The sequence below is a fragment of the Dendrobates tinctorius genome, unplaced genomic scaffold, assembly GCF_039654945.1.
Source record: "Dendrobates tinctorius isolate UK_male_01 unplaced genomic scaffold, ASM3965494v1 ptg000214l, whole genome shotgun sequence".
In the NCBI taxonomy this organism is placed as follows: Eukaryota; Metazoa; Chordata; class Amphibia; order Anura; family Dendrobatidae; genus Dendrobates; species Dendrobates tinctorius.
Genome location: NW_027361881.1, coordinates 626841 through 698929, shown reverse-complemented (window position 1 = coordinate 698929; position 72089 = coordinate 626841). Strand labels below are relative to the sequence as shown.

Here is a 72089-nt window from a genome sequence, read left to right as displayed (position 1 = left end):
TCCATCATGTGTTGCGGTTCTATCATGTGTTGCGGTTCCATCATGTGCCGCAGTTTTATCATGTGTTGCAGTTCCATCATGTGTTGCGGTTCCATCATGTGTTGCAGTTCCATCATGTGTTGCGGTTCCATCATGTGCCGCAGTTTTATCATGTGTTGCGGTTCCATCATGTGTTTCGGTTCCATCATGTGTTGCGGTTCCATCATGTGTTGCGGTTCCATCATGTGTTGCGGTTCCATCATGTGTTGCGGTTCCATCATGTGTTGCAGTTCCATCATCTGTTGCGGTTCCATCATGAGTTGCGGCTCCATCATGTGTTGCGGTTCCATCAGGTGCCGCAGTTTTATCATGTGTTGCGGTTCCATCATGTGTTGCGGTTCCATCATGTGTTGCGGTTCCATCATGTGTTGCTGTTCTATCATGTGTTGCAGTTCCATCATGTGTTGCGGTTCCATCAAGAGTTGCGGTTCCATCATGTGTTGCGGTTCCATCATGAGTTGCGGTTCCATCATGTGTCAGGGTTTTATCTTGTGTTGCGGTTTTATCTTGCGTTGCGGTTTTATCAGGTGCACGGTTCAGTCATGTGTCGCGGTTTTATTATGTGTTGCGGTTCCATCATGTGTCAACTTTTTATCATGTGTTGCGGTTCCATCATGTGTTGCGGTTCCATCATGTGTCACGGTTTTATCATGTATTGCGGTTGCATCATGTGTTGAGGTTTTATCAGGTGCCGCGGTTCCGTCATGTGTCACGGTTTTACCAAGTGTTGCAGTTTTATCATGTGTTGCGGTTCCATCATGTGTTGCGGTTCCATCGTGTGTTGCGGTTCCATCATGTGTTGCGGTTCCATCATGTGTTGCAGTTCCATCATGTGTTGCGGTTCCATCATGAGTTGCAGTTCCATCATGTGTTGCGGTTCCATCATGTGTTGCAGTTCCATCATGTGTTGCGGTTCCATCATGTGTTGCAGTTCCATCATGTGTTGCGGTTCCATCATGTGTTGCGGTTCCATCATGTGTTGCAGTTCCATCATGTGTTGCAGTTCCATCATGTGTTGCAGTTCCATCATGTGTTGCGGTTCCATCATGAGTTGCGGTTCCATCATGTGTCAGGGTTTTATCTTGTTTTGTGGTTTTATCTTGTGTTGTGGTTTTGTCAGGTGCACGGTTCAGTCATGTGTCACGGTTTTATCATGTTTTGCGGTTGCATCATGTGTTGCAGTTTTATCAGGTGCCGCGGTTCCGTCATGTGTCACAGTTTTACCAAGTGTTGCGGTTTTATCATGTGTTGCGGTTCCATCATATGTCAAATTTTTATCATGTGTTACGGTTTTATTAGTTTCCGTCGTGTGTCACGGTTTTATCATGTGTTGCAGTTGCATCATGTGTTGCGGTTCCATCATGTGTTGCGGTTCCATCATGTGCCGCAGTTTTATCATGTGTTGCGGTTCCATCATGAGTTGCGGTTTTATCATGTGTTGCAGTTCCATCATGTGTTGCGGTTCCATCATGTGTTGCGGTTCCATCATGTGTTGCCGTTCCATCATGTGTTGCCGTTCCATCATGTGTTGCGGTTCCATCATGTGTTGCGGTTCCATCATGTGCCGCAGTTTTATCATGTGTTGCGGTTCCATCATGTGTTGCGGTTCCGTCATGTGTCACGGTTTTATCATGTATTGCGGTTGCATCATGTGTTGAGGTTTTATCAGGTGCCGCGTTTCCGTCATGTGTCACGGTTTTACCAAGTGTTGCGGTTCCATCATGTGTTGCAGTTCCATCATGTGTTGCGGTTCCATCATGTGTTGCGGTTCCATCGTGTGTTGCGGTTCCATCATGTGTTGCGGTTCCATCATGTGTTGCGGTTCCATCATGTGTTGCGGTTCCATCATGTGTTGCAGTTCCATCATGTGTTGCGGTTCCATCATGTGTCAGGGTTTTATCTTGTTTTGCGGTTTTATCTTGTGTTGTGGTTTTATCAGGTGCACGGTTCAGTCATGTGTCGCGGTTTTATCATGTGTTGCGGTTCCATCATGTGTTGCGGTTCTGTCATGTGTCACGGTTTTATCATGTGTTGCGGTTGCATCATGTGTTGCAGTTTTATCAGGTGCCGCGGTTCCGTCATGTGTCACGGTTTTACCAAGTGTTGCGGTTTTATCATGTGTTGCGGTTCCATCATGTGTCAAATTTTTATCATGTGTTACGGTTTTATCAGGTTCCGTCGTGTGTCACGGTTTTATCATGTGTTGCAGTTGCATCATGTGTTGCGGTTCCATCATGTGTTGCGGTTCCATCATGTGTTGCGGTTCCATCATGTGTTGTGGTTCCATCATGTGCTGCGGTTCCATCATGAGTTGCGGTTTTATCATGTGTTGCGGTTCCATCATGTGTTGCAGTTCCATCATGTGTTGTGGTTCCATCATGTGTTGAGGTTCCATCATGTGCCGCAGTTTTATCATGTGTTGCGGTTCCATCATGTGTTGTGGTTCCATCATGTGTTGCGGTTCCATCATGTGTTGCGGTTTTATCATGTGTTGCGGTTCCATCATGAGTTGCGGTTCCATCATGTGCCGCAGTTTTATCATGTGTTACGGTTCCATCATGTGTTGCGGTTTTATCATGTGTTGCGGTTTTATCATGTGTTGCGGTTCCATCATGTGTTGCAGTTCCATCATGTGTTGCGCTTCCATCATGTGTTGCGGTTCCATCATGTGCCGCAGTTTTATCATGTGTTGCGGTTCCATCATGTGCCGCAGTTTTATCATGTGTTGCAGTTCCGTCATGTGTTGCGGTTCCATCATGTGTTGCAGTTCCATCATGTGTTGCGGTTCCATCATGTGTTGCGGTTCCATCATGTGTTGCCGTTTTATCATGTGTTGCGGTTCCATCATGAGTTGCTGTTCCATCATGTGTTGCAGTTCCATCATGTGTTGCAATTCCATCATGTGTTGCAGTTCCATCATGTGTTGCAGTTCCATCATGTGTTGCAGTTCCATCATGTGTCGCGGTTCCATCATGTGTTGCTGTTCCATCATGTGTTGCGGTTCCATCATGTGTTCCATCAGTTTTATCATGTGTTGTGGTTCCATCATGTGTTGCCGTTCCATCATGTGTTGCCGTTCCATCATGTGTTGCAGTTTTATCATGTGTTGCGGTTCCATCATGAGTTGCGATTCCATCATGAGTTGCGATTCCATCATGTGTTGCAGTTCCATCATGTGTCGCGGTTCCATCATGTGTCGCGGTTCCATCATGTGTTGCAGTTCCATCATGTGTCGCGGTTCCATTATGTGTCACAATTTTATCATGTGTTGCGGTTCCATCATGTGTTACGGTTTTATTAGTTTCCGTCGTGTGTCACGGTTTTATCATGTGTTGCAGTTGCATCATGTGTTGCGGTTCCATCATGTGTTGCGGTTCCATCATGTGCCGCAGTTTTATCATGTGTTGCGGTTCCATCATGAGTTGCGGTTTTATCATGTGTTGCAGTTCCATCATGTGTTGCGGTTCCATCATGTGTTGCGGTTCCATCATGTGTTGCGGTTCCATCATGTGTTGCCGTTCCATCATGTGTTGCGGTTCCATCATGTGTTGCGGTTCCATCATGTGTCGCAGTTTTATCATGTGTTGCGGTTCCATCATGTGTTGCGGTTCCATCATGTGTTGCAGTTTTATCATGTGTTGCGGTTCCATCATGAGTTGCAGTTCCATCATGTGTTGCAGTTTTATCATGTGTTGCGGTTCCATCATGTGTTGCGGTTCCATCATGTGTTGCAGTTCCATCATGTGTTGCAGTTCCATCATGTGTCGCGGTTCCATCATGTGTTGCAGTTCCATCATGTGTTGCAGTTCCATCATGTGTTGCAGTTCCATCATGTGTTGCGGTTCCATCATGTGTTCCATCAGTTTTATCATATGTTGTGGTTCGATCATGTGTTGCGGTTCCATCATGTGTTGCAGTTCCATCATGAGTTGCGGTTCCATCATGTGTTCCATCAGTTTTATCATGTGTTGTGGTTCGATCATGTGTTGCAGTTCCATCATGTGTTGCAGTTCCATCATGTGTTGCGGTTCCATCATGAGTTGCTGTTCCATCATGTGTTGCGGTTCCATCATGTGTTGCGGTTCCATCATGAGTTGCTGTTCCATCATGTGTTGCAGTTCCATCATGTGTTGCGGTTCCATCATGAGTTGCTGTTCCATCATGTGTTGAGGTTCCATCATGTGTTGCAGTTCCATCATGTGTTGCAGTTCCATCATGTGTTCCATCAGTTTTATCATGTGTTGTGATTTGATCATGTGTTGCAGTTCCATCATGTGTTGCAGTTCCATCATGTGTTGCGGTTCCATCATGAGTTGCTGTTCCATCATGTGTTGCGGTTCCATCATGTGTTGCGGTTCCATCATGAGTTGCTGTTCCATCATGTGTTGCAGTTCCATCATGTGTTGCGGTTCCATCATGAGTTGCTGTTCCATCATGTGTTGCAGTTCCATCATGTGTTGCAGTTCCATCATGTGTTGCGGTTCCATCATGAGTTGCTGTTCCATCATGTGTTGCAGTTCCATCATGTGTTGCGGTTCCATCATGAGTTGCTGTTCCATCATGTGTTGCAGTTCCATCATGTGTTGCGGTTCCATCATGAGTTGCTGTTCCATCATGTGTTGCAGTTCCATCATGTGTTGCAGTTCCGTCATGTGTCGCGGTTCCATCATGTGTTGCCGTTCCATCATGTGTTCCATCAGTTTTATCATGTGTTGTGGTTCGATCATGTGTTGCTGTTCCATCATGTGTTGCAGTTCCATCATGTGTTGCGGTTCCATCATGTGTTGCGGTTCCATCATGTGTCGCGGTTCCATCATGTGTCGCAGTTCCATCATGTGTTGCAGTTCCATCATGAGTTGCGATTCCATCATGTGTTGCAGTTCCATCATGTGTCGCGGTTCCATCATGTGTTGCGGTTCCATCATGTGTTGCGGTTCCATCATGTGCCGCAGTTTTATCATGTGTTGCGGTTCCATCATGTGTTGCAGTTCCATCATGTGTTGCGGTTCCATCATGTGTTGCGGTTCCATCATGTGTTGCAGTTCCATCATCTGTTGCGGTTCCATCATGAGTTGCGGTACCATCATGTGTTGCGGTTCCATCAAGTGCCGCAGTTTTATCATGTGTTGCGGTTCCATCATGTGTTGCGGTTCCATCATGTGTTGCGGTTCCATAATGTGTTGCGGTTCCATCATGAGTTGCGGTTCCATCATGAGTTGCGGTTCCATCATGTGTTGCGGTTCCATCATGTGTTGCAGTTCCATCATGTGTTGCGGTTCCATCATTAGTTGCGGTTCCATCATGTGTCAGGGTTTTATCTTGTGTTGCGGTTTTATCTTGTGTTGTGGTTTTATCAGGTGCACGGTTCAGTCATGTGTCGCGGTTTTATCATGTGTTGCGGTTCCATCATGTGTTGCGGTTCTGTCATGTGTCACGGTTTTATCATGTGTTGCGGTTGCATCATGTGTTGCAGTTTTATCAGGTGCCGCGGTTCCGTCATGTGTCACGGTTTTACCAAGTGTTGCGGTTCCATCATGAGTTGCGGTTCCATCATGAGTTGCGGTTCCATCATGAGTTGCGGTACCATCATGTGTTGCGGTTCCATCAAGTGCCGCAGTTTTATCATGTGTTGCGGTTCCATCATGTGTTGCGGTTCCATCATGTGTTGCGGTTCCATAATGTGTTGCGGTTCCATCATGAGTTGCGGTTCCATCATGAGTTGCGGTTCCATCATGTGTTGCGGTTCCATCATGTGTTGCAGTTCCATCATGTGTTGCGGTTCCATCATTAGTTGCGGTTCCATCATGTGTCAGGGTTTTATCTTGTGTTGCGGTTTTATCTTGTGTTGTGGTTTTATCAGGTGCACGGTTCAGTCATGTGTCGCGGTTTTATCATGTGTTGCGGTTCCATCATGTGTTGCGGTTCTGTCATGTGTCACGGTTTTATCATGTGTTGCGGTTGCATCATGTGTTGCAGTTTTATCAGGTGCCGCGGTTCCGTCATGTGTCACGGTTTTACCAAGTGTTGCGGTTCCATCATGTGTCAAATTTTTATCATGTGTTACGGTTTTATCAGGTTCCGTCGTGTGTCACGGTTTTATCATGTGTTGCAGTTGCATCATGTGTTGCGGTTCCATCATGTGTTGCGGTTCCATCATGTGCCGCGGTTTTATCATGTGTTGCGGTTCCATCATGAGTTGCGGTTTTATCATGTGTTGCGGTTCCATCATGTGTTGCGGTTCCATCATGTGTTGCGGTTCCATCATGTGTTGCGGTTCCATCATGTGTTGCGGTTCCATCATCTGCCGCAGTTTTATCATGTGTTGCGGTTCCATCATGTGTTGCGGTTCCATCATGTGTTGCGGTTCCATCATGTGTTGCAGTTTTATCATGTGTTGCGGTTCCATCATGAGTTGCGGTTCCATCATGTGTTGCGGTTCCATCATGTGTTGCAGTTTTATCATGTGTTGCAGTTCCATCATGTGTTGCAGTTCCATCATGTGTTGCGGTTCCATCATGTGTTGCGGTTCCATCATGTGTTGCAGTTCCATCATGTGTTGCGGTTCCATCATGTGTTGCGGTTCCATCATGTGTTGCAGTTTTATCATGTGTTGCGGTTCCATCATGAGTTGCTGTTCCATCATGAGTTGCTGTTCCATCATGTGTTGCGGTTCCATCATGTGTTGCGGTTCCATCATGAGTTGCGGTTCCATCATGTGCCGCAGTTTTATCATGTGTTGCGGTTCCATCATGTGTTGCGGTTCCATCATGTGTTGCGGTTTTATCATGTTTTGCGGTTTTATCATGTGTTGCAGTTCCATCATGTGTTGCAGTTCCATCATGTGTTGCAGTTCCATCATGTGTTGCCGTTCCATCATGTGTTGCGGTTCCATCATGTGTCGCAGTTTTATCATGTGTTGCGGTTCCATCATGTGTTGCGGTTCCATCATGTGTTGCAGTTTTATCATGTGTTGCGGTTCCATCATGAGTTGCTGTTCCATCATGTGTTGCAGTTCCATCATGTGTCGCAGTTTTATCATGTGTTGCGGTTCCATCATGTGTTGCGGTTCCATCATGTGTTGCGGTTCCATCATGTGTTGCAGTTCCATCATGTGTTGCAGTTCCATCATGTGTCGCGGTTCCATCATGTGTTGCCGTTCCATCATGTGTTGCGGTTCCATCATGTGTTCCATCAGTTTTATCATGTGTTGTGGTTCGATCATGTGTTGTGGTTCCATCATATGTTGCAGTTCCATCATGTTTTGCAGTTCCATTATGTGTTGCAGTTCCATCATGTGTTGCGGTTCCATCATGAGTTCCATCATGTGTTGCAGTTCCATCATGTGTTGCGGTTCCATCATGAGTTCCATCATGAGTTCCATCATGTGTTGCGGTTCCATCATGTGTTGCGGTTCCATCATGTGTTGCAGTTCCATCATGTGTTGCGGTTCCATCATGTGTTGCGGTTCCATCATGTGTTGCCGTTCCATCATGTGTTGCGGTTCCATCATGTGTTCCATCAGTTTTATCATGTGTTGTGGTTCGATCATGTGTTGCGGTTCCATCATGTGTTGCAGTTCCATCATGTGTTGCTGTTCCATCATGTGTTGCAGTTCCATCATGTGTTGCAGTTCCATCATGTGTTGCGGTTCCATTATGTGTTGCGGTTCCATTATGTGTCACGATTTTATCATGTGTTGCAGTTCCATAATGTGTTGCGGTTCCATCATGTGTTGCTGTTCCATCATGTGCCGCAGTTTTATCATGTGTTGCGGTTCCATCATGTGTTGCGGTTCCATCATGTGTTGCGGTTCCATCATGTGTTGCAGTTCCATCATGTGTTGCAGTTCCATCATCTGTTGCGGTTCCATCATGAGTTGCGGTTCCATCATGTGTTGTGGTTCCATTAGGTGCCGCAGTTTTATCATGTGTTGCGGTTCCATCATGTGTTGCGGTTCCATCATGTGTTGCGGTTCCATCATGTGTTGCGGTTCCATCATGTGTTGCAGTTCCATCATGTGTTGCGGTTCCATCATGAGTTGCGGTTCCATCATGTGTTGCGGTTCCATCATGAGTTGCGGTTCCATCATGAGTTGCGGTTCCATCATGTGTCAGGGTTTTATCTTGTGTTGCGGTTTTATCTTGCGTTGCGGTTTTATCAGGTGCACGGTTCAGTCATGTGTCGCGGTTTTATCATGTGTTGCGGTTCCATCATGTGTCAACTTTTTATCATGTGTTGCGGTTCCATCATGTGTTGCGGTTCCATCATGTGTTGCGGTTCCGTCATGTGTCACGGTTTTATCATGTATTGCGGTTGCATCATGTGTTGAGGTTTTATCATGTGCCGCGTTTCCGTCATGTGTCACGGTTTTACCAAGTGTTGCAGTTTTATCATGTGTTGCGGTTCCATCATGTGTTGCGGTTCCATCATGTGTTGCGGTTCCGTCATGTGTCACGGTTTTATCATGTGTTGCGGTTCCATCATGTGTTGCGGTTCCATCATGTGTTGCGGTTCCATCATGTGTTGCAGTTCCATCATGTGTTGCGGTTCCATCATTAGTTGCGGTTCCATCATGTGTCAGGGTTTTATCTTGTGTTGCGGTTTTATCTTGTGTTGTGGTTTTATCAGGTGCACGGTTCAGTCATGTGTCGCGGTTTTATCATGTGTTGCGGTTCCATCATGTGTTGCGGTTCTGTCATGTGTCACGGTTTTATCATGTGTTGCGGTTGCATCATGTGTTGCAGTTTTATCAGGTGCCGCGGTTCCGTCATGTGTCACGGTTTTACCAAGTGTTGCGGTTCCATCATGTGTCAAATTTTTATCATGTGTTACGGTTTTATCAGGTTCCGTCGTGTGTCACGGTTTTATCATGTGTTGCAGTTGCATCATGTGTTGCGGTTCCATCATGTGTTGCGGTTCCATCATGTGCCGCGGTTTTATCATGTGTTGCGGTTCCATCATGAGTTGCGGTTTTATCATGTGTTGCGGTTCCATCATGTGTTGCGGTTCCATCATGTGTTGTGGTTCCATCATGTGTCGCGGTTCCATCATGTGTCGCGGTTCCATCATATGTTGCGGTTCCATCAGGTGTTGCGGTTCCATCATGTGTTGCGGTTCCATCATATGTTGTGGTTCCATCATGTGTCGCGGTTCCATCATGTGTTGCGATTCCATCATATGTTGCGGTTCCATCAGGTGTTGCGGTTCCATCATGTGTTGCAGTTCCCTCTTGGTTGCGGTTCCATCATGTGTTGCGGTTCCATCATGTGTTGCGGTTCCATCATGTGTTGTGGTTCCATCATGTGTCGCGGTTCCATCATGTGTCGCGGTTCCATCATATGTTGCGGTTCCATCAGGTGTTGCGGTTTTATCAGATGCCGCGGTTCCATCATGTGTTGCGGTTCCATCATGTGTTGCGGTTCCATCATGTGTTGCGGTTCCATCATGTGTCGCGGTTCCATCATGTGTCGCGGTTCCATCATGTGTCGCGGTTCCATCATATGTTGCGGTTCCATCAGGTGTTGCGGTTTTATCAGATGCCGCGGTTCCATCATGTGTTGTGGTTCCATCATGTGTTGCGGTTCCATCATGTGTTGCGGTTTTATCAGATGCCGCGGTTCCCTCTTGGGTTGCGGTTGTGACACGCCATATAGCGGTGGTCGGCTCTGGTCATTGACAGTCCCCTCTACCGTCCGTCGTCACCTCGCTGTGCCCACAGACCGGGTGATTTGGTTCCTGGCTCGGCCATCTTGGAGTTTCCACAGTTGTGGACACTTTTTGTCGTTCGCTGCGGCTGATAACAGGACGGAGCCGGCTGAGCTCACCACAAGGTGGAATCGTACAGTGATGGTGATGGCACAAGGCCCTGTGTGAGCCTGATAACAGGATGTGCAGAGGGTCGCGGTGGGCTCGGCGCTGCACCCATAGTTACTATGGTCACTGCCATTATTTGGGGGAAAATTTGGTCTCACTTCTAATCAAGTGCACAAAGATTAGTGACCCCAGCAATACCTGGTGCACGGATCTGCAGAACAGTGCAATGTAGACAACCACTAATGGCCACCACTGCAGAGGCGGCAGAGGTCTGCATCCCAGGTATAACCTGTATATCTGCAGTGTTATCTGGAGTCAGCTCCCTGTATTGTGACATCTCTGTGCATTATCTCTGTACTGTGACATCACTGTGTGCATTATGTCTGTACTGACATCTCTGTGTGCATTATCTCTGTACTGTGACATCACTGTGTGCATTATGTCTGTAGTGTGACATCTCTGTGTGCATTATCTCTGTACTTTGACATCTCTGTGTGCATTATCTCTGTACTTTGACATCACTGTGTGCATTATCTCTCTACTGTGACATCACTGTGTGCATTATCTCTGTACTGTGACATCACTGTGTACATTATCTCTGTACTGTGACATCTCTGTGTGCATTATCTCTGTACTGTGACATCTCTGTGTGCATTATCTCTGTACTGTGACATCTCTGTGTGCATTATCTCCGTACTGTGACATCACTGTGTGCATTATGTCTGTAGTGTGACATCACTGTGTGCATTATCTCTGTACTGTGACATCTCTGTGTGCATTATCTCTGTACTTTGACATCACTGTGTGCATTATCTCTCTACTGTGACATCACTGTGTGCATTATCTCTGTACTGTGACATCACTGTGTACATTATCTCTGTACTGTGACATCTCTGTGTGCATTATCTCTGTACTGTGACATCTCTGTGTGCATTATCTCTGTACTGTGACATCTCTGTGTGCATTATCTCTGTACTGTGACATCTCTGTGTGCATTATCTCTGTACTGTGACATCTCTGTGTGCATTATCTCTGTACTTTTTTTTACATCACTGTGTGCATTATCTCTCTACTGTGACATCCCTGTGTGCATTATCTCTGTACTGTGACATCACTGTGTGCATTATCTCTGTACTGTGACATCACTGTGTGCATTATCTCTGTACTGTAACATCACTGTGTGCATTATATCTCTACTGTGACATCACTGTGTGCCTTATCTCTGTACTGTGACATCACTGTGTCCATTATCTCTGTACTGTGACATCTCTGTGTGCATTATCTCTGTACTGTGACATCTCTGTGTGCATTATCTCTGTAATGTGACATCTCTGTGTGCATTATCTCTGTACTTTGACATCACTGTGTGCATTATCTCTCTACTGTGACATCTCTGTGTACATTATATCTGCACTGTGACATCACTGTGTGCATTATCTCTGTACTGTGACATCTCTGTGTGCATTATCTCTGTACTGTGCCATCTCTGTGTGCATTATCTCTCTACTGTGACATCTCTGTGTGCATTATCTTTGTACTGTGACATCTCTGTGTGCATTATCTCTGTACTGTGACATCTCTGTGTGCATTATCTCTGTACTTTGACATCACTGTGTGCATTATCTCTCTACTGTGACATCTCTGTGTGCATTATCTCTGTACTGTGACATCACTGTGTGCATTATCTCTGCGTGCATTATCTCTGTACTGTGACATCTCTGTGTGCATTATCTCTGTACTGTGACATCTGTGTGCATTATCTCTGTAGTGTGGCATCTCTGTGTGCATTATCTCTGTACTGTGACATCTCTGCGCGCATTATCTCTGTACTGTGACATCTCTGTGTGCATTATCTCTGTACTGTGACATCTCTGTGTGCATTATCTCTGTAGTGTGGCATCTCTGTGCATTATCTCTGTACTGTGACATCACTGTGTGGATTATCTCTGTACTTTGACATCTCTGTGTGCATTATCTCTGTACTGTGACATCTCTGTGTGCATTATCTCTGTACTGTGACATCTGTGTGCATTATCTCTGTACTGTGACATCTCTGTGCGCATTATCTCTGTACTGTGACATCTCTGTGCGCATTATCTCTGTACTGTGACATCACTGTGTGCATTATCTCTGTAGTGTGACATCTCTGTTTGCATTATCTCTGTACTGTGACATCATTCTATGATTCTATGATTCTATGATCTCTGTGTGCATTATCTCTGTACTGTGACATCACTGTGTGCATTATCTCTGTACTGTGACATCTCTGTGTGCATTATCTCTGTACTGTGACATCTCTGTGTGCATTATCTCTGTACTGTGACAGCTCTGTGTGCATTATCTCTGTGGTGTGACATCTGTTTGCATTATCTCTGTACTGTGACATGATTCTATGATTCTATGATCTCTGTGTGCATTATCTCTGTACTGTGACATCACTGTGTGCATTATCTCTGTAGTTTGGCATCTCTGTGTGCATTATCTCTGTACTGTGACATCTCTGTGTGCATTATCTCTGTACTGTGACATCACTGTGTGCATTATCTCTGTACTTTGACATCACTGTGTGCATTATCTCTCTACTATGACGTGATTCTATGATTCTATGATCTCTGTGTGCATTATCTCTGTACTGTGACATCACTGTGTGCATTATCTCTGTACTGTGACATCTCTGTGTGGATTATCTCTGTACTGTGACATCTCTGTGTGCGTTATCTCTGTACTGTGACATCACTGTGTGCATTATCTCTGTACTTTGACATCACTGTGTGCATTATCTCTGTACTGTGACATCTCTGTGTGCATTATCTCTGTACTGTGACATCTCTGTGTGCATTATCTTTGAACTGTGACATCACTGTGTGCATTATCTCTGTAATGTGACGTCTCTGTGTTCATTATCTCTGTACTGTGACGTCTCTGTGTGCATTATATCTGTACTGTGACGTCTCTGTGTGCATTATCTCTGTACTGTGACGTCTCTGTGTGCATTATCTCTGTACTGTGACGTCTCTGTGTGCATTATCTCTGTACTGTGACATCACTGTGTGCATTATGTCTGTACTGTGACATCTCTGTGTGCATTATCTCTGTACTTTGACATCACTGTGTGCATTATCTCTCTACTGTGACATGATTCTATGATTCTATGATCTCTGTGTGCATTACCTCTGTACTGTGACATCACTGTGTGCATTATCTCTGTACTGTGACATCTCTGTGTGGATTATCTCTGTACTGTGACATCTCTGTGTGCATTATCTCTGTACTGTGACATCACTGTGTGCATTATCTCTGTACTTTGACATCACTGTGTGCATTATCTCTGTACTGTGACATCTCTGTGTGCATTATCTCAGTACTGTGACATCTCTGTGTGCATTATCTTTGAACTGTGACATCACTGTGTGCATTATCTCTGTAATGTGACGTCTCTGTGTTCATTATCTCTGTACTGTGACGTCTCTGTGTGCATTATCTCTGTACTGTGACATCACTGTGTGCCTTATCTCTGTACTTTGACATCACTGTGTGCATTATCTCTGTACTGTGACATCTCTGTGTGCATTATCTCTGCACTGTGACTTCTCTGTGTGCATTATCTCTGTACTGTGACATCTCTGTGTGCATTATCTCTGTACTGTGACATCTCTGTGTGCATTATCTCTGTACTGTGACATCACTGTGTGCATTATCTCTGTACTGTGACATCTCTGTGCATTATCTCTGTACTGTGACATCTCTGTGTGCATTATCTCTGTACTGTGACATCTCTGTGTGCATTATCTCTGTACTGTGACATCACTGTGTGCATTATCTCTGTACTGTGACATCACTGTGTGCATTATCTCTGTACTGTGACATCTCTGTGTGCATTATCTCTGTACTGTGACATCTCTGTGTGCATTATCTCTGTACTGTGACATCTCTGTGTGCATTATCTCTGTACTTTGACATCACTGTGTGCATTATCTCTCTACTGTGACATGATTCTATGATCTCTGTGTGCATTATCTCTGTACTGTGACATCACTGTGTGCATTATCTCTGTACTGTGACATCTCTGTGCATTATCTCTGTACTGTGACATCTCTGTGTGCATTATCTCTGTACTGTGACATCTCTGTGTGCATTATCTCTGTACTGTGACATCACTGTGTGCATTATCTCTGTACTGTGACATCACTGTGTGCATTATCTCTGTACTGTGACATCACGGTGTGCATTATCTCTGTACTTTGACATCACTGTGTGCATTATCTCTCTACTGTGACATGATTCTATGATCTCTGTGTGCATTATCTCTGTACTGTGACATCACTGTGTGCATTATCTCTGTACTGTGACATCTCTGTGTGCATTATCTCTGTACTGTGACATCACTGTGTGCATTATCTCTGTACTGTGACATCACTGTGTGCATTATCTCTGTACTGTGACATCTCTGTGTGCATTATCTCTGTACTGTGACATCTCTGTGTGCATTATCTCTGTACTGTGACATCACGGTGTGCATTATCTCTGTACTTTGACATCACTGTGTGCATTATCTCTCTACTGTGACATGATTCTATGATCTCTGTGTGCATTATCTCTGTACTGTGACATCACTGTGTGCATTATCTCTGTACTGTGACATCTCTGTGTGCATTATCTCTGTACTGTGACATCTCTGTGTGCATTATCTCTGTACTATGACATCTGTGTCCATTATCTCTGTACTGTGACATCTCTGTGCGCATTATCTCTGTACTGTGACATCTCTGTGCGCATTATCTCTGTACTGTGACATCACTGTGTGCATTATCTCTGTAGTGTGACATCTCTGTTTGCATTATCTCTGTACTGTGACATGATTCTATGATTCTATGATCTCTGTGTGCATTATCTCTGTACTGTGACATCACTGTGTGCATTATCTCTGTACTGTGACATCTCTGTGTGCATTATCTCTGTACTGTGACATCTCTGTGTGCATTATCTCTGTACTGTGACATCTCTGTGTGCATTATCTCTGTGGTGTGACATCTCTGTTTGCATTATCTCTGTACTGTGACATGATTCTATGATCTCTGTGTGCATTATCTCTGTACTGTGACATCACTGTGTGCATTATCTCTGTAGTGTGGCATCTCTGTGTGCATTATCTCTGTACTGTGACATCTCTGTGTCCATTATCTCTGTACTGTGACATCACTGTGTGTATTATCTCTGTACTTTGACATCACTGTGTGCATTATCTCTCTACTGTGACATGATTCTATGATTCTATGATCTCTGTGTGCATTATCTCTGTACTGTGACATCACTGTGTGCATTATCTCTGTACTGTGACATCACTGTGTGCATTATCTCTGTACTGTGACATCTCTGTGTGCATTATCTCTGTACTGTGACATCTCTGTGTGCATTATCTTTGAACTGTGACATCACTGTGTGCATTATCTCTGTAATGTGACGTCTCTGTGTTCATTATCTCTGTACTGTGACGTCTCTGTGTGCATTATATCTGTACTGTGACGTCTCTGTGTGCATTATCTCTGTACTGTGACGTCTCTGTGTGCATTATCTCTGTACTGTGACGTCTCTGTGTGCATTATCTCTGTACTGTGACATCACTGTGTGCATTATGTCTGTACTGTGACATCTCTGTGTGCATTATCTCTGTACTTTGACATCACTGTGTGCATTATCTCTCTACTGTGACATGATTCTATGATCTCTGTGTGCATTATCTCTGTACTGTGACATCACTGTGTGCATTATCTCTGTACTGTGACATCTCTGTGTGGATTATCTCTGTACTGTGACATCTCTGTGTGCATTATCTCTGTACTGTGACATCACTGTGTGCATTATCTCTGTACTTTGACATCACTGTGTGCATTATCTCTGTACTGTGACATCTCTGTGTGCATTATCTCTGTACTGTGTGTACTGTGTGTATTATCTCTCCCGCTCTCTGACCACAATCTTCTTTCATTCTCTATCAAGAACTGCCAGGCTGCTCAGGTCACCCCCACTGTCCAGACTTATAGAAACATACAGGCCATTAACACCCAGAAACTTATGAAGAACTTGCAGTCTTCATTGGCCCCTATCTCCTCCCTCTCATGTCCTGACTCTGCACTGAAGCATTACAATGAAACACTTCAAAGTGCCCTGGATGAATTTGCTCCTCCTATAAATAGAACACCACAACGCAGACGGCGACAACCCTGGCACACGGTGCAAACACGTTTCCTGCAGCGGTGCTCCAGGTGCGCCGAATGTCTGTGGAGAAAATCCAATCTACACGAAGATTTCATCCATTATAAGCTTATGCTTAGAACATACAACACTGCCCTTCACCTCTCCAAACAAACCTATTTCACCACCCTCATCACCTCACTGTCCAATAACCCGAAACGTCTCTTTGACACTTTTCATTCTCTACTCAATCCAAGAGTACAGGCCCCAACCAAGGAGCTCCGAGCTGACGATCTGGCCAATTACTTCAAAGAAAAAATTGACCAGATCCGACAGGAAATTATCTCCAAATCCCCTCATACCATGCACTGTCCTCCCTCCCCCACTGCATCTAACTCACTCTCTGATTTTGAACCAGTCACAGAAGAAGTAAGCAGGCTCCTTGCATCTTCTCGCCCAACTACTTGCACCAGTGACCCATTTCCGTCACATCTCCTCCAGTCCCTTTCCCCTGCTGTCACCCCTCTCCTAACTAAAATATTTAACCTCTCTCTCTTCTGGTATCTTTCCCTCCTCATTTAAGCATGCCATCATACATCCACTACTTAAAAAACCATCCCTCGACCAAAACTGTGCCGCTAACTATAGACCTGTCTCTAATCTTCCCTTCATCTCTAAACTCCTGGAACGCCTGGTCCACTCCCGTCTTACCCGCTATCTCTCTCATAGCTCTCTTCTCGACCCTCTCCAATCCGGTTTCCGCTCTTTACACTCCACTGAAACTGCCCTCACTAAAGTCTCTAATGATCTGCTAACAGCTAAATCAAATGGTCATTACTCCATGCTAATTCTCTTGGATCTCTCTGCAGCATTCGACACTGTGGATCATCAGCTCCTTCTCACTATGCTCCTTTCCATTGGCCTCAAGGACACCGTTCTCTCCTGGTTCTCCTCCTATCTCTCCGACCGCTCCTTTACTGTATCTTTTACCGGTTCCTCCTCCTCTCATCTTCCCCTTACTGTTGGGGTCCCCCAAGGATCGGTTCTAGGTCCCCTCCTCTTCTCCTTGTACACTGCCCCTATTGGTCAAACAATCAGTAGATTTGGTTTCCAGTACCATCTCTATGCTGATGACACCCAATTATACGCTTCTTCTCCTGACATCACGCCAGCCTTTCTAGAAAACACCGGCGATTGTCTAAACGCTGTGTCTAATATCATGTCCTCACTATATCTGAAACTGAACCTGTCAAAGACTGAACTCCTGGTGTTTCCTCCCGCTACTAATGTACCTATACCCAACATTGCCATTTCCGTGTGTGGTTCCACTATTACTCCCCAGCAACATGCCCGCTGTCTTGGGGTCATACTTGATTCCGAGCTTTCCTTTGCCCCCCACATTCGATCACTGGCTCGCTCTTGTCATCTGCACCTCAAAAACATTTCTAGAATTCGACCTCTTCTTACCTTTGACTCTGCAAAAACTCTTACTGTTTCTCTTATTCATTCTCGTCTCGACTATTGTAACTCTCTTCTAATCGGTCTCCCTCTTACCAAACTCTCTCCCTCCAATCTGTCTTGAATGCTGCAGCCAGGATCATATTCCTCACCAATCATTACACCGATGCCTCTACCTTGTGCCAGTCATTACACTGGCTACCCATCCACTCCAGAATTCAGTATAAACTTATTACCCTCACTCACAAAGCCCTCCATGGCTCAGCACCACCCTACATCTCCTCCCTTGTTTCAGTATACCACCCTACCCGCACCCTCCGTTCTGCTGATGACCTGAGGTTAGTATCCTCAATAGTCAGAACCTCCCACTCCCGTCTCCAAGACTTTACACGTGCCGCGCCAATTCTTTGGAATGCACTTCCCAGGTCAATACGATTAGTCCCCAATCCCCACAATTTTAAGCGTGTCCTGAAAACGCATTTATTCAGACTGGCCTATCACCTCAACACATTAACCTAATCTATCCCTGTGTGGCACTGCCAAAAGTTTTACCATAACCAGGCTCCCCGCATCATGCTCCCACATACTTTATGCATCCATTAGCCCTCTGTGTCTGTACTGTTACACACCTAACATTATGGCTGGTCCATACAATCAGGGCAACTGTTACCACCCACCTTTCGTGTCTCCCTCTTTCCTCATAGACTGTAAGCTTGCGAGCAGGGCCCTCACTCCTCTTGGTATTTGTTATAATCTACTGTATGTGATTATTGTTATGCTGTAATGTCTATCGTCTGTACAAATCCCCTCTGAAATGTAAAGTGCTGCGGAACATGTCGGCGCTATAAAAATAAAATGTATTATTATTATTATTATTATTACTGTGACATCTCTGTGTGCATTATCTTTGAACTGTGACATCACTGTGTGCATTATCTCTGTAATGTGACGTCTCTGTGTTCATTATCTCTGTACTGTGACGTCTCTGTGTGCATTATATCTGTACTGTGACGTCTCTGTGTGCATTATCTCTGTACTGTGACGTCTCTGTGTGCATTATCTCTGTACTGTGACGTCTCTGTGTGCATTATCTCTGTACTGTGACATCACTGTGTGCCTTATCTCTGTACTTTGACATCACTGTGTGCATTATATCTGTACTGTGACATCACTGTGTGCATTATCTCTGCACTGTGACTTCTCTGTGTGCATTATCTCTGTACTGTGACATCTCTGTGTGCATTATCTCTGTACTGTGACATCTCTGTGTGCATTATCTCTGTACTGTGACATCTCTGTGTGCATTATCTCTGTACTGTGACATCACTGTGTGCATTATCTCTGTACTGTGACATCTCTGTGTGCATTATCTCTGTACTGTGACATCACTGTGTGCATTATCTCTGTACTGTGACATCTCTGTGCATTATCTCTGTACTGTGACATCTCTGTGTGCATTATCTCTGTACTGTGACATCTCTGTGTGCATTATCTCTACTTTGACATCACTGTGTGCATTATCTCTGTACTGTGACATCTCTGTGTGCATTATCTCTGTACTGTGACATCTCTGTGTGCATTATCTCTGTACTGTGACATCACTGTGTGCATTATCTCTGTACTGTGACATCTCTGTGCATTATCTCTGTACTGTGACATCTCTGTGTGCAATATCTCTGTACTGTGACATCTCTGTGTGCATTATCTCTGTACTGTGACATCACTGTGTGCATTATCTCTGTACTGTGACCTCTCTGTGTGCATTATCTCTGTACTGTGACCTCTCTGTGTGCATTATCTCTGTACTGTGACATCTCTGTGCATTATCTCTGTACTGTGACATCTCTGTGTGCAATATCTCTGTACTGTGACATCTCTGTGTGCATTATCTCTGTACTGTGACATCACTGTGTGCATTATCTCTGTACTGTGACCTCTCTGTGTGCATTATCTCTGTACTGTGACCTCTCTGTGTGCATTATCTCTGTACTGTGACATCTCTGTGTGCATTATCTCTGTACTGTGACATCTCTGTGTGCATTATCTCTGTACTGTGACATCTCTGTGTGCATTATCTCTGTACTGTGACCTCTCTGTGTGCATTATCTCTGTACTGTGACATCTCTGTGTGCATTATCTCTGTACTGTGACATCTCTGTGTGCATTATCTCTGTACTGTGACATCTCTGTGCATTTTCTCTGTACTGTGACATCTCTGTGTGCATTATCTCTGTACTGTGACATCTCTGTGCATTTTCTCTGTACCGTGACCTCTCTGTGTGCATTATCTCTGTACCGTGACCTCTCTGTGTGCATTATCTCTGTACTGTGACATCTCTGTGTGCATTATCTCTGTACTGTGACATCTCTGTGCATTATCTCTGTACTGTGACATCTCTGTGTGCAATATCTCTGTACTGTGACATCTCTGTGTGCATTATCTCTGTACTGTGACCTCTCTGTGTGCATTATCTCTGTACTGTGACATCTCTGTGTGCATTATCTCTGTACTGTGACATCTCTGTGTGCATTATCTCTGTACTGTGACATCTCTGTGCATTTTCTCTGTACTGTGACATCTCTGTGTGCATTATCTCTGTACTGTGACATCACTGTGTGCATTATCTCTGTACTGTGACATCTCTGTGCATTATCTCTGTACTGTGACATCTCTGTGTGCAATATCTCTGTACTGTGACATCTCTGTGTGCATTATCTCTGTACTGTGACCTCTCTGTGTGCATTATCTCTGTACTGTGACATCACTGTGTGCATTATCTCTGTACTGTGACATCTCTGTGTGCATTATCTCTGTACTGTGACCTCTCTGTGTGCATTATCTCTGTACTATGACCTCTCTGTGTGCATTATCTCTGTACTGTGACATCTCTGTGTGCATTATCTCTGTACTGTGACATCTCTGTGTGCATTATCTCTGTACTGTGACATCACTGTGTGCATTATCTCTGTACTGTGACATCACTGTGTGTATTATCCCTGTACTGTGACATCACTGTGTGTATTAAGAAAACCAAAATAATCTAAATGTTTGCATACTCAGAATGTTGTGCTGATTTTCTTCATTGTGTAGTAGGTGCGGGGGACATGAGCTGCTGAACCCTGATCCTATACTCAGATCTCTCCTGCTGACAAACGCAGTGGAAGTGATTATTGCGATTATTATTATTATTAATAACAATAATAAATGATTATTATTTTATACACTCACAGCATGTCCTCCCCCACGCTTCCACTAGATGGTGCCATCAGCTTGTATTACAAGTGCCCAAGTCCTGGCTTTGGATAGGACTGACATGGGACAATCACTCTCAGCCTCCATTCCTCACACCAATGTTACAGCAGCAGATGTGATGATATGGAGAGAATGTGCTGATAACCAGGTCCCAGTAATGACATGGTATCAGTCACAAAGCTGACAAGCTCCAATGCACAAGGTCACACGGAGCCTCACAGCAAGCACGGCCCATCACATATAAGATGGTCTGGAACTTTCCTACAGACTTTGGACCACATTTAATAATGCAGTGCAACAATTGTTACAATGTATCCAGGCCGGACAATCCTCTGTGAGAGAAACACACCAGCACCAGAAACTAAAGCTCACAGAGGATTTTCTGGTCTTTATACATAGCAACAACCCTTCAGCTGTGAGAGGTATTAGATCTGTACAGGTGTAAATAAGGTTTCCATTCACAGACAGTAAGCAGAGATTTACAAAATATTAAGAACTAGAGATACTAAGTCAAGTAGGAGATCTGAGAAGTTATCATTACACAATGATTATGCTTCATCTTCAAAACACACGGACACCAGCCCTTTATTGAGTGCGGGATGGCGGCGGAGGGGCGGGCCTGTTTAACATCATATTCCTTATGAAAATCACTGTGAGACTCAGGGAGGTCACTGACCAGAGGGGGCGCAATTCTTATACCTGCGGAACAAATGGATGAAAACAGTCAGTAAAGTGTCAGCCATTCTCTGATACATTGTATCATTGTAAAGTGACAGGGGGAAAATAGAAGAGGAGAGGAGAAGAAGAGGAGAGGAGAAGGAAAGAGAGGAGAGGAAAGCAGAGGAGAGGGAAAAAGGGAAAGGGGAGAGGGGAGAGGAGAAGACATAAGAGAAAGGGTAAGAGAGGAGAGGAGTGGAAAGAAGGGAAAGGGGAGAGGAAAGAAGAGGAAAGGAAAGAGTGGAGAGGAGAAGAAAGGAGAGGGAAAGAAGGGAAAGGGGAGATCAAATAAGAGGAAAGGAAAGAGTGGAGAGATATGAAGAGAAAGAGGAGAGGAAAGACAGGAGAGAGGAGAGGAAAGAAGGGGAGAGGAGAGGAAAGAATTGAAAGAAGAGGAGAGGGAAAAAGGGGAGAGGAGAGGAAAGAAGAGGAGGGGAAAAAGGGGAGAGGAGAGGAAAGAGGGGAGAGGGATGGAAAGAGGGGAACGGAGAGGAAAGAAGAGGAGAGGGATGGAAAGAGGGGAACGGAGAGGAAAGAAGAGGAGAGGGGAGAGGAAAGATCGGAAAGAAGGAAGAAGAGGATAGGAAAATAATTGAAAGATGGGAGAGGAAAGGAGGGAAAGAGGGGAGAGGAAAGAAAAGAAGAGTAGAGGAGATGAAAGAAGGGAAAGGGGAGAGGAAAGGAAACAATGGAAAGGGGGAAGATGAGAGGAGAGAAAAAAGGGGAAGAGAGGAAAGAAAAGAAGGTAAAGAGGGTAGAGGAGAGGAAAGAAGGAAAAGAGTGGAGTGGAGAAGAGGGGAGGAGAGAAGGGGAAGAGGGGAGAGGAGAGGAAAGAAGAGATGAAGAAAAAAGAAGTGAATAAAGAAGAGGAGAGGAAAGAATACAGGAAAAAAAGGAGGGAAAAAGGAGATGAGAGAGGAGGATAAGAGAGGAAAGAAGAGGCGATAAGAAGAAAGAAGAAGAGAAGAGAAAAGAAGAGAGGAAAGTAGGATAAGAGAGGAGAAACGTAATAGAAGATTAGAGCTGAGCATAGAAATATGAAAATGGAGAGGTGAGGTAAGCAGAGAAGAGTGTAAGAAGAGAGGAGAAAAGATAGTGAAGAGGAGAGATCTGTGTCTGTCTTTATACTGAACATACAAAATCCTCATCACTGAAATTTCAGCACCAAGGAGAAGTGGTGGCTGATGGAGGTCACCGGACGGAGACGTCACTGATCTGCAAATGGTGGAAACATGGAAAGTACATTTTTCACAACCTGCACCTCCAGCCTCAGCTGCTGTCACATAGGTTATTAAAGGTTGCCTAAAGAGAGTTCTGCCGCTGATTGTACAAATCATCAGGATCTACTGCCGGCAGCTCCTGTGTAATCACCGACCAATGACGTCCCCGATGTGCTTGATGGAGACAAGTACGGAGATGCTGCCGGCAGCTCCTGTGTGATCACCGACCAATGACGTCCCCGATGTGCTCGATGGAGACAAGTCCAGAGACGCTGCCAGCAGCTCCTGTGTGATCACTGACCAATGACGTCCCCGATGTGCTTGATGGAGACAAGTCCGGAGATGCTGCCGGCAGCTCCTGTGTGATCACTGACCAATGACGACCCCGATGTGCTTGATGGAGACAAGTCCAGAGATGCTGCCGGCAGCTCCTGTGTGATCACTGACCAATGACGTCCCCGATGTGCTTGATGGAGACAAGTCCAGAGATGCTGCCGGCAGCTCCTGTGTGATCACTGACCAATGACGACCCCGATGTGCTTGATGGAGACAAGTCCAGAGATGCTGCCGGCAGCTCCTGTGTGATCACTGACCAATGACGTCCCCGATGTGCTTGATGGAGACAAGTCCAGAGATGCTGCCGGCAGCTCCTGTGTGATCACCGACCAATGACGTCCCTGATGTGCTTGATGGAGACAAGTCCAGAGATGCTGCCGGCAGCTCCTGTGTGATCACTGACCAATGACGTCCCCGATGTGCTCGATGGAGACAAGTCCAGAGATGCTGCCGGCAGCTCCTGTGTGATCACTGACCAATGACGACCCCGATGTGCTTGATGGAGACAAGTCCAGAGATGCTGCCGGCAGCTCCTGTGTGATCACCGACCAATGACATCCCAGATGTGCTTGAGGCAGACAAGTCCAGAGATGCTGCCGGCAGCTCCTGTGTGATCACTGACCAATGACCTCCTCGATGTGCTCGATGGAGACAAGTCCAGAGATGCTGCCGGCAGCTCCTGTGTGATCACTGACCAATGACGTCCCCGATGTGTTTGATGGAGACAAGTCCGGAGACGCTTCAGCCACGAGAGCAGGTTTAGGCTACACAGGCGGCTCACATTAGTAAAAGGAACATGTGACCTGAAGATGTAGTCCTGAAAAAGAGGTCCTGGGACACTGAAGAAATCCATGGATCCATGACAAAATCAATGTAATGCAGAGCTGTTAGTTCTGCTGGAGTGAAGACTAGATGGCTCTGGCTACCAGTACCAGGCATTATGCCATACATAATAATCCCGGTAGAAGGACTGGTGTGATGTTCCTTCGTGAAGCATCATGTTGCCCACGTGGTCTCCAGACCAATCCCGGCTATCATTGCATCCAAGGCAAAAGTGGAGTCATGACTGAAGAGGACAGACCTCCATTCCCATCTTGCTCTGCACCATAATGGCCTGTGGGAGCGAGCGATGGTGTGAGGTCAATGGACTCCTGGAGTTGGACGTCCAGCTCGTAGCCCACTGTCATGCATACACCTCCTGATAGCATTAGGGAGGGCATAACGTCCAGTAGCCGGACCGCTCTGATCTCCAGGTGCTCGGCATTACACTGATTTGGTGGTGGAACCAGTGCTGCGGCTATTTCTCTAAAATGTCCCACGACCCTTTCAAACATGTCACCCCCAGGCCACATGTTCCTCGCCCTACTGTGAGCCTCATCCATGGCCTAAACCTCCTCCTGTGACTGCAGTGTCTCTGGACTTGTCTCTATCGAGGACATAAAGGATGTTATTGGTCTCCATCATCCACCACTTCTCCTGCACAGCAGATCACAACTAACAGAAGACATTCACTGTCTCTTAAATCCCTCTTACCCCATAGAAGAATTCCACCAGGCCCCATCCTCTTCCCCCGGTGCCCGTCCTGAAGGTGGCGATACATTCATGGGTGAACCCAATAGGCTTCAATGAAGAACTTAGAGAAGGAGTATAAACAAAGGGGCTGCTCTTGGGGTCCAAAGTCGCCGAAACGTCAAATCTCTGACCTCCTGGAGGAAGAGAAACTGGTGTATAAGATTGACAGCTGTGATTGCCCCGTACTGACACATCGCAGGTCACCGGCTGTGATTGCCCCGTACTGACACATCGCAGGTCACCGGCTGTGATTGCCCCGTACTGACACATCGCAGGTCACCGGCTGTGATTGCCCCGTACTGACACATCGCAGGGCACCGGCTGTGATTGCCCCGTACTGACACATCGCAGGGCACTGGCTGTGACTGCCCCGTACTGACACATCGCCGGGCACCGGCTGTGATTGCCCCTGACACATCGCCGGGCACTGGCTGTGATTGCCCCTGACACATCGCAGGGTACTGGCTGTGATTGCCCTGTACTGACACATCGCAGGGCACCGGCTGTGATTGCCCCTGACACATCGCAGGGCACTGGCTGTGATTGCCCCGTACTGACACATCGCAGGGCACCGGCTGTGATTGCCCCGTACTGACACATCGCAGGGGACCGGCAGTGATTGTCCCGTACTGACACATCGCAGGGCACCGGCTGTGATTGCCCCGTACTGACACATCGCAGGGCACCGGCTGTGATTGCCCCTGACACATCGCAGGGTACTGGCTGTGATTGCCCTGTACTGACACATCGCAGGGCACCGGCTGTGATTGCCCCTGACACATCGCAGGGCACTGGCTGTGATTGCCCCGTACTGACACATCGCAGGGCACTGGCTGTGATTGCCCAGTACTGACACATCGCAGGGGACCGGCAGTGATTGCCCCGTACTGACACATCGCAGGGCACCGGCTGTGATTGCCCCGTACTGACACATCGCAGGGCACCGGCTGTGATTGCCCCGTACTGACACATCACAGGGCACCGGCTGTGATTGCCCCGTACTGACACATCGCAGGACGCCGGCTGTGATTGCCCCGTACTGGCACATGGCAGGGCATCGGCTGTGATTGCCCCGTACTGACACATCGCAGGGCACCGGCTGTGATTGCCCCGTACTGACACATCGCAGGACGCCGGCTGTAATTGCCCCGTACTGACACATCGCAGGGCGCCGGCTGTGATTGCCCCGTACTGACACATCGCAGGGCACCGGCTGTGATTGCCCCGTACTGACACATCGCAGGGCACCGGCTGTGATTGCCCCGTACTGACACATCGCAGGGTGCCGGCTGTGATTGCCCCGTACTGACACATCGCAGGGCACCGGCTGTGATTGCGTCACACTGACACATTGCAGGGCACCGGCTGTGATTGCCCCGTACTGACACATTGCAGGGCACTGGCTGTGATTGCCCCGTACTGACACATCGCAGGGCATCGACTGTGATTGCCCCGTACTGACACATCGCAGGGCACCGGCTGTGATTGCGTCACACTGACACATTGCAGGGCACCGGCTGTGATTGCCCCGTACTGACACATCGCAGGGCACTGGCTGTGATTGCCCCGTACTGACACATCGCAGGGCAACGGCCCGTACTGACACATCGCAAGGCACTGGCTGTGATTGCCCCGTACTGACACATCGCAGGACGCCGGCTGTGATTGCTCCGTACTGGCACATCGCAGGGCACCGGCTGTGATTGCCCCATACTGACACATCGCAGGGCACCGGCTGTGATTGCCCCGTACTGACACATCGCAGGGCACCGGCTGTGATTGCCCCGTACTGACACATCGCAGGCCGCCGGCTGTAATTGCCCCGTACTGACACATCGCAGGGCACCGGCTGTGATTGCCCCGTGCTGACACATCGCAGGGCACCGGCTGTGAATGTCCCGTACTTGCACATCGCAGGGCACCGGCTGTGATTGCCCCGTACTGACACATCGCAGGGCACCGGCTGTGATTGCCCCGTGCTGACACATCGCAGGGCAACGGCCCGTACTGACACATCGCAAGGCACTGGCTGTGATTGCCCCGTACTGACACATCGCAGGACGCCGGCTGTGATTGCCCCGTACTGGCACATCGCAGGGCACCGGCTGTGATTGCCCCATACTGACACATCGCAGGGCACCGGCTGTGATTGCCCCGTACTGACACATCGCAGGGCACCGGCTGTGATTGCCCCGTACTGACACATCGCAGGGCGCCGGCTGTAATTGCCCCGTACTGACACATCGCAGGGCGCCGGCTGTGATTGCCCCGTACTGACACATCGCAGGGCACCGGCTGTAATTGCCCCGTACTGACACATCGCAGGGCGCCGGCTGTGATTGCCCCGTACTGACACATCGCAGGGCGCCGGCTGTGATTGCCCCGTGCTGACACATCGCAGGGCACCGGCTGTGATTGCCCCGTACTGACACATCGCAGGGCACCGACTGTGATTGCCCATACTGACACATCGCAGGGCACTGGCTGTGATTGCCCCGTACTGACACATCGCAGGGCACCGGCTGTGATTGCTCCGTACTGACACATCGCAGGGCACCGGCTGTGATAATTGAACTCACCGGCCGTGAATCGGACCTGGTAATTCTTCTTAATGTCGCGGTCCTCGGCCAGGTTACAGAGGTGAGCGTCAGACCATTCAATGCCCGCCTTCTCTCCACCAGGAAAAATCACGTAACCTAAGATAAAACTGAGACAAAATATCAACTGGAGCTTCAGGGGGCAGGAGTTACAATACAGGGGCAAGTATCACTACACGGGGGGCAAGTATCACAACACAAGGGAGCAAGTGTCACAACACAGAGGGACCGGGGACCGCCCCCCCCCCCCCGGGTGAGCATAATAAAACTTATTTTTCTTATCTTGCAGGTCGGGCCGGGGGCAGATATACGGCATTTTAGACTGCTGTAGATAATCCCTAAAAGGCAGCGGCCGCATCTTATAGAGGCCAAAACTGCTAACAGGTTCCCTTTAAAAAGATGAGAGCGGCCTGTAATTGACATCATAGGTAGACCACAACTATGAGAGACAAAATGAGGAAACAAATCCAGAAAATCACCTTGTCTGATTTGGTAAGATTTATTTTGCAAAATGTGGTGTAAAATAAATATTTGGTCATTAACATAAGTTCATCTCAATATTTTGTTATATATCCTTTGTTGGCAATGACAGTGGTCACACGTTTTCTATAATTCTTCACAAGGTTGGCACACACTGTTGGTGGTATGTTGGCCCATTCCTCCATGCAGATCTCTTCTAGAGCGGTCATGTTTTGGGCCTGTCGCTGGGCAAAACGGACTTTCAACTCCCTCCAAAGGTTTTCTATGGGGATGAAATCTGGAGACTGGCTAGGCCACTCCAGGACCTTCATATGCTTCTTACAAAACCACTCCTTAGTTGCCCTGGCGGTGTGCTTGGGATCATTATCATGCTGAAAGACCCATCCACCTTTCATCTTCAATGTCCTTGCTGATGGAAGGAGGTTTGCACTCAAAATCTCACGATACATGGCCCCATTCATTCTTTCATGTACACGGATCAGTTATCCTGGTCCCTTTGCAGAGAAACAGCCCCAAAGCATGAGGTTGCCACCCCCATGCCTTACAGTAGGTATGGTGTTCTTTGGATGCAACTCAGCATTCTGTCTCTTCCAAACACGACGAGTTTTGTTTCTACCAAACAGTTCTACTTTGGTTTCATCAGACCTTTGTCACAGTCCTGTCAGCGCCGGCGTGTAGTCACCGCGGGGCAAGGACTCACCCACACTGCAGAGGGGCCCGGGGTCAGACACGGCCGGAGAGTTCAAGCAAACAGGACCTGGAGAAGCTAAAGTCAATGAGCAGTGAAGGACCTACGGTCATGTGACCACAAGGGGGCGGGGTTTAGCGTCATGCTGTCAGATAGGCAAAATACTATACAGGAATACTTGAAGTCAGACAAACCGGGTCATACACAAAGATAACAATAAAGTACCAGGGATGAGACAGAACGGATAGTCGGGGACAGGCAGTGGTCAAAGCCAAACAGACATAGAAGGTACCAAGCAGAATCCAACAAGCAGTATCCAGAGAACAGACCGAGTCGTAAACCAAGTTATCAGGCAACCAGAACAGAGCACCAACACACTCAGGGGTCACCACACTATGCCAAGGGCGAAATCGTAACTGATGGGGGATGGGAGCTTCCAGAGGCTATAAGAAGCTTTCCCAGAACCAGGGAGAGGCCACAATCATAGCCCCAGGTGTGCAGGTAAGCCTGCACTGGGATCACAACCTTTTACCCCAGAAATGCCAGTCATCAGCTGTTATGATTGAGTCACCGTAGGAGGCAAAAAACAGAAATGCTAGCTAAGTCCAGAAAACCAGAGAAGTTGGCAGGTATCGGATTGCAGACCCCTGAACCTATCAACATAACTAGCAGTAGCCGTGGGGGGTTCCTACTATGCCCTAGACCCCTCGATCACAGCCGGAGAATTAAATAGGCCTAAAGAAAGAAAGGGGAAATCTAAACTGCCCCAGAGCAGACCCCAAAGCAATAGGCAGCCCCCAACATATAATGACGGTGAAGCAAGATGAAAATACTAACACAGACAGAAAGATAGACTGAGCAAAGGGGGCCCAAGCTAACTAGCCAGAAAAGGACAGGAAGGCTGCTGTCTGCAATCCGTGAAAACCCTATGAAAATAAGAGCCAACAGACTGACAGTGAAAAAGGCCCTGAAGACGCTAGGCTTCAAAAAGTTATGTCAGTACTCAGGAATATACTGAAGACAGAGCTACAGGCAAAAGGAGATTCAGCTCACCCCAGCAGGGAATGGCAGAATACAGAAAAGCAAGGAAAACAAAAACCAAAAGCTTAACAGGCAAAACAGAAAACTTAGCTTGAGAGGAGCAGGAATCAGACTGGTGTCCTAGAAGTCCACAGAGAAATCACCCGCAGGGTAGAAGGGCGTCGGCAGCCTTATATCCAGTCCGTGACTCCACTCAGCCAGTCATCCTCATTAGACTCAGGTGCCTGATAATCAGGCTCATTACCTTCCTTTACCAGAATAGGGAGTTCACCAGACCCCAGTGACGAAGGGGAAAATGAACTCACAACAGTACCTCCCCCTTGAGGAGGGGTCACCGAACCCTCAACCACGCCACCAGGGCGATCAGGGTGAGCCCGATGAAATGCACGCACCAATCTTTTGGCATGAATATCAGAGGCAGAAACCCAGGAATTATCCTCCTGACCATAACCCTTCCACTTAACCAAATACTGGAGTCTCCGTCTAGCCAGACGGGAATCCAGTATTTTCTCTACCTCATATTCCATGTTACCTTCAACCAATACAGGGTCTGGAGATGCCACCCCAGGAACAACTGGTTCAACAAACCTCTTAAACAAGGACTTTTGGAACACATTATGGATTTTAAATGTGACAGGAAGAGCCAAACGAAAAGAGACCGGATTAATAATCTCCAAAATCTTGTAAGGTCCAATAAATCTAGGCTTAAACTTAGGAGAAGCCACCTTCATAGCAATATTTTTTGATGATAACCACACCATATCACCAATCTTAAACTGGGGACCAATGGTCCTATGTCGATTGGAAAACCGCTGGGCCTTTTCCTGGGAGAGAGATAACTTATCCACCACTTGGTCCCAGATCTGGTGCATTCTCTCCACCACAGTGTCAACACCTGGGCAGGCAGAAGGCTCCACCTGCCCTGAAGAAAATCGAGGATGAAACCCAAAGTTACAAAAAAAAGGTGACATCAAAGTGGCAGAACTAGCTCTATTATTTAAAGCAAATTCGGCCAAGGGCAAAAATGAAACCCAATCATCCTGATCAGCGGAAATAAAACATCTCAAATACGACTCCAAGGTCTGGTTTGTTCTCTCTGTCTGCCCATTGGTCTGAGGGTGAAAAGCAGAGGAGAAGGACAACTGAATTCCCAGCTTGGAACAGAAAGTCCTCCAAAATCTAGACACAAACTGAACTCCTCTGTCAGATACAATGTTCTCAGGAATCCCATGTAAGCGAACCACCTGTTTCAAAAACAGGGGCACCAACTCAGAGGAAGATGGCAACTTAGGGAGTGGTACAAGATGAACCATCTTAGAGAACCTATCACAAATCACCCAAATAACAGTCATTCTTTGAGAGACCGGCATATCAGAGATGAAATCCATTGAAATATGGGTCCATGGCCTCCTGGGGACCGGCAAAGGCATCAACAACCCACTAGAGCGAGAACAAGATTTAGACCGGGAGCAAGTCCCACAGGACTGCACAAAATTCCTGACATCATGAGACAAGGTGGGCCACCAAAAAGAGCGACTCACCAGATCTCTAGTACCAAAAATACCTGGATGACCAGCCAATGCAGAGCAATGAACTTCAGACATCACTCTCTTCTTCCACTGGTCAGGAACATACAACTTTCCACTGGGACAACGCTCAGGTTTGTCCTCCTGGAACTCTTGCAGAGCAAGTCTCAAATCGGGCGAGATGGCAGAAAGAACTACCCCTTTGCCTAAGATGGTAGCAGGCTTGGTCACCACAGGAGAATCAGCAAAGAAACTCCTAGAGAGGGCGTCTGCCTTGACATTCTTAGTTCCAGGAAGAAAAGAGACCACAAAATCAAAACGTGTAAAAAACAAGGCCCACCTAGCCTGTCTAGGGTTCAAGCGTTTAGCCGACTCTAGGTAAATCAAATTCTTGTGGTCAGTGAGGACCACAACTTGATGTTTGGCTCCCTCCAACCAATGTCTCCACTCCTCAAATGCCCATTTCATGGCCAACAGTTCCTGATTCCCCACATCATAGTTACGTTCAGATGGAGAGAACTTTCGGGAAAAGAAAGCACAGGGATTCATTTTAGATGTTACAGGATCCTTTTGGGACAAAACAGCTCCTGCACCAATCTCAGAAGCATCCACCTCTACCTGGAACGGGAGTGAGACATCAGGTTGCCGCAAAACCTGGGACGAGGTAAATCTTCGCTTCAGCTCCTGAAAGGAAGCAACAGCCTCAGGAGACCAATTCAACACATCAGCACCCTTCTTAGTCAGATCAGTCAATGGCTTGGCAATACTAGAAAATTTTGCTATAAATTTCCGATAAAAATTAGCAAAACCCAAAAACTTCTGGAGGGCCTTCAAAGAAGTGGGCTGAACCCAATCATAAATGGCCTGTACCTTGGCCGGGTCCATTTCAATAGTTGACGGAGACAAAATAAATCCCAAAAATGAAATCCTCTGTACTCCAAAAAGGCATTTCGATCCTTTGACATACAGGGAATTCTCCCTCAAGATCCGGAACACAGTCCGAATATGTTCCACATGAGAATCCCAATCCCTGGAGAAGATCAAAATATCATCCAGATAGATAATCAAAAATTTATTGACAAAGTCTCGGAAAATATCGTTCATGAAGCACTGGAAGACAGAAGGGGCATTAGTGAGCCCAAAAGGCATCACCAGGTACTCAAAATGTCCCTCCGGAGTATTAAACGCCGTCTTCCATTCATCCCCCTGCTCAATGCGGATAAGATTATACGCCCCCCTGAGGTCAAGCTTGGTAAACCAGCAAGCACCTCTAACTCTAGAGAATAGATCCGAAATCAGGGGTAACGGATACTGATACAGTGGGGAAAAAAAGTATTTAGTCTGTCAGCAATAGTGCAAGTTCCACCACTTAAAAATATGAGAGGCGTCTGTAATTTACATCATAGGTAGACCTCAACTATGGGAGACAAACTGAGAAAAAAAAATCCAGAAAATCACATTGTCTGTTTTTTTTTTCATTTTATTTGCATATTATGGTGGAAAATAAGTATTTGGTCAGAAACAAGCAATCAAGATTTCTGGCTCTCACAGACCTGTAACTTCTTCTTTAAGAGTCTCCTCTTTCCTCCACTCATTACCTGTAGTAATGGCACCTGTTTAAACTTGTTATCAGTATAAAAAGACACCTGTGCACACCCTCAAACAGTCTGACTCCAAACTCCACTATGGTGAAGACCAAAGAGCTGTCAAAGGACACCAGAAACAAAATTGTAGCCCTGCACCAGGCTGGGAAGACTGAATCTGCAATAGCCAACCAGCTTGGAGTGAAGAAATCAACTGTGGGAGCAATAATTAGAAAATGGAAGACATACAAGACCACTGATAATCTCCCTCGATCTGGTGCTCCACGCAAAATCCCACCCCGTGGGGTCAGAATGATCACAAGAACGGTGAGCAAAAATCCCAGAACCACGCGGGGGGACCTAGTGAATGAACTGCAGAGAGCTGGGACCAATGTAACAAGGCCTACCATAAGTAACACACTACGCCACCATGGACTCAGATCCTGCAGTGCCAGACGTGTCCCACTGCTTAAGCCTGTACATGTCCGGGCCCGTCTGAAGTTTGCTAGAGAGCATTTGGATGATCCAGAGGAGTTTTGGGAGAATGTCCTATGGTCTGATGAAACCAAACTGGAACTGTTTGGTAGAAACACAACTTGTCGTGTTTGGAGGAAAAAGAATACTGAGTTGCATCCATCAAACACCATACCTACTGTAAAGCATGGTGGTGGAAACATCATGCTTTGGGGCTGTTTCTCTGCAAAGGGGCCAGGACGACTGATCCGGGTACATGAAAGAATGAATGGGGCCATGTATCGTGAGATTTTGAGTGCAAACCTCCTTCCATCAGCAAGGGCATTGAAGATGAAACGTGGCTGGGTCTTTCAACATGACAATGATCCAAAGCACACCGCCAGGGCAACGAAGGAGTGGCTTTGTAAGAAGCATTTCAAGGTCCTGGAGTGGCCTAGCCAGTCTCCAGATCTCAACCCTATAGAAAACCTTTGGAGGGAGTTGAAAGTCCGTGTTGCCAAGCGAAAAGCCAAAAACATCACTGCTCTAGAGGAGATCTGCATGGAGGAATGGGCCAACATACCAACAACAGTGTGTGGCAACCTTGTGAAGACTTACAGAAAACGTTTGACCTCTGTCATTGCCAACAAAGGATATATCACAAAGTATTGAGATGAAATTTTGTTTCTGACCAAATACTTATTTTCCACCATAATATGCAAATAAAATGAAAAAAAAAACAGACAATGTGATTTTCTGGATTTTTTTTTCTCAGTTTGTCTCCCATAGTTGAGGTCTACCTATGATGTAAATTACAGACGCCTCTCATCTTTTTAAGTGGTGGAACTTGCACTATTGCTGACTGACTAAATACTTTTTTTCCCCACTGTATTTAATAGTAATTTTATTGAGGGCACGATAATCAATACAAGGCCTTAAAGAACCATCCTTTTTGGCCACAAAAAAAAAAACGGCACCTAAGGGTGAAGAGGATGGTCTAATATGACCCTTCTCCAACGCCTCCTTAATATAGGACCGCATAGCCTCGTGCTCGGGTACAGATAAATTGAAGAGCCGACCCTTGGGAAATTTACACCCCGGGCTTAGTTCAATTGCACAGTCATAACTCCTATGAGGAGGCAAGGACGCAGACTCATTCTCACTAAATACATCATAAAAGTCCGCCAAATAGCCAGGAACATCATGCGACTGAGGAGAGGTGGAAAAAACCGGAGCCTCACTAAAGGCACACCGACAACCCCAACTCACCACAGACACAGATTTCCAATCCAAAACTGGATTATGAATTTGCAACCAGGGAAACCCCAGAACAACGGCATCATGCAGACCATGCAATACCAAAAATCTGCAATTTTCTTGATGGTCTGGGGCGACCCGCATGACCACCTGGGTCCAAAACTGAGGTTTATTTTTAACCAAAGGAGTAGCATCAATCCCCCTCAAAGGGATAGGCGTCTGCAGAGGTGTCATCGGAAATCCACAATGTTTAGCAATATGCAAGTCCATTAGGTTTAGCGCTGCTCCCGAATCCACAAAAGCCTTGGCGGAAAATGTGGACAGAGAGCAGATCAGAGTAATTGCCAGAAAGAACTTAGGTTGAACCAACCAACAGAAAACGTGTGTGCAAAGCGTTTCTCTCGTTTAGGACAAACAGAAATAATATGCGAGGCATCTCCACAGAAAAAACACAGCTTATTACGCCTTCTGAACTCCTGACGTTGCGCCTTAGACAAAACTCTATCACATTGCATAGGTTCAGACGTCTGTTCAACCGGTGGCAACACCTCTCGTGCAATCCTGCGTTCACGTAAACGCCGATCAACCTGAATGGCTAATGACATAGAATCGTCCAGACCAGAGGGAACAGGAAATCCCACCATAGTATCTTTTACGGCTTCTGACAAACCCTTCCGAAAGAGAGCAGCCAAGGCATTATCATTCCAGGTAGTAAGGACCGCCCACTTTCGGAACTTTTGACAGTACAACTCTGCAGAATCTCGACCCTGGTTCAATGCCAACAGGGTCTTTTCAGCCTGATCAATAGCATTAGGTTCGTCATACAACAACCCCAAAGCTTGAAAGAATGCGTTCACATTAGTCAGAATAGGTTCATCTGGTTTCAAAGAAAACGTCCAATCCTGGGGATCGCCACGCAGCAAAGAGATGACAATTTTAACCTGCTGCGCGGAGCTCCCTGACGAGTTAGGCTTCAAGGCAAAAAATAATTTACAATTATTTTTGAAACTCAAAAATTTAGATCGATCCCCAAAACATACATCAGGTGTAGGAATCTTTGGTTCAACAGCATGCGAACGAGCAAGGTAGGCGGAAATTCCCCGCACTTCCGCAGCGAGCTGCTCCACACGATCAGACAATTGCTTTATCTCCATTTAGAGAGAAAAAAAAAATTCCCCCTCCGGCCTCAGAGATATAGAGGAAAGAGTATACACACACTTTTTTTTTTTTTTAAACACAATTCTTTCCTGCTATTGAGTACCCTAGGATCTGCGGTATGGCGGGTGAATCTGTTATGATTGAGTCACCGTAGGAGGCAAAAAACAGAAATGCTATCTAAGTCCAGAAAACCAGAGAAGTTGGCAGCTATCGGATTGCAGACCCCTGAACCTATCAACACAACTAGCAGTAGCCGTGGGGGGTTCCTACGATGCCCTAGACCCCTCGATCACAGCCGGAGAATTAAATAGGCCTAAAGAAAGAAAGGGGAAATCTAAACTGCCCCAGAGCAGACCCCAAAGCAATAGGCAGCCCCCAACATATAATGACGGTGAAGCAAGATGTAAATACTAACACAGACAGAAAGATAGACTGAGCAAAGAGGGGCCCAAGCTAACTAGACAGAAAAGGACAGGAAGGCTGCTGTCTGCAATCCGTGAAAAACCCTATGAAAATAAGAGCCAACAGACTGACAGTGAAAAAGGCCCTGAAGACGCTAGGCTTCAAAAAGCTATGTCAGTACTCAGGAATATACTGAAGACAGAGCTACAGGCAAAAGGAGATTCAGCTCACCCCAGCAGGGAATGGCAGAATACAGAAAAGCAAGGAAAACAAAAAACAAAACCAAAAGCTTAACAGGCAAAACAGAAAACTTAGCTTGAGAGGAGCAGGAATCAGACTGGTGTCCTAGAAGTCCACAGAGAAATCACCCGCAGGGCAGAAGGGCGTCGGCAGCCTTATATCCAGTCCATGACTCCACTCAGCCAGTCATCCTCATTAGACTCAGGTGTCTGATAATCAGGCTCATTACCTTCCTTTACCAGAATAGGGAGTTCACCAGACCCCAGTGACGAAGGGGAAAATGAACTCACAACATCAGCACTGGTTCCAGACATTAACCCCACATGTGCGAGTCAAACCCATACTGAGATCATGACAGTACCCCCCTCTCAATGGGGGGCCTCTGGACCCCCAGGCTTGCCCGGGTACTTAGCATGGAGAGCCCGCACTAGGCGATCAGCATGCATCAACCGGGCCGGTACCCAGGATCTGTCTTCTGGACCATACCCCTTACAATGAACCAGGTACTGTACCGACCGCCGTACCAACCTGGAATCTACGATATGACCAACCTCGTACTCCACCTGCCCCTCGACCAAAACAGGAGGAGCAGCAGACTCGGAGTCCCCCTGGACTGTTTCAAAAGGTTTCTGTAGAGATTTGTGGAAGACGTTAGGGATCTTGAAAGAGGGTGGAAGGCACAGCCTGTACGCCACTGGATTGATTTTTTCCACAATCTTGTATGGGCCAGTGAATTTGGGCCCCAACTTGGCTGAAGGAACCTTCAACTTAATGTTTCGCGTGGAGAACCAAACCTTGTCTCCAACCTGAAACGTGGGCCCTGGTGTTCGTTTCCTGTCTGCAAAAAACTTATACCTGCCCTGATACCTAGATATACTCCGCTGGACTTCTACCCACGTATTCTGTAATCGCTGAACAGAGCCCTCAGCCCCGGGACACCCCGAGTCCAGACAAGAAAACTCACCAAAATGAGGACTGAACCCATAATTGATCAAAAAAGGAGTCATACCCGTGGATTGACTCACCTGACTATTGAAGGCAAATTCAGCCAATGGCAGTGCATCGCACCAGTCATTCTGTCTAGCAGAGGTTAGACACCTGAGGATCTGTTCCAGGGACTGGTTAGTGCGTTCCATCTGACCATTGCTCTCAGGATGGTATGCAGACGAAAAGGACAGAGACATCCCTAATTTTTTGCAGAAAGCACGCCAAAACTTAGCCACAAACTGCACACCATGATCAGACACCACATTCAGGGTGCAACTGGATCACATGCTGCACAAACAACCTGGACAATGTCTCAGCTGACGGTAGTGCGAACAGGGGTACAAAATGAGCCTGCTTAGAATACCTGTCCACCACTACCCATACCACCGTATTATCCTTAGATGGAGGGAGATTTGTAACAAAATCCATGGATAAGTGAGTCCATGGTCTTTCGGGCACTGCTGGCCGGCTATGAGAGCTTTTGGAACGAGCGCAGACCCCACAACCAGCAATTAATTTTTTGTTTGTCCGAACCAAGGGTAGGCCACCAAAAGATCCTAGCCACTGCCAGACGCGTGGCTGAAATACCAGGGTGAGCACTCAGCTTGGATTCGTGGAACTCTTGCAAGAGTTTCAGGCGAAGTTGCTCTGGGACAAACAACTTACCCCCCGGCTTGGCCGCCGGAGCCCGCGACTGGGCCCCCTGAATCTCCCGTTCCAATTCAGACGAGACCTCTGCTATCACAACCCTAGGGTGAAGAATGGAGGACGGTGGCTCGGGGAGAGACACCGGCTGAAAACTGCGCGATAAGGCGTCAGCCTTGACATTCTTAGACCCTGGACGAAATGTAATCGTAAACTGAAAACGGGAAAAAAAAAAAAGTGACCAACGGGCCTGTCTGGGCCTTAGTCTTTTAGCATACTCAATGTATGACAAATTTTTGTGATCCGTGATCACCGTAACCGGGTGACTGGCCCCCTCCAAAAAGTGCCTCCATTCTTCAAACGCCAATTTGACCGCAAGAAGCTCTCTATTGCCTACGTCGTAATTTCTTTCCGGAGCAGAGAACTTCTTGGAAAAGAAAGCACATGGCCTGAGGTTGGTTAGAGTGGCAGGCCCTTGGGACAACACCACCCCCACCTCGGAGGCGTCCACTTCCACGACGAATGGTTTGGACGGATCTGGCTGTACTAACATGGGAGCAGACATAAAGCTTCTTTTCAGGGTCGCAAAGGCCTCTTGCGAGCGAGGACCAATTTCTCACATCCGCACCTTTGCATGTTAGATCCGTGAGAGGTTTGACCACCTGTGAAAACCCCCGAATAAATTTGCGGTAATAATTGGCGAACCCCAAGAAGCGCTGAAGACCCTTAAGGTCTCGGGGTTGCACCCAATCCGCAATGGCCTGCACCTTCTTGGGGTCCATGCGAAAACCCTTACCGGATACAATTAATCCCAAAAAAGACAATTCTTGCACACAGGATACACATTTCTCCAATTTGGCATACAGATGATTTTCTCTCAGTCTTTGGAGAACAGTTCGTACATGTTCCAGATGAGAATGCCTGTCGGGAGAGTATATCAGAATATCGTCTAAGTAAATGACAACAAAACGACCAATGAGATCCGAGAATACCACGTTGATGAAATTCTGAAATATGGCTGGGGCATTGGTAAGACCAAACGGCATGACTAAATTTTCAAACAGTCCCTCGGTCGTGAGGAACGCGGTTTTCCATTCATCCCCCTCTGGGATCCTTATCAAATTATATGCCCCCCGAAGGTCCAGTTTGGAGAACCATTTTGCCCCTGAAAGTTGCTTACACAAATCGGGAATCAACGGAAGGGGGTACGTATTTTGTACAGTAATCTTGTTGAGCTCACGAAAATCGAGGCAGGGACGTAACCCGCCATCTTTTATCTTTACAAAAAAAAAACCCTGCCGCCACAGGTGAGACTGAGGGACGTATGTGTCCTTTCGCAGACATTCAGCAATGTACTCCTTCATGGCCAAGCGCTCAGAGCCAGATAAATTAAACAGACGGGCTTTAGGCAATTTAGCCCCCGGGACTAACTTGATAGCGCAGTCAAAGGGTCTATGTGGCGGTAACGTCTCGGCCTCGCTTTCAGAGAACACATCTTCGAATTCTTTCAGGTACTCCGGAATACCTTCCAGCCCGACAGATGACACAGATACAGATTTAACAGGTTCAACCAATAGTGCAGACTTATCACATAACATCGAATCATTAAACCCCCACTGAACAATCTCCCCCGTTTTCCAGTTAATGACTGGGTTATGGCGTTGGAACCAGGGCATGCCCAACACCAACCCTGCTGGTAGATTGTCCAGAACCAAACAACTTAAGTTTTCCACATGAGTAGCGCCCACTCTGAGCGAAAACAAGTCAGACATAAAGAGAATTCCCTCCTTAGTGAGGGGGGAGGAATCAATGGCCATCACCTTGATCGGAACCTTAAGTATAACTGTCCCTATCTTGCAGTGTGTGACCAATTGGGAGTCAGAGATTGATGGATGACCCGCAGTCCACGAAAGCTGTAGAGGGAAAACAACAATCGTCCATTAGCAGTTCCACATGAAGCAACACCTTAGAAAACGAGGAAAAGGGTACCTGAGGGTCTGAGTAGTCTCCCCGCTGACTACCCAGACCTAGTCGTTTCCCGCCGACCGGGTTGAGGATGGACAATCAGGACACTCCCTTTTCCAATGTCCCGTTTTACCGCAGTAGAAGCATAACTGCTTTTCTCTCCGGCATTGTCTCTCCTTTTCCTTCAGGGAGAGAGCCCCTACGTTCATGGGCACAGAAACAGTCTCTTTTCCACTAGGGAACAATGGAGTCTCCGCCTGCATTACCCCCCTGGCCCGCAGCCTGCGGTCCATCCGGACAGCCTGGGTCATTGCGTCCTCGAGTGAGTTAGGTGGGGGATGTAATGCCAAGGCATCCTGCAGCTGCTCGGACAAGCCTCTGCGAAAGAGTCCTCGGAGTGCGTCGTCGTCCCAAGAGACCTCTGCGGCCCAGCGGCGGAATTCTGTACAAAACCACTCAGCCGAGTGTTTCCCCTGACAGACACTCATCACCATGTCCTCTGCCAATCGCACTCGGTCCGGCTCATCATATATGTGCCCGAGGGCCTCAAAAAACGCATTCACAGACACTTTCTCAGGGGCAGTAGGAGGAAGGGAGAAAGCCCAAGCTTGTGGGGACCCTCTTAATAGAGACATAATGACCCCAATCTTCTGACTTTCATCCCCAGAGGAACGTGGCCTCAAGCTAAAGAAGAGTTTGCACCCCTCCATGAAGACCCTGAACTCCTTTTTTGGTCCCAGAAAAGAAGTCAGGCAGTTTAACAGGTGGTTCTGGGGACACCAAAACAACATCACTCGCCCCAGCCCCCGGAGACCCAGCAGCTAAAGCCCCCCGCACTGTTTCAGAAACCTGCTGCTGAGAACGAGCCAGAGCTTGCTGCTCCAGAGATAAACCCTGAAACATCTGACTCAGATTTTTCATTTGCTCAGCAAGAGATTGTATAGAATCCATATTTTTCAGCAGAAAAAAAACAAAAAAAAAAACTTAACGGTCAGTTATAATGTCACGGTCCTGTCAGCGCCGGCGTGCAGTCACTGTGGAGCAAGGACTCACCCACACTGCAGAGGGGCCTGGGGTCAGACACAGCCAGATAGTTCAAGCAAACAGGACCTGGAGATTCGAGAAGCTAAAGTCAGTGAGCAGTGAAGGACCTACGGTCATGTGACCGCAAAGGGGCGGGGTTTAACGTCCTGCTGTCAGAGACCAGCAAAATACTATAGAGGAATACTCAAAGTCAGACAAACCGGGTCATACACAGAGATAGCAGTAAAGTACCAGGGATGAGACAGAACGGATAGTCGGGGACAGGCAGTGGTCAAAGCCAAACAGACATAGAAGGTACCAAGCAGAATCCAACAAGCAGTATCCAGAGAACAGGCCGAGTCGTACACAGAGTATCAGATAAACCAGAACACAGCACAAACACACTCAGGGGTCACCACACAATGCCAAGGGCGAAAGTATAACTGACGGCGATGGGAGCGTCCTGAGGCTATAAGAAGCCTCCCCCAGAACCAGGCAGAGGCCACAATCATAAGCCCGAGGTGTGTAGGTAAGCCTGCACTGGGATCACAACCTTTAACCCCAGAAATGCCAGTCATCAGCACTGGTTCCAGACATTAACCCCACATGTGCGAGTCAAACCCGCACTGAGATCATGACAACCATATGACATTCTCCCAATACTCTTCTGGATAATCCAAATGCTCTCTGGCAAACTTCAGATGGGCCCGGACATGTACCGGCTTAAGCAGGGGGACACGTCTGGCACTGCAGGATCTGAGTCCCTGGTGGTATAGTGTGTTACTGATGGTAGCCTTTGTTACGGTGGTCCCAGCTCTATGCAGGTCATTCACTAGGTCCCCCGTGTGGTTCTGGGATTTTTTCTCACCGTTCTTGTGATCATTTTGACCCCACGGGGTGAGATCTTCCGTGGAGCCCCAGATGGAGGGAGCTCATCAGTGGTCTTGTATGTCTTCCATTTTCTTATTATTGCTCCCACAGTTGATTTCATCACACCAAGTTGCTTGCCTATTGCAGATTCAGTCTTCCCAGCCTGGTGCAGGGCTACAATTTTGTTTCTGGTGTCCTTCGACAGCTCTTTGGTCTTCACCATAGTGGAGTTTGGAGTGTGACTGTGTGAGGTTGAGGACAGGTGTCTTTTATACTGATAACAAGGTCACACAGGCGCCATTACTACAGGTAACGAGTGGAGGACAGAGGAGCCTCTTAAAGAAGAAGATACAGGTCTGTGAGAGCCAGAAATCTTGCATGTTTTTAGGTGACCAAATACTTATTTTCCACCATATTTTGCAAAATAAATCTTACCAGATCAGACAAGGTGATTTCCTGGATTTGTTTTCTCATTTTAACTCTCATAGTTGAGGTCTACCTATGATGTCAATTACAGGCCTCTCTCATCTTTTTAAGTTGGAGAACTTGTACAATTGGTGGCTGACTAAATACATTTTCCCCCACTGTGTATCAGTCTGGTGTCCGGAGTGTTTGTCTCACAGAGATTGTCTACACTGGATGGAATTGGAACAAACCCTCAGGTGTGAGCAGGGCTAGGTATGGACGGGTTGTCAGCAGCCTCAGGATGTGAAAAAGAAAGGCAAAGCTCATTCTCAGCTTTATCTACATGCCCGGAGACTCCTGCAACATGAATGTAATCAGAGAGGAGCAGTGGCGGTGTCGGGGTCTCTATGATCGGAGACCATTACTTACTGTCTTGTGCTCTTGTGAAAGCTGACGATATTCAGGTGTATGGACGTCCCATCCTAGAGAACAGAGGAACAACTGCTAAAAGTGCCAGAAATCTGCTGTACCTGCTGCCAGCACGTTTATTACGTGTTCTCCAATTTTGGGGGTTCACTTGACAAAGGGACATGGCTATATATAGCACTCACCTCAAAATGCATCAAAAACATGACGTATCTGTGGAAATCTGACCAGTTCCTCACGCCTGCAGGAGAGGAGAAGCAAGATCACATGGTCTGCACTGTGCTCTATGCATAGATGTGCAGAGGATGGTGAACCTACCGTAGGCATGGCTGCGGATCCCACTCAAGGACATCTGGCGCTCTTCGTCACCACTGATCGCCACCTCAGCTTGGAGGGTTCCCCACTGCTCATAGCGGTAGCTCTCCTCTTTAGATCTACAATGATGCAACAAATAAGATGATGAAAGTGACCGTAGCTGCACGATTCTTGTCACCTCCCCTCGCTGCGCTCCTTCTAGCCACCTCCCCCTCGCTGCGCTCCTTCTAGCCACCTCCCCCTCGCTGCGCTCCTTCTAGCCACCTATCCCTCGATGTGCTCCTGCACATCACCTCCCTCGCTGCGCTCCTTCTACTCATCTCCCCCTCGCTGCGCTCCTTCTACCCACCTATCCCTCGATGTGCTCCTGCACATCACCTCCCTCGCTGCGCTCCTTCTACCCATTCCCCTCGCTGCGCTCCTTCTACCTACCTCCTCCTCGATGCACTCCTTCAGATCACCGTCCGACGCTGCACTCCTCACCCCCCCCGCTGTGCTCCTTCTCACCACCTCCCTTTACTCTGCTTCTCACCACCTCCCCCTCGTCGCACTCCTTCTAAACACCTCCTTCTCACAACCTACCCCTGGCTGCGCTCCTTCTAATCACCTTCCCCTCCCTGCCTCCCCCTTACTGCGTTACTTCTAACCGCCACCTCGCTGCCTCCCCTCGTAGCACTCCATCTAACCACTTACTCTTCGTTGTCTCTCTGTTGTAGACCTCCCTCTCACCACCTCCACCCCGCTGCGCTCTTCACCACCTCCCCCTTGCAGATTTCATTCTAACCCAATCTCCCCTCACTCCCTACTCCTTGCTGTGCTCCTTCTCACTACCTTCCTTTTGCGATCCTTCTCATCACCTACACCTCACTGAAAGACTTCTCATGACCTCCCTCCCGCTGTGATCCTTCTCACCACCTCTCCCAGATGCGCTCCTTCTCTCCACCTCCTCCTTGCTGTGCTCCTTCTAACTACCTCCCAGTAGCTGCACTCCTTTTCACCACTTCCCCCACACTGTGCTCCTTCTAACCACCTTCCCTAGTCCTAGCTACCTCCCCTTTCTGCACTTCTAAGAACCTCCCCCTAACAGCACACCTTCTAACCACCTCCCCTGTGCTGTCTCCACCTCGCTGTACTTCTACACACCTCCCACTCACAGCAATCTTAACCATTTACCACTCGCTGCCTCCACTTCCCCTTCACTGTGCTCCTTCTCATCACCTCCCCATCGCTGTGCCCCTTCTCTTCACCTCCCCCTCACTGTGATCCTTCTAACCATTTCCCCCTCACTTTGATCCTTCTCACCACCTCCCCTGCACTTTCACCCCTTTAACTATTTCCCCCTTGCTGTAACCCTTCTCACCACCTGCCACTTGCTGTGATCCTTCTAACCACCTTCTCCTCACTGCCTCCCCATTGCTGCCTCCCCATCGTTGCGTTCCATCTAACCACTTCCCCCTCATTGCCTCCCCTCGGAGCGCTCCTTCTAACTACCTCCCCCGTGTTGTCTCCTTCTCACTGCACTCCTTCTCACCACCTCCCCCTCACTGCGCTCCTTCTCACTACTGGCCCCTCAATGCCCACCTTCTAGCATCCTCCTTGCTTCTTACTTTTTTACTATGGCTAAAAATTCCTTGGTCAGTGGCTCCATGGCCATTGCATCTGCAGCCGTACTGGGATGAAAGTCGTAATCAAAGTCAAAAACGTCTGTGGTGTTTGTCCAGCTGTGAATGAGACACAAAGTGAGTGAATGTGACATTTGCAATAAATTGGGGATATGCTGAGATTAGTATTTCACCAGAGTATGTCCCACTGTTAAGACAAACACTTCACGTACATCATTGTGAATCGTACGTGGACGTTCTTGCCATTGTCTTCACTGTCACTGTGTCGGAATGGCCCCTTCCTAAAAATCAGATGATGAAAGAGAAAGTATATTATACTTACTGTGGCTTCATTATTAATATCAGAGTGCGTGGTCAGCAGTCATGTTTTTTCATAAGCGGGGGTCAACAGTCATCTCATTATCAGAGGTTGAGGTCAGCAGCCATCTTATCAAAGGGTGAGGTCAGCAGTCATCTCATTATCAGAGGGTGAGGTCAGCAGTCATCTTATCAAAGGGTGAGGTCAGCAGTCATCTCATTATCAGAAGGTGAGGTCAGCAGTCATCTCATTATCAGAGGGTGAGGTCAGCAGTCATCTCATTATCAGAGGGTAGGGTCAACAGTTATCTCATTATCGAAGGGTGGATTCTGCAGTCATCTTATTATCAGAGGGTGAAGTCAGCAGTCATCATATTATTAGAGGGCGGGGTCAGCAGTCATCTCATTATTAGAAGGTCAAAAGTCTCATTATCAGAGGGTGAGGTCAACAGTAATCTCATTATCGGAGGGTGGATTCAGCAGTCATTTCATTATCAAAGAGTGAGGTCAACAGTCATCTCATTATCAGAGGGTAGGGTCAACAGTTATCTCATTATCGGAGGGTGGATTCTGCAGTCATCTTATTATCAGAGGGTGAAGTCAGCAGTCATCATATTATTAGAGGGCGGGGTCAGCAGTCATCTCATTATTAGAAGGTGCAGTCAAAAGTAATTTCATAATCAGAGGGTCGGGGTAAAATTCATCTCATTATAACAGAGTGGGGTCAGCAGTCATCTTATTATTAGAAGGTGAGGTCAAAAGTAATTTAATTATTAGAGGTTGGGGTCAGCAGTCATCTCGTTATCATTAAAGGGCGAAGTCAACAGTCATTTCATTATCAGAGAGTGGGATTATCTCATTATTATTAGGGCCAGAGTCAGCAGTTATCTCGTTAGCATTAGAGGCGGAGTCAGCAGTCATATCATTCTCATTAGGGGCGGAGTCAGAAGTTATCTCGTTAGCATTAGAGGTGGAGTCAGTAGTGATCTCATTCTCATTAGGGGCAGAGTCAGCAGTTATCGCGTTAGCATTAGGGACGGAGTCAGCAGTTATCTTAGTATTAGGGGCAGAGTCAATAGTTATCTCATTATCATTAGGGGCAGTCATCTACCTTAAGGGACCATTGAAAGTAATCCTCCACGTTTGGAACGGCTGTACACACGTCATAGTGAGACCCTCGGCGCACCAGCTGTTCGCCTTAGTAGACATGATGGTGACGGGGTGTTCAGGATGCTACAGAGAAACAGTGGTAAATATACATGGAATGAATCACCATCTACTCACCACCCTGGGGCCCAGATCTATAGAGAATGGGCCAGGAGCAACATTTCTAGAAATCTCAGAATAAATATGAACAAGTATTATAAATAAGAAATGCTAAACTACAATACCAAAAATGCAATATCCACTTAATAACGTTACTTGGTGCCTACATCTCTGCCAGGACATTCAGTTTTTAAACTATTCCACAACATTCCTAAAAAATCTCCCATACACTGTCCACAAAATACAGTCATATACCTCCCACATAATACAGCCATATACCTCCCACATAATACAGCCGTATACCTCCCACATAATACAGCCGTATACCTCCCACATAATACAGCCTTATACCTCCCACATAATACAGCCATATACCTCCCACATAATACAGCCGTATACCTCCCACATAATACAGCCTTATACCTCCCACATAATACAGCCTTATACCTCCCACATAATACAGCCTTATACCTCCCACATAATACAGCCTTATACCTCCCACATAATACAGCCGTATACCTCCCACATAATACAGCCTTATACCTCCCACATAATACAGCCATATACCTCCCACATAATACAGCCGTATACCTCCCACATAATACAGCCTTATACCTCCCACATAATACAGCCTTATACCTCCCACATAATACAGCCGTATACCTCCCACATAATACAGCCTTATACCTCCCACATAATACAGCCTTATACCTCCCACATAATACAGCCGTATACCTCCCACATAATACAGCCTTATACCTCCCACATAATACAGCCTTATACCTCCCACATAATACAGCCTTATACCTCCCACATAATACAGCCATATACCTCCCACATAATACAGCCTTATACCTCCCACTTAATACAGCCATATACCTCCCACATAATACAGCCTTATACCTCCCACATAATACAGCCTTATACCTCCCACATAATACAGCCGTATACCTCCCACATAATACAGCCTTATACCTCCCACATAATACAGCCATATACCTCCCACATAATACAGCCGTATACCTCCCACATAATACAGCCTTTTACCTCCCACATAATAAGCCTTTTACCTCCCACATAATACAGCCTTACACCTCCCACATAATACAGCCTTACACCTCCCACATAATACAGCCTTACACCTCCCACATAATACAGCCTTATACCTCCCACATAATACAGCCTTATACCTCCCACATAATACAGCCGTATACCTCCCACATAATACAGCCGTATACCTCCCACATAATACAGCCTTATACCTCCCACATAATACAGCCTTATACCTCCCACATAATACAGCCTTATACCTCCCACATAATACAGCCTTATACCTCCCACATAATACAGCCGTATACCTCCCACATAATACAGCCGTATACCTCCCACATAATAAGCCTTTTACCTCCCACATAATACAGCCGTATACCTCCCACATAATACAGCCTTATACCTCCCACATAATACAGCCTTATACCTCCCACATAATACAGCCTTATACCTCCCACATAATACAGCCGTATACCTCCCACATAATACAGCCTTATACCTCCCACATAATACAGCCTTATACCTCCCACATAATACAGCCTTATACCTCCCACATAATACAGCCATATACCTCCCACATAATACAGCCTTATACCTCCCACATAATACAGCCTTATACCTCCCACATAATACAGCCATATACCTCCCACATAATACAGCCTTATACCTCCCACATAATACAGCCATATACCTCCCACATAATACAGCCATATACCTCCCACATAATACAGCCTTATACCTCCCACATAATACAGCCATATACCTCCCACATAATACAGCCTTATACCTCCCACATAATACAGCCGTATACCTCCCACATAATACAGCCTTATACCTCCCACGTAATACAGCCTTATACCTCCCACGTAATACAGCCTTATACCTCCCACGTAATACAGCCGTATACCTCCCACGTAATACAGCCTTTTACCTCCCACGTAATACAGCCGTATACCTCCCACGTAATACAGCCGTATACCTCCCACGTAATACAGCCGTATACCTCCCACGTAATACAGCCTTATACCTCCCACGTAATACAGCCATATACCTCCCACGTAATACAGCCATATACCTCCCACATAATACAGCCTTTTACCTCCCACATAATACAGCCGTATACCTCCCACATAATACAGCCGTATACCTCCCACATAATACAGCCTTATACCTTCCACATAATACAGCCATATACCTCCCACATAATACAGCTATACCTCCCACATAATACAGCCTTATACCTCCCACATAATACAGCCTTATACCTCCCACATAATACAGCCTTATACCTCCCACATAATACAGCCTTATACCTCCCACATAATACAGCCATATACCTCCCACATAATACAGCCTTATACCTCCCACATAATACAGCCTTATACCTCCCACATAATACAGCCATATACCTCCCACATAATACAGCCTTATACCTCCCACATAATACAGCCATATACCTCCCACATAATACAGCCTTATACCTCCCACATAATACAGCCTTATACCTCCCACATAATACAGCCGTATACCTCCCACATAATACAGCCGTATACCTCCCACATAATACAGCCTTATACCTCCCACATAATACAGCCTTATACCTCCCACATAATACAGCCTTATACCTCCCACATAATACAGCCATATACCTCCCACATAATACAGCCTTATACCTCCCACATAATACAGCCTTATACCTCCCACATAATACAGCCATATACCTCCCACATAATACAGCCTTATACCTCCCACATAATACAGCCTTATACCTCCCACATAATACAGCCGTATACCTCCCACATAATACAGCCGTATACCTCCCACATAATACAGCCTTATACCTCCCACATAATACAGCCGTATACCTCCCACATAATACAGCCGTATGCCTCCCACATAATACAGCATTATACCTCCCACATAATACAGCCTTATACCTCCCACATAATACAGCCGTATACCTCCCACATAATACAGCCTTATACCTCCCACATAATACAGCCGTATACCTCCCACATAATACAGCCTTATACCTCCCACATAATACAGCCTTATACCTCCCACATAATACAGCCTTATACCTCCCACATAATACAGCCTTATACCTCCCACATAATACAGCCTTATACCTCCCACATAATACAGCCATATACCTCCCACATAATACAGCCTTATACCTCCCACATAATACAGCCTTATACCTCCCACATAATACAGCCATATACCTCCCACATAATACAGCCGTATACCTCCCACATAATACAGCCTTATACCTCCCACATAATACAGCCTTATACCTCCCACATAATACAGCCGTATACCTCCCACATAATACAGCCGTATACCTCCCACATAATACAGCCTTATACCTCCCACATAATACAGCCTTATACCTCCCACATAATACAGCCGTATACCTCCCACATAATACAGCCGTATACCTCCCACATAATACAGCCTTATACCTCCCACATAATACAGCCGTATACCTCCCACATAATACAGCCTTATACCTCCCACATAATACAGCCTTATACCTCCCACATAATACAGCCTTATACCTCCCACATAATACAGCCTTATACCTCCCACATAATACAGCCTTATACCTCCCACATAATACAGCCATATACCTCCCACATAATACAGCCTTATACCTCCCACATAATACAGCCTTATACCTCCCACATAATACAGCCGTATACCTCCCACATAATACAGCCGTATACCTCCCACATAATACAGCCTTATACCTCCCACATAATACAGCCTTATACCTCCCACATAATACAGCCGTATACCTCCCACATAATACAGCCGTATACCTCCCACATAATACAGCCTTATACCTCCCACATAATACAGCCTTATACCTCCCACATAATACAGCCGTATACCTCCCACATAATACAGCCGTATACCTCCCACATAATACAGCCTTATACCTCCCACATAATACAGCCTTATACCTCCCACATAATACAGCCGTATACCTCCCACATAATACAGCCGTATACCTCCCACATAATACAGCCTTATACCTCCCACATAATACAGCCGTATACCTCCCACATAATAAGCCTTATACCTCCCACATAATACAGCCTTATACCTCCCACATAATACAGCCTTATACCTCCCACATAATACAGCCTTATACCTCCCACATAATACAGCCTTATACCTCCCACATAATACAGCCGTATACCTCCCACATAATACAGCCTTATACCTCCCACATAATACAGCCGTATACCTCCCACATAATACAGCCTTATACCTCCCACATAATACAGCCTTATACCTCCCACATAATACAGCATTATACCTCCCACATAATACAGCATTATACCTCCCACATAATACAGCCTTATACCTCCCACATAATACAGCCTTATACCTCCCACATAATACAGCCTTATACCTCCCACATAATACAGCCTTATACCTCCCACATAATACAGCCTTATACCTCCCACATAATACAGCCGTATACCTCCCACATAATACAGCCGTATGCCTCCCACATAATACAGCATTATACCTCCCACATAATACAGCCTTATACCTCCCACATAATACAGCCGTATACCTCCCACATAATACAGCCTTATACCTCCCACATAATACAGCCGTATACCTCCCACATAATACAGCCGTATACCTCCCACATAATACAGCCTTATACCTCCCACATAATACAGCCTTATACCTCCCACATAATACAGCCTTATACCTCCCACATAATACAGCCTTATACCTCCCACATAATACAGCCATATACCTCCCACATAATACAGCCTTATACCTCCCACATAATACAGCCTTATACCTCCCACATAATACAGCCGTATACCTCCCACATAATACAGCCGTATACCTCCCACATAATACAGCCTTATACCTCCCACATAATACAGCCTTATACCTCCCACATAATACAGCCGTATACCTCCCACATAATACAGCCGTATACCTCCCACATAATACAGCCTTATACCTCCCACATAATACAGCCGTATACCTCCCACATAATACAGCCGTATACCTCCCACATAATACAGCCTTATACCTCCCACATAATACAGCCGTATACCTCCCACATAATACAGCCTTATACCTCCCACATAATACAGCCTTATACCTCCCACATAATACAGCCTTATACCTCCCACATAATACAGCCTTATACCTCCCACATAATACAGCCTTATACCTCCCACATAATACAGCCATATACCTCCCACATAATACAGCCTTATACCTCCCACATAATACAGCCTTATACCTCCCACATAATACAGCCGTATACCTCCCACATAATACAGCCGTATACCTCCCACATAATACAGCCTTATACCTCCCACATAATACAGCCTTATACCTCCCACATAATACAGCCGTATACCTCCCACATAATACAGCCGTATACCTCCCACATAATACAGCCTTATACCTCCCACATAATACAGCCTTATACCTCCCACATAATACAGCCGTATACCTCCCACATAATACAGCCGTATACCTCCCACATAATACAGCCTTATACCTCCCACATAATACAGCCTTATACCTCCCACATAATACAGCCGTATACCTCCCACATAATACAGCCGTATACCTCCCACATAATACAGCCTTATACCTCCCACATAATACAGCCGTATACCTCCCACATAATACAGCCGTATACCTCCCACATAATAAGCCTTATACCTCCCACATAATACAGCCGTATACCTCCCACATAATACAGCCGTATACCTCCCACATAATACAGCCTTATACCTCCCACATAATACAGCCTTATACCTCCCACATAATACAGCCGTATACCTCCCACATAATAAGCCTTATACCTCCCACATAATACAGCCTTATACCTCCCACATAATACAGCCTTATACCTCCCACATAATACAGCCTTATACCTCCCACATAATACAGCCGTATACCTCCCACATAATACAGCCGTATACCTCCCACATAATACAGCCTTATACCTTCCACATAATACAGCCATATACCTCCCACATAATACAGCTATACCTCCCACATAATACAGCCTTATACCTCCCACATAATACAGCCTTATACCTCCCACATAATACAGCCTTATACCTCCCACATAATACAGCCTTATACCTCCCACATAATACAGCCATATACCTCCCACATAATACAGCCTTATACCTCCCACATAATACAGCCTTATACCTCCCACATAATACAGCCATATACCTCCCACATAATACAGCCTTATACCTCCCACATAATACAGCCATATACCTCCCACATAATACAGCCTTATACCTCCCACATAATACAGCCTTATACCTCCCACATAATACAGCCGTATACCTCCCACATAATACAGCCGTATACCTCCCACATAATACAGCCTTATACCTCCCACATAATACAGCCTTATACCTCCCACATAATACAGCCTTATACCTCCCACATAATACAGCCATATACCTCCCACATAATACAGCCTTATACCTCCCACATAATACAGCCTTATACCTCCCACATAATACAGCCATATACCTCCCACATAATACAGCCTTATACCTCCCACATAATACAGCCTTATACCTCCCACATAATACAGCCGTATACCTCCCACATAATACAGCCGTATACCTCCCACATAATACAGCCTTATACCTCCCACATAATACAGCCGTATACCTCCCACATAATACAGCCGTATGCCTCCCACATAATACAGCATTATACCTCCCACATAATACAGCCTTATACCTCCCACATAATACAGCCGTATACCTCCCACATAATACAGCCTTATACCTCCCACATAATACAGCCGTATACCTCCCACATAATACAGCCGTATACCTCCCACATAATACAGCCTTATACCTCCCACATAATACAGCCTTATACCTCCCACATAATACAGCCTTATACCTCCCACATAATACAGCCTTATACCTCCCACATAATACAGCCTTATACCTCCCACATAATACAGCCTTATACCTCCCACATAATACAGCCATATACCTCCCACATAATACAGCCTTATACCTCCCACATAATACAGCCTTATACCTCCCACATAATACAGCCGTATACCTCCCACATAATACAGCCGTATACCTCCCACATAATACAGCCTTATACCTCCCACATAATACAGCCTTATACCTCCCACATAATACAGCCGTATACCTCCCACATAATACAGCCGTATACCTCCCACATAATACAGCCTTATACCTCCCACATAATACAGCCGTATACCTCCCACATAATACAGCCGTATACCTCCCACATAATACAGCCTTATACCTCCCACATAATACAGCCGTATACCTCCCACATAATACAGCCTTATACCTCCCACATAATACAGCCTTATACCTCCCACATAATACAGCCTTATACCTCCCACATAATACAGCCTTATACCTCCCACATAATACAGCCTTATACCTCCCACATAATACAGCCATATACCTCCCACATAATACAGCCTTATACCTCCCACATAATACAGCCTTATACCTCCCACATAATACAGCCGTATACCTCCCACATAATACAGCCGTATACCTCCCACATAATACAGCCTTATACCTCCCACATAATACAGCCTTATACCTCCCACATAATACAGCCGTATACCTCCCACATAATACAGCCGTATACCTCCCACATAATACAGCCTTATACCTCCCACATAATACAGCCTTATACCTCCCACATAATACAGCCGTATACCTCCCACATAATACAGCCGTATACCTCCCACATAATACAGCCTTATACCTCCCACATAATACAGCCTTATACCTCCCACATAATACAGCCGTATACCTCCCACATAATACAGCCGTATACCTCCCACATAATACAGCCTTATACCTCCCACATAATACAGCCGTATACCTCCCACATAATACAGCCGTATACCTCCCACATAATAAGCCTTATACCTCCCACATAATACAGCCGTATACCTCCCACATAATACAGCCGTATACCTCCCACATAATACAGCCTTATACCTCCCACATAATACAGCCTTATACCTCCCACATAATACAGCCGTATACCTCCCACATAATAAGCCTTATACCTCCCACATAATACAGCCTTATACCTCCCACATAATACAGCCTTATACCTCCCACATAATACAGCCTTATACCTCCCACATAATACAGCCTTATACCTCCCACATAATACAGCCGTATACCTCCCACATAATACAGCCTTATACCTCCCACATAATACAGCCGTATACATCCCACATAATACAGCCTTATACCTCCCACATAATACAGCCTTATACCTCCCACATAATACAGCATTATACCTCCCACATAATACAGCATTATACCTCCCACATAATACAGCCGTATACCTCCCACATAATACAGCCGTATACCTCCCACATAATACAGCCGTATACCTCCCACATAATACAGCCTTATACCTCCCACATAATACAGCCGTATACCTCCCACATAATACAGCCTTATACCTCCCACATAATACAGCCGTATACCTCCCACATAATACAGCCGTATACCTCCCACATAATACAGCCTTATACCTCCCACATAATACAGCCTTATACCTCCCACATAATACAGCCTTATACCTCCCACATAATACAGCCTTATACCTCCCACATAATACAGCCGTATACCTCCCACATAATACAGCCGTATACCTCCCACATAATACAGCCGTATACCTCCCACATAATACAGCCTTATACCTCCCACATAATACAGCCGTATACCTCCCACATAATACAGCCGTATACCTCCCACATAATACAGCCGTATACCTCCCACATAATACAGCCTTATACCTCCCACATAATACAGCCGTATACCTCCCACATAATACAGCCTTATACCTCCCACATAATACAGCCTTATACCTCCCACATAATACAGCCGTATACCTCCCACATAATACAGCCTTATACCTCCCACATAATACAGCCTTATACCTCCCACATAATACAGCCGTATACCTCCCACATAATACAGCCGTATACCTCCCACATAATACAGCCGTATATTTATCAACAAATCAGAGACTTACCTCAAAATCCCCAACTCCATCCACCCTCATAAAGAGCCAAAGCTCACAGCGATTACCCGATCTTCTGGCAATACGAGTGATGATGAAACTTTTATCAACCTCTGTGAACGCCGTGAAGTAAACTGAATCTATAGCCTGTAATGGAAGGAAAAATCAATAATTCTAGGTACGGTAGCGGTTCAGCTTGGATAGACACAGGCACAGGGTTTTTATATCAAAACAACATATACTGTATTGTCCATCATACTGTCATGATCCATGCTGGATTATGACAGATAAAAGCACTAGTAACCTTTTTTTTTCCCTTAAGCTGGTGGTTTCAGTTGTAGTTTTGCCCCCGGTGGCCGTTAGGGTCATTGCACTTGATGTTTTCTTTGCTTTGCCTTTTGCCCCTGGTGGTCACTGGGGTTATAGCAGCTTTTGGCCCCTGGTCATTTGACCATTCTCTTTTCCTATATAGGGTCATGGTCTATGAGCAGGTGTTGGTGATAGCGTCTTTTTGGGATTCCAACAACGGTGAAGGGAGCAGCTGGGTGAGGTGTGAAGCCACTGCAGAAACCTGGTGAAGTTAGCAGCTGGCTTGAAGGTTGGAGCCACTGCTGAAACTGGTGTTGAACTCTGGCTGCCCGGTGTCCGCAGCAGAGAGAGATGGTGAAGGTGGCAGCTGGCTCTGAGGTGTCGAGCCACTGCGAAAAGATAAGTCTTTTTGGTGTTTCCCCTGTTTGTATTTTTCCCTGGTGTGTATTAGTACAGCGGTGAGGCCAGTGCCTGCACCACCCAGCTCCCTAGCAAGGGATAAGTGTTATGAATGGGAAACCGAGGAGGAAAAAAGACAACAAGCTAAGGCTAGTTTCACATTTGCGTTTGTGAGCGCAGCGACGGCCTGCGCATGGCCGCCGCTGAGCCCCGCCCCCTGCCGCGCCTCCGCCGGTAGCTCCGCCTACCGGCGCATGACGCTGCATGCGCCCTGCGTCCCCTATCTTTATCACTGGGGGCGCAGGCCATGCGCAGTATGCGTTTGGCAGCGCATGCGTCCTTTTGATGGTGCGCCGACCTGCGCCAAACGCAACCTGCTGCAGTTTGGTTGCGCCGGCGCACCGTCAAAAAGGCGCATGCGCCGCCAAACGCATACTGCGCACGGCCTGCACCCCCAGTGATAAAGATAGGGGACGCAGGGCGCATACTGATTAATAGGAGTGGAATTTCAGCACAGCCCAGCAGGGGCAGGCTGATTACACAAAAAACTGAATTGACCAACAAGCGCAAGTGTGAACATTAGCAAAAAACAAACTTAACTTGAGAAGACTGGAAGAGAACTGAAGTCCAGGACCTGAGAAGCAGACTGAATCACCAGCACCCGGATAGGGCGTCGGCTGTCTTATATCCAGTCTGATACTACAGAGATCCAATCGTTATCTTCCTCATCAGGTGGCAGATCACTACCACTTAAACCAACAGCACTACCTCCTGTCACCAACAGAGGGAGAACTGAAGGGGAACTCTCAACTGGTGGAGCAGAAAATGAGTTAATGACAGATAGGTGTACTGTGTGCTAGGGTGACAGGTATCCTAATCGGCGCCCGGTGCGGAACTGGCCTAGGGATCGTTAGTGTAGAGACATTGACTCAGGGGAGTGCAGGAGGTCTCCTCGTCCCCGCTCCCTAACGCAGGGCCACCACTGTAACTGTTTCCCCTTCCCTCGTATCTTGTTGTTTTAGTTACCAGCCTGCAGGTCGTGTTACACAGGACAGTTACACGTGCCAGTTTTGTTGTTTTAGTTACCGACCTGTGGGTCGTGTCACACAGGATGGGTCCACGTGACACATACACTTTACAGCTCTAAACATAAAACCTCATCTCTACAACACAAACTAATAGCATGCACGGTCCTTTCTTCGAGCACATTGAAGCAAGGTAAATGCAGCAGCCTCCACTAATCTCAGTATTTCAGGTCATAGCAGCTGCAGCAGTTTAGATGCGCTCACCAAACTCCTCTGTTCTGCTCCAGCCCAAACTCCACACTGCTGAGCTACCCAGCTGCTGTTATCAGGCCTGTAAGCCCCAGGCTGGATTATGAAACGACCTTTTCCACACAGACACTTTTGGTTGCTCCTAAATCCCAGACCCAAAATCCAGACAAATTAACAAACGATTGAGCTTTGAAATATCTCATGTTCTGAGGGATATTTCTACAATTTGTGTTTCATTGAATGTTATTCAAAGACGAATCAGAAACATTATCACCTGTGTTTTCAAATAAAGAATCCGTATCAGTGAAACCAGAGGGATGAGTGCGTCTTTTACTCTCCAGTTTAAGAGCGAATTTGGAAGCAGAATGTGATTTCATTCAGTTTCTCTTCCTCATTTCGGACATAAATCCATATGATCCTGTTCAAACTTTGCCTTTTTGTTGCCATAATCTTGGACATTTTATTTTTCATGGCAGTGTTCCAACCCCCATATTGTTTTAAAGACACATTTTCCTGTAGTGATGCCATCAAAGTAAGGATATCAGTTTTGGCAGTTTGTAGAGACTTAAATTATAAGTTTCATTAACTGGAACAGTTATCTAAAATGCAATTCCATTCGTTGCTAAAATCCTCTGAAAAATTGGTAGTAGCAGTTTTTTGATAGAGAGACCTCTTGGGATCATTTGCTTTTCCACATATGAATTAAACTTCTGTTATTCCACCATGTTTCTAGCTCTTTAATTAGCAAATTTTGAAGAGTTCTCATGTGATTGTCTAGTTCACTGGGTGGTTGTGAAAGTTCTGGTTTAGACATGGAGAAAATTAAAGCAGCTTTATCCCATCTGGATGTTTAATAGTCATTATTCTGCCTCTTCCTGATGACTGCAAATCCCAAGCATTCTAATTATCAGCTTCTTAGATAATTGTATAACTCGTACTCACACCACCAGGCGTCCGCAGGTAGTTTAACTCCACTGGCAATGAAACTGTTGAAAGACCAGGAGAAACAATGCTGTTTTCTTCCAAAATCTTGTATTAGTTACAATGAACAGTAGGTAAAAAGGAGTAATCTCTACAGGGGAGTACACATGAGTCTAGAGTAATGGCTGCTGTAGGCTAAACTGAAGAAGGGAGGAGCAACCTAATACAGAGCTCAACTACAAGAGGGACATAGGGACAATCTTCACAAAGTCTAATTCTACCTAGCAACAACAGGGAATTTTGCTGATTGGAGGAAAAACTCAACACATAGAATATATATATTACAGGTTGTTTCCATTCGTGGGACACAACAGTCATCTTATCATGGAATACCAGTATTAGATACCACCATAGGTGGTATAGGTGGGGGCTGCGTCATATTGCACTATATTATCCGGTAAATGTTGGGGAGTAAGACTGCACACTTGGAATACAAATAATGGGAGTGGAAGTCTCTAAAGTCAACTCATCCAAATGGAGATCCAATTCTAGGAAACTGCGGTACATCAGGAATGAAGAAGAAAAAAAATCCAGCATCCGGGTCTTCCATAAAAATCCAAGTTTTATTATGAAAAATTCCAAAGGAAATACAAAAAAGAAAAAAAGAATAAACCGCAGCCAAAAACCACCACCACTAGGGTACCCTAAGGTATCAAAATACAAGGAAAACGCGTTTCGGACGACTGTCCTTAATCATTGCACAGTAGAAAGTGTGCGGACGGAGTGTTTTGTCATATCCTGGCACTGACACATGATACAAAGCACCAGTCGCAGCTCTGCCAGATCGATAGACAAAGGAATAGACATATGATTCAGAATGATCTATAAGATCCCCTTAGTGACCGAGCCAATTTTTACAATTCTGACCACTGTCCCTTTATGAGGTTATAATTCTGAAACGCTTCAATGGATTCCGGCGATTCTGAGACTGGATTATCATGACATATTGTACTCCAGGGTAGTGCTAACATTTGTTTGATATGACTTGAATTGATTTGTGAAAAAAAAATTGAAATTTGGTGAAAAGTTTGAAAATTTCACAATTTTCAAACTTTTAATTCTTAGGCCCTTAAATTAGAGAGTGGTGTCACACAAAGTAGTTAATAACTAACATTTCCCACACGTCTACTTTACATCAGCACAATTTTTGAAACATAATTTATTTTTTGTTAGGAAGTTATATAAGGGTTAAAAGTTGACCAGCGATTTCTCATTTTTTACAACACAATTTACAAAAGCATTTTTTAGGGACCACCTCACATCTGAAGTGAGTTTGAGGGGTCTATATGACAGAAAATACCCATAAGTTGCACCATTCTAAAAACTGCACCCCTCAAGGTGCTTAAAACCACATTCAAGAAGTTTGTTAACCCTTCAGGTGCTTCTCAGGAACAGAGGCAATGTGGAAGGAAAAAAAATGAACATTTAATTTTTTTTCACAAAAAAATTACTTTAGACCCAAAGCTTTTTTATTTTTATATGGGTAATAAGAAAAAATGGACCCCAAAATTTGTTGTGCCATTTCTTCTGAGTAGGCCAATACCTTACTTATGGGGGAAATCTACTGTTTGGGCGCACAGCAGGGCTCAGAATAGAAGGAACGCCATTTGACTTCTTGAATGTAAAATTTAATGAAATAATTAGCGGACGCCATGTTGCATTTGGAGACCCCTGATGTGCCTAAACAGTGTAAACCCCCCACTTGTGACACCATTTTGTAAACCACACCCATCAATTTTTTTTTATCCAGGGGTATAGCAAAAATTTTGACCCATACGCACTACACAGAAGTTGATAACATTAAGTTGTCATATCGAATATGTTGTCATTAGTGTTGAGTGCAAGTGCTCGCTACTCCAGTTTGCATCGGGTGCTCGGATATGCACCGAATATCGCAGGTGCTCAAATGACAAGCTCGAGTCCCTACCCAACATGTTTCTCAGCTGTTAGACTCTCCAAAAAACATGCGGGGATCCACGATACTTCGTGCATACCTGAGCACCCGATGCAAACTAGAGTAGAGAGCACTTGTGTTCAAAACTAGTCATCATATCATTATTATTTTTATTTACTTTTGAAAAAAATCCCAATTCTAACCTAACACACCCCCAACTCCAACACAACCCCAACCCTAACACAACCTTTACACAAACCTAACCCCAACCCTAACACAACCCAACACAACCCTAACCCTAACATAACCTTTACACAACCCTAACCCCAACCCTAACACAACCCCAACCCTAACACAACCTTTACATAACCCTAACCCCAACCCTAACACAACCCCAACCCTAACACAACCTTTACACAACCCTAACCCCAACCCTAACACAACCTTTACACAAACCTAACCCCAACCCTAACACAACCTTTACACAACCCTAACCCCAACCTCAACACAACCCTAACAAAACCTTTACACAACCCTAACCCCAACCCTAACACAACTCAACACAACCCCAACCCTAACATAACCTTTACACAACCCCAACCCTAACACAACCCCAACCCTAACACAACCTTTACACAAACCTAACCCCAACCCTAACACAACCCCAACCCTAACACAACCTTTACACAACCCTAACCCCAACCCTAACACAACCTTTACACAAACCTCACCACAACCCTAACACAACCTTTACACAACCCTAACCCCAACACAACCCAAACCCTAATACAACCTTAATACAATCCTAACCCCAACCCTAACACCACCCTAACACAACCCCAACACAACCTTAACACAATCCTCACCCCAACACAACCCCAACCCTAACACAACCTTAATACAATCCTCCTAACCCCAACCCTAGTCCTAACCCTAAACCCAACTGCAAAGAATGGAAAAATTACAAAAAATATATTTTATAATTTTTATCTAACTGAGGGGTGACAAAGGGAGGTTTGATTTACTGTTTTTTTTAATTTTGATCACTGTGATAGGGTCTATCACAGTGATCAAAATGAACCAATAGAAAAAAAATCCTATTGTTGCCGGGTACTTAGACATTAGTCTAAGTGAGGATTGGCATTAGGTTACAGTCCTGGAACACGAGAAACGCCTTACCGTGGCTTCCAGGTACACATAAATTGGCCATTTTATGCGCTAAGCTTTCTCAATTGTTCATATTTCTAATGCAGTAATGCAATTCATTTTTCATATTTCATGTTTGCATGCTGTGGCGCTACAGTGTGCTTCCTATTTTGTTTGAGTGTATATGAGTCGGTGACTCTTGGTTAAGCACCTGTTCACATTTAGTTTATGCTTGGATGTGACGGTCAGTTTTTTTAAATTTTTAAAACAGATCTCGGAAAGCGCACTGCGCATGCGACCGCCATTTTTTTTCCAGGAAGATGACATCGAGCTGGGGGACGGATCAGGAGGTACCGGGCCGGGGATGGCGGAGGTACCGGGGGATCTTGAGGGACATCACTTCTCTCTCCTCTGAACTGTATATCATGTCAGAAGAGAGAGAAATCATTGAAACAGTATAAAGGCAATCACATGAACGGACACCGGAAAATCCGGTCCTGATCATGTTCTCTGGGGTCCCAGATGACCTGATGGTGACAGACCAATTTCTTCAGCATTGCCCTGTGGAGGTGCGACAGTTCACGCTGGACCAAGAGCTAAAGGAGGCCGCTAAAGCGGTACAGATTGCAGATGCCTATAAGGCCGACCATACGCCGGAGGTACGGAAGTCATCCGTCGCCAGCTGGAAAGGAGGTAAGCCGACAACCACCCTCAGTGCCCCTGCCAGCCAGCTCTCAGGGGGTCCTGCCCCATGCTCCAGCATCCAGCCTCCATATGACTCCCACCGGTGCTATTCCTGTGACCAAACTGATCACATCAGCCTAGTCTGCCCGGAGAGGCAGAAGATGAACCCCACACCAAAGGTTCATACTGTGAATGTGTCACGCTCACGCCCTGACTGGTGCGCGCGAGCCAGGGGATTGTGGCCCCACTGTGCCACAGACCAGACTACCCTGGAAGGGGTGTGAGTAAGACTGGCTGCCTTGGTCTTCTCTGGAGCCTCCAATGGTGAGGTCAGGGTTGTGCGGCAGGCAGCTGCCAGGTGCCACTCCAGGGTGGTGTCTGGCTGTGACTGCTGATCCCACTCGGGGACAGGACACTTGGTCAGGTGCGAGTGACAGGCAGGCAGGTGGGAACGGCAGGCATGGCTGTGACACAGGGCAGGCTGGCACGGCTGTGACACAGGGCAGGCTGGCACGGCTGAGACACAGGGCAGGCTGGCACGGCTGAGACAGGGCAGGCGGGCAAAGCTTGAGACACAGGGCAGGCTGGCATGGCTGAGACACAGGGCAGGCAGGTGTGGTATGAGAAGGAACAGGTAGGGGCCTGTTCACAAAGCAGGGGCAGGTACTGGTATAGGCAGAAAAGAGTGGAGTATGACGGAACAGGTTTGGACCTGTTCACACAGGAGGAGCAGGTACGGGTATTGACAGGAAAGAGTGGAGTATGACAAAGCAGGTTAGGAGCAGAGCCGCAGGAGTGCGGAGTAGGCGGAGCCGCAGGAGTACGGAGTAGGCGGAACCGCAGGAGTGTGGAGTAGGCAAGAGGTTCTGCAGCAGCAGAACCAAGCAGAGCGGCACGGGTACAGAGCAGGCAGAGCTGCACGGATAAAGAGCAGGCAGAGCTGCAAGGGTGCAGAGCAGGCAGAGCTGCGAGGGTACAGAGCAGGCAGAGCTGCGAGGGTACAGAGCAGGCAGAGCTGCAAGGGTACAGAGCAGGCAGAGCTGCAAGGGTGCAGAGCAGGCAGAGCTGCAAGGGTACAGAGCACGGACAGGGAAGACACAGCAGGGAAAGAAGCCAAAGACAAGGAGGCAGGGGTAGGACAGAGTTCAGACAAGGTACAGGGACAAAGACTCAAGGACTAGGATATTCTGCCTCCTGGAGGGCGGACGGAGGTACTAGGCAAGACAAGTTCAGGAGCTATAGCAGAGAGACCAGGATATTCTGCCTCCTGGAGGGCAGACAGACAGACACAAGACAAAGCTAGGAGAATAGCCTCCAGAGAATAAAAAACACAGAACATGACCTGGCTTACTCAGCAACAAAACACTAACTGCGTTTAGACATTGCACAGGCCAGGTTCAGTGGGTGGTGCAGCCCTAAATAGTAGAGGGCTCTAGGTAATTGGTCAGGGACACATTAGCCAGGTGCACCCTGACTCTATAAGAAGCAGAGAGTTCAGGCGCCGCCCCCCTAGGCACACAGCCAGGAGACAAACACAAAGCAGACAGGAGATAAGAGGGACAGAGCATGGAGCTGGCAGCAGATAGAAATCACAGCATGGCCTGGAGCAGTGAGTAAGTTGGTGTGCGGGGAATGGGAAGCCATGCAGTGATGCCAGCAGGGTTGTTACAGAATGTGAATGTCATGCCTAATGATAATGTGTTCTGTGGTACAGGAGATCTCAGCCATGTCACGCTGTGGGGTGATGTTACTGGGGATCCCCTAAAAGGAGCCAGCATAAGTGCTAAGGGCGATGGGGACAGGCACGGGGATCATAAGGAAGGTGGTCCCGTGTAGCAGACCAGTGTCACAAAGGACGGTGACATAACCGCTGGTATCTGCCCCATAATTAGCACAGCTCCTAAGGTAACGGGGGAGGATGGAGAGAAGCACTGGGATCATAAGGAAAGTAGTCGGGTGCAGCAGACCAGTGTCACGATAGATGCCCCATAACTAGCGCAGCTCCTGAGGTAACAAGGAGGAAGGTCTTATCCCTTGCCTATCTGGGAGGGTGAAAAGGTATGTCCCACAATCGGTCAGAGTGAGGAAAAAGTGTGTCCCACCCTCTGTCAGGACAATGGGAAAGAGGTACCCATAGCCTGTCGGAGGGGTGGGAAAATTGTACTACGAGTCTGTGAAGGTGTGGGAAGGAGTATTTCAAAACCTGTCAGGGTAATTGGAAAGCAGGATTCCCAGTCGGTCAGGGTGGTGGGCAGGTGTGTCCCACGGCCTGTCAGCGCAGTAGGAACGTAGTATTCACCGTGAGTCAGGGTGGTGGGAGAGTTGGGTCTGCAGCCTGGAAAACAAATGGTAAAATGTTGTTAACCCCTGGGGAGACAGCCTAACTAGCCGCTGTTACCTGTGGCCCGAGAGATCAGAACGCAGGCAATGCCTTGCCTTCTGGAGCCTCATCATCCAGTGGGATAACAGGACTAGTGACTGACCCAGGACAGGTCCCGGAGGGTTCTTGTGAGGTTGAGGCCCTAGCGTCATTGACTACATCTAGCCAGGAGTTTCAGACCTGTCTGGTGGTGCTGAATAACCCCTCGGAGAAGCCCATCTCCAAATTCCAGAGGATACTGTGGGATCCAGGAAGGGTGGGCCGTAAGGTGAGCTTGTAGGGCGATCTGTAAAACAGCCCCCACGTCACCTCAAAAAGGGGGAGGAGTCATAGAAAACACTAAAATCCATAAAGCCACACTAATGAGGGGGCATTCACCCCCCTCCCTCCTCTCTCACACAGAATTGCAGTAGGAAAAAGAGCTGACATTCTAAGTTTCTTAGATGTAGACATGCACAGTGGACAAAGGGAAGTGGTTAATTATGTATAGTTGGGAAGATACAAATCTAATTAAAATATCTTTTGAAGTCCAGACTCCCTGGTGAGAACAGATAATTAAGGCCCCTTTACATTTAGCGATGCACCAGCTATCCCGCCCACGATATGACCCGGTCAGGATCGCTGGTGCATCGCTAAATGGTCGCTAGTGAGCTGCCACACAGGCAGATCTCACCAGCGATGCAGCAGCGCTAGGCGGTCACTCTTACCTTTCAGACGCGGCGAGGGTGTCCGTCTTCCGCTTGCGTCCATTGCTCGCTCGTCGAGCCGACGACGAGAAATGGACCAGGCCGATCTCGCGCGATCAGCGATAGCCAGCGGGGGAGCCGGTCGGAGGTAAGTATCACATGTAGCGATATCGCTAGCAATATCGCTGCTGCGTCACAAAATCAGTAACGCTTTAGCGATATTGCTAGCGATATCGCTATGTGTAAAGCCCCCTTTAGACAGGAAATATCTTTCCTGAGGTTCAGAAAAAAAGGGACATATGTTTACACATAAATAGAGAAGTGGAGAAGGAAAGACAGGGGAAATGTTACCCCTCCAACCAGACACAGGGGTACCGATGGAAAGTAATGAATATTAGGGTTGGTATAGATCCGATAGTGATGGGACATACATTTTCTACTTCAGGACTAATCGGGGAAGAATATGCAGTGGCCTAATCGCTGACACCTGCTATGTCATGTTAACTATATATGAAAAGTAAAATCACGATAAACAATGTGGCGGCGATTATGAACTTCTGCGATAGTCTAGAGTGTAGATATTGTTAATGTTGGAAATATCATAAAATACTAAAGGGCTGAGAACATCGCACAACCCGACCCACGTGAGGTCAGCAAGGGGGAATGTGTGAGCAGTGGCGGATTAAGTGGACTATGGGCCCGGGGCTGTTCATAAAACCTGGGTCCCTGTACCCCCCTTCCCACCTGAGCGCTGCGGTCCCCGTGCGGGAATTGACAGCCGTACGGACCACAGCACTTGGTTTGCTGCGGGTCCATACGGAAAACCCGCCACCATTCCACCATGTGAAGCCCCCACTCATCCCCCCTTCATCCTGTGAAGCCCCCACTCACCCCCTTCATCCTGTACAACCCCAGTCACCCCCCTTCATCATATACAGCCCCCAGTCACCCCCCTTCTTCATATACAGCCCCCAGTCACCCCCCTTCATCATATACAGCCCCCAGTCACCCCCCTTCTTCATATACAGCCCCCAGTCACCCCCCTTCATCATATACAGCCCCCAGTCACCCCCCCTTCATCATATACAGCCCCCAGTCACCCTCTTCATCATATACAGCCCCCAGTCACCCCCTTCATCATATACAGCCCCCAGTCACCCCCCCCGTCATCATATACAGCCCCCAGTCACCCCCCCGTCATCATATACAGGCCCCAGTCACCCCCCCTTCATTGTGTACAGCCCCCACTCACCCCCTCCCCCATTTAATTCATTTTATAAATAAAAAAAAATAAAAAAAGTTCCCCATACTTACCTCACAGCCGGCTCGCTCCCCAGCAGCGCCTCTGCTTTCAGCATCCTCCGGGACATGTCGGCGCGTGCACAATGACGTCATCGTGCACGCCCGACATCTGACCCGGAAGTATAGCCGGAGGGAGCCGGAGCTGAGCAGCCGTCAAGGTGACGGCCGTGCACAGCTCCCGGCCCCTCATAGAATCTGACGCGGGCGGCTGTCTGCTGCCGGCGGCGTCACAGGCAGCACAGGGCACGGCCGGCCCTGTACAGGTGCTGGGGGAGCGGTCCGGGTGGCATTTGCCTCTCTGCCACCCGGCCCAGCCCGCCCCTGGGCCCCCAAAAAACCTTGGGCCCGGGGCGACCGCCCCATCCGCCCCTATTAGGATCCGCCATTGTGTGTGAGTGTACCCTAGGTGCTGACAAAAAGTCAAGGTGCATTATGATCTGTGTTAATGTAGAGAGATACACATCAGTGTATGCACGATTCCCGTCACTGGACGTTTTTCATGCAAAGTGCTCTCCTTCGCTAAGCCCAATCCTCTTTGTGATCGGTGTAGTAAGTTTCTTCATTAATCCTGTTTATTTTATGTAAATGTATATGCAGCATTGTTTTGACCCCTTTGTAAAATCTTTTATATAGTTTTCTAAGCAATGCTTATCGTTCTGGATTAAATATAAAATGTAATAGTTCTGTTCCTTTTGTTCTGTAAACCGCACTTCGAAGTGCAACTAGAACCAGGCATACAGTCAGCCTGTATGAAAAAAAAACACTGGTAGTGGCAGCGAGTAGTTCTTGGGTTATTGTGGAGTTAGGAGTGAACGTACCGGCAGTATATATTCATTCCATGCCTTGGATTTGGAGGTGTATATACCATATGCTTACTGATAGTTTCTCAATAACCGGCCTCAATGGAAACAGCCGCAACCTCCCTCATCCTCCCTCATTAATCGTCGGTCAATTGTGTAATTGGCAGCAGAGGTCCCCCTCCCCCTTGGACAAAAAGATAACAGCAGGGTGGCTCAGTGTGATTCCCCTGGCCGTGATCTTTGACAACTTCTAATTGGTATTGTGTAGCAAGTGTGCATTTTGTTTTATGTCTAAAAAGTTCCCCAACTGTGATATTTTTAACGACTTGTTGGGAATGACATGATATGGCATAAAGGGTCGAATTAGAGGCCGAAAAGAGCAGAAACAACAACTCCCATGTCACTTCTGAAGAGCACATCAAATCCTTCACCCAAAAATATATCAGTCCTCAGTATTAAGTCTATGTATGTATGTGCACCTGCAGACAATATAGAATTACACAGAAATCTATGTAATATCTACAGATAAGACGCTCTATATACACACACACCACACTCGCCTATACAAGGATGAGTATTAGGCCTCATATAGAGCACGTTCAGGAGACCAGGGGTGGGGGAGCGACTACAAGTAACAGATATATATATATATACACACAAGGGGGAGAGGAAGGTGAATCACTGTTCTCTGGAAACTAAGAGACGCTCATCCTGTGAGATTAGCTACCATCTATCTATCTATCTATTATTTATCTATCTATTATCTATCTATCTAACATCTCTATCTACCTATCTATTATCTATATATCTCTATCTATCATCTATCTATTTATCTATCTCTATCTATCTATCTATCCATTATCTATCTATTATGTATTATCTATTATCTCTATGTATTATCTATCTATCTATTATCTATCTATAATCTATCTATTATCTATCTATCTATAATCTATCTATCTATCTATCTATCTATTATCTATCTATTATTTATCTATTATCTATCTATCTATTAATTATCTATTACCTATCTATTATCTATCTATGTATTATCTATCTAACATCTCTATCTACCTATCTATTATCTATATATCTCTATCTATCATCTATCTATCTATTTATCTATCTATCTCTATCTATCTATCCATTATCTAGCTATCATCTATCTATCATCTATCTATTATGTATTATCTATTATCTCTATGTATTATCTATTATATATCTATCTATTATCTATCTATAATCTATTATCTATCTATCTATTATCTATCTATTATCTATCATCTATCTATTTATCTATCTATCTATCTCTCTATCTATCTATCCATTATCTATCTATCATCTATGTATTATCTATTAACTCTATGTATTATCTATTATCTATATATCTATCTATATTTATCTATAATCTATCTATTATCTATCTATCTATTATCTATCATCTATTTATTATCTATCTATTATCTATCTATATCTATCAACTATCTATCATCTAGCTATCAATAGATAGATGATAGATAATAGATAGATAGATGATAGATAATAGATAGATAGATAGATGATAGATAATAGATAGATAGATAGATGATAGATAGATGGATAGAGATAGATAATAAATAGATAGATGATAGATAGATAATAGATAGATGATAGATACTAGATAGATGATAGATAATAATCTATCATCTATCTATCTATTATCTATCTACTGTACATATTCATTGCTTGAAGCAGAGCTGGATACATAGCTATGAGACAGATCTGTGATGACATCTTCGTGACATTACGCATTGTCAGACAGGAGGTGATGACGAGTCTTCATCCTCACAGCGGAGGTGACTTACAGACAAGTGACGGACTTTATAAAAGCTCATACATGTGTTACATAACATCTGGCACCATTCACTGACAGTTATCGGTTCACAAGCAAATCAGATGAAAATGAGCGCAAGAGAAAGTAACGAGTAGATAAACAAAAAAGGAGCCGAACCCTCCAGAGTCAGGAGCCTCCTCGCAGCCTGCATGTTGGGCAGGGGCCTCTTGCTCCTCTCCCTTCAGCCTGCAGGGCACCATGTCACCCTATGGCAGGTCCTGCACCCTCTGCCAGTCATCTGCCTGGCACTGCCGCCGTCCCCCGCTAGATTATGGCTTCACAATGGGGTATACTCACATAAGGATCGTCCAGCTTCTGCGGAGCCTCCAGGTCACGTGAGGTCAGCTGCGGAGAATCGCGGGGGCTGGCTCCGTGCGTTTCTTGTTCCCGCAGCGCGCCATACGATGTCTTTTTTTTGGGTGAAAAGCGTATTAGCATCAGGTAGATGGCTCTCTTAATGTAGAAATATGGTCCCGGTACCGGGTACCGACCTGCAGGGGAAGCTGGAGCCCTGAACAAGTAGTATTTTATCAGCAAAAAGGCAACAACAAAAAGAAGAAGTAACACGGCCGTCATCTTCACCGAGTGTCTGAGCCCTTGTAAAGTGAACTCTGCTCAAGTGCAGATGCCGCGCTCAACCCCAAGGACAAATCCTATATATACACGGAAGTGATCGTCCTCCGCAGGAATCAATCATCACACAAAGGGATCACTCCAAGAACGCAGATAACGTCAGGAGTCAGCTCAAATAAAAGAAAAACGCTGACGAGAATCTACTCATAGAAAAAGGGGAAGGTGAAGGGCACAACCCATCACTGCAGAGTGTAAGCTCTTATGGTCAGTGGGGTCCTCTGTCTCCTGTAGAGTGTAAGCTCTTATGGTCAGTGGGGTCCTCTCTCTCTCTCTCCTGTAGAGTGTAAGCTCTTATGTTCAGTGCGGTCCTCTCTCTCTCCTGTAGAGTGTAAGCTCTTATGTTCAGTGCGGTCCTCTCTCTCTCCTGTAGAGTGTAAGCTCTTGTTGTCAGTGGAGTCCTCTCTCTCTCCTGTAGAGTGTAAGCTCTTATGGTCAGTGGGGTCCTCTCTCTCTCCTGTAGAGTGTAAGCTCTTATGATCAGTGGGATCCTCTCTCTCTCCTGTAGAGTGTAAGCTCTTATGGTCAGTGGGGTCCTCTCTCTCTCCTGTAGAGTGTAAGCTCTTATGATCAGTGGGATCCTCTCTCTCTCTCTCTCTCCTGTAGAGTGTAAGCTCTTATGTTCAGTGCGGTCCTCTCTCTCTCCTGTAGAGTGTAAGCTCTTGTGGTCAGTGCGGTCCTCTCTCTCTCCTGTAGAGTGTAAGCTCTTGTGGTCAGTGGGGTCCTCTCTCTCTCCTGTAGAGTGTAAGCTCCTATGGTCAGTGGGGTCCTCTCTCTCTCCTGTAGAGTGTAAGCTCTTATGTTCAGTGGGGTCCTCTCTCTCTCTCCTGTAGAGTGTAAGCTCTTATGGTCAGTGCGGTCCTCTCTCTCCTGTAGAGTGTAAGCTCTTATGGTCAGTGGGGTCCTCTCTCTCTCCTGTAGAGTGTAAGCTCTTATGGTCAGTGGGGTCCTCTCTCTCTCCTGTAGAGTGTAAGCTCTTATGTTCAGTGCGCTCCTCTCTCTCTCCTGCAGAGTGTAAGCTCTTATAGTCAGTGGGATCCTCGCTCTCCTATAGCGTGTAAGCTCTTGTGGTCAGTGGGATCCTCTCTCTCCTATAGAATGTAAGCTCTTATGGTCAGTGGGGTTCTCTCTCTCTCTCTCCTGTAGAGTGTAAGCTCTTATGATCAGTGGGATCCTCTCTCTCTCCTGTAGAGTGTAAGCTCTTATGGTCAGTGGGGTCCTCTCTCTCTCCTGTAGAGTGTAAGCTCTTATGGTCAGTGTGGTCCGCTCTCCTGTAGAGTGCAAGCTCCAATGGTCAGTGGGGTCCTCTCTCTCCTGTAGAGTGCAAGCTCCTATGGTCAGTGAGGGCCTCTCTCTTTCTCTCCTGTAGAGTGTAAGCTCTTGTGGTCAGTGGGATCCTCGCTCTCCTATAGAGTGTAAGCTCTTATGGTCAGTGGGGTCCTCTGTCTCTCTCCTGTAGAGTGTAAGCTCTTATGGTCAGTGGGGTCCGCTCTCTCTCTCCTGTAGAGTGTAAGCTCTTATGGTCAGTGGGGTCCTCTCTCACTCCTGTAGAGTGTAAGCTCTTATGATCAGTGGGGTCCTCTCTCTCTCCTGTAGAGTGTAAGCTCTTATGGTCAGTGGGGTCCTCTCTCTCGCCTATAGAGTGTAAGCTCTTATGGTCAGTGGGGTCCTCTCTCTCTCTCCTGTAGAATGTAAGCTCTTATGGTCAGTGGGGTCCTCTCTCCTGAAGAGTGTAAGCTCTTATGGTCAGTGGGGTCCTCTCTCTCCTGTAGAGTGTAAGCTCTTATGGTCAGTGGGGTCCTCTGTCTCTCTCCTGTAAAGTGTAAGCTCTTATGGACAGTGGGGTCCTCGCTCTCTCCTGTAGAGTGTAAGCTCTTATGGTCAGTGGGGTCCTCTCTCTCTCTCCTGTAGAGTGTAAGCTCTTGTGTTCAGTGCGGTCCTCTCTCTCTCCTGTAGAGTGTAACCTCTTATGGTCAGTGGGGTCCTCTCTCTCCTGTAGCGTGTAAGCTCTTATGGTCAGTGGGGTCCTCTCTTTCCTGTAGAGTGTAAGCTCTTATGGTCAGTGGGATCCTCTCTCTCCTATAGAGTGTAAGCTCCTCCTCATATCTGTCTACCACCTACCCGTCCTCCCCAGTGCTGCATCACCCTACATCTCCTCCTTATCTCTGTCTACCACCTACCCGTCCTCTCCACAGTGCTGCACCGCCCTACATCTCCTCCTCATCTGTCTACCACCTACCCGTCCTCTCCACAATGCTGCACCACCCTACATCTCATCTCTGTCTACCACCTACCCATCCTCTCCACAGTGCTGCACCACCCTACATCTCCTCATCTGTCTACCACCTACCCGTCCTCTCCACAGTGCTGCACCACCCTACATCTCCTCCTCATCTGTCTACCACCTACCCATCCTCTCCAGTGCTGCACCACCCTACATCTCCTCCTCATCTGTCTACCACCTACCCGTACTCTCCACAGTGCTGCACCGCCCTATGTCTCATCTTTGTCTATCCCCTACCTGTCTTCTCCACAGTGCTGCACCACCCTACATCTCCTCATCTCTGTCTACTACCTACTCGTCCTCTCCACAGTGATGCACCGCCCTACATCTCCTCCTCATCTCTGTCTAACACCTACCCGTTCTCTCCACAGTGCTGCACCACCCTACATCTCATCCCCATCTCTGTCTACCATCTACCCGTCCTCTCCACAGTGTTGCACCGCCCTACATCTCCTCCTCATCTATC

General features: G+C 46.6%; 1 protein-coding gene across 1 annotated transcript; it reads right to left on the bottom strand.

The window, feature by feature from the left end:
• Window positions 1-20607: 20607 nt before the first annotated feature.
• LOC141058674 (uncharacterized) lies at window positions 20608-69457 on the bottom strand. The gene is made up of 11 exons (XM_073554859.1): window positions 69007-69457; window positions 54994-55128; window positions 45692-45813; window positions 44496-44564; window positions 44269-44382; window positions 42665-42780; window positions 42532-42587; window positions 42350-42402; window positions 27180-27307; window positions 24562-24734; window positions 20608-21454 (listed from the first exon to the last, which is right to left on the bottom strand). Exons 1-11 carry the CDS (start codon window positions 69283-69285, stop codon window positions 21449-21451), a joined length of 1251 nt encoding a protein of 416 aa, XP_073410960.1. The 5' UTR covers window positions 69286-69457; the 3' UTR covers window positions 20608-21448.
• Window positions 69458-72089: the final 2632 nt, after the last annotated feature.

Excerpts from the sequence above, each read along its gene's own strand:
- LOC141058674 (XM_073554859.1), bottom strand. The coding sequence starts at position 69,285 with ATGACGGCCGTGTTACTTCTTCTTTTTGTTGTTGCCTTTTTGCTGATA. Across the intron at positions 44,565-45,691 it reads ACTTTCAATGGTCCCTTAAG|GAAGGGGCCATTCCGACACA; the intron begins GTAGATGACTGC and ends TCTGATTTTTAG. Across the intron at positions 42,588-42,664 it reads GATCCGCAGCCATGCCTACG|GCGTGAGGAACTGGTCAGAT; the intron begins GTAGGTTCACCA and ends CCTCTCCTGCAG.